We start from the raw sequence: 72,089 nt of genomic DNA on the forward strand, positions 1-72,089 counted from the left end.
ATCCGAGGCTGTGTTATTAGGGATGAAAGTGCAACACTGTTCACCAAACATAGTACAAGCTCCACCTTTCTCCGCCAGTAGCATATCTACTGCAATGCGATTCTGGAATGTCATAAGAGAAGTTGCAGCCAGGCTCTCATGCTCCATACCGTTATCACGCACCTGGCTCCTGTTATCTAACAACAACAAAAAAAAAACGCTTGTTCTCGCAACCCCACGCTCTGAATGTGCCCTCCCTTCTGTATTTTTCCAGCATGAGAAAGTCCCCTGGCCCTGACACTTTTAACAATGTTTCAAGTCAGCTATGTTGCATAACACTTGCATACATCAACACAAGCCAACAGCAGATAATATTCAATCATATATATGGTAATGGCTATAATGTAAAACACAGGAACCAATAATCCCTCTTTTTCACACCCCCCAGGGTGTGAACAAAAACTCAGCAATGAATCATATATCAGTCACAGAGTTTAAAATACCTTCATGTCAAAAGAGAACAGCTCATTCAAAAACAGCACATTAAAAAAATAATTGTGTGAAATTTAAGTCCCCCTTTTGACACCCACAAGGGTGTCACTTAGCAAAAACAGGATAACACTTTATTGTTTATTGACATGTAAGATACCGGATAAAACTTTGGTCATGGAAAACAGAGTAAAACAAAGCAAAGCATTATTATAAACCATCTGGTCCTCTCAGCTACTCCTATCCTAGACCAGTTGGGCTTCATGCCACCCAGGGACTCAAAACCTTCACAACAGGGAGAACAAACATACTGGAAAGAAAACCCATCATAAAGATGTATAACAAGGAACTGTGGTGGTGTAAGATTTATTCTACTACCTCGCCCACAGCATACCATGGGTCATCCTCAGTCAGTCTCATCCTCCCCTGAAAGCATGCTTCAGTATCAGCATCTCCAACTGGAGCATCACGCAAAGGCATCATCATGCCTGAAGCCTTCCCCACATCTGTAACAGACTTCTTGAAACACGGTATGATGCAAGCAGCACAACACGTCGAATAACAAAAATTAGGGTCAGAAATCCAGTAACCACCATACTAGTGTACTTACCAAAACCAGGCTCCCACCCAAGAGAACAGGCCAGACTCCTCCACCCCCGCCATGGTCCTCATCTCAGCAGATAGTGCATCAAGCCCACTAAGGGCCTTAGATATACTACCATCTGGACTGGTGTTATTAGGAATATACGTGCAACATTGTTCACCGTACATCTTGCATACGCCCCCCTGACTGGCAAGAAGCATATCCAAAGCAAGTCTATTCTGTCTGGCAACCCTAGATGTGGCCTCAAACTGTTCAGACATACCAGTGAGTGCATCACGGGGGTAATTAACAAAACGCTGTTGATCATAGTAGATGTAATGAATCCATGCAGTCTGTCTTGCATCCACTATGGCTGGACCTATAATCCCTCATTCCTGCCCAAGGCCTGAAGCTCATGAGGAACCCCCACCGGCACTCCCAACAGGTTAGTGTGTATGTCAACTACATCCTCTGTCCATGGAGCACTACTTCTATGTCTCCCATGGGATGGAATGTTTTCAGGTCCCCTGGATACAGAACCCAACAGCTGTTCAGCAGTAACATCAACAATGGTCAGTGGAATTATCAAACTGGTCAGAGCACACGTACCTTGCCAGTCTCCTCTAAGAATGGGTCTCAGCACTCTTTTGGGTCCACAGATCCACCACACATCAGCCAGACCACTAGTTTGGTTTAGGCCTGTAACTGGCCAAGTGGAATTAATGGTTATGTTACTACTGCAATCAGCTTCAGGCAATCTCCCATAATCAATGCCATTACCTGTACCCGTGATGCAACTGTAATTGCCCCCATATGCCTCAACACCCCAAGGGGCCCGATGAGGAGGTACTGTAGGAAACACAAGGCTCAAAGAGGAACAGAGAGTTGAATTGGCCTCAACCAGGTATAAACCTCTCAGAATACACAACCACCCCTCTCCTTCTCCTATAGCAAATGGGTGTGTAGCCAGAACAGGTCCATCATGACCAATGTTTCATGTAACTCATGTAGTCCTTTCTTTTCAGGGTCTTAACTGTACCTCATAAGAAAGCCACAAATTGTCCCTACCAATAACACCAGTCTCAGTGCCTAATTGATCAATAGCTGAATAGTCTAACATTAATTACCTGAATGGGATTTTTTAATACAGTGGTGGCAGGTTCGGTCCAGGGGTGGTAGAGGAGTGTGTCTGGCCCTGGTTCATCTGGGACCTCTGGTTTTGGCAGCACCTTAATAGAAAACACACCCATCGTGTCTGTCCCGGTCCTTTGTAGTCCGAGGGTGTAAGTGCCTGCATCAGAGAGCTTAATAGTTTTGATGGTTAGCAAGATTTCATCACCTTTACAAAGTTCAACAGTGCTCCCAGGTTTTCCCATATCATGAAAAGCCTATCCACCTTTGTGGGATCCCCTATGCTATAAGGATACCCTCTCTTCCAATCCCAGAACTGTCCCAAGTCGGTTATCCTGTAATCCCCATACGGACACCCTCCCAATTTAATATAATTTCATTTATAATTTTCGTCCACTTGTTCTGTAGACATACATTCAGCATTCCACGGGTCAGAACCTGGAATCCGCTGGTACATCACCATCTATTTCCATCGATTTCTCCAGAGTCCTGGAAATAAGGCCTCAGACAGGGAGTTAGACAACAGCCCCATAAAACTAAAACAGTCACACAGGTGAATGTAGCCCACAATACAGTGATTAAATATTTTCCCCATTTTCTAAACATATTATCAAACCCAATTAATCAGAGAAGTATCCACCCCAGTGTTTTCTGTCAACCCGTGAGCCAGGGTGGTCAAACCAGCTGAGGCTTCGGGTACTGATTCATCCGGAGCTGTGTTATTTGGGATGTCACCCACGATAAGACAGCTCAGACAAACAGCTTCCATGTGAAGCCCCACCCTTTCCCCGAGAACACATCACTTAGCAAGAGCCAGACACATCTTCACTTCTATGAACAAAAACAGGGGTGACAGGACAGGGAGGATTTTCTTCATTCGAGAGATGGCCCCCGGAATTCTGTTAATTCCAGTTCTCCTCTCGAACACTGTTTATTGTTCGATAGTGTCCGTGTGTCTTACCCTCCCGCCGTGCGATATGAATCCGGGTAGCTCTTTCAGCTAGCTGCCACCAGGAGACCTTGGTATGGTCCCCCCAACAAGCCTCTGGGACTGGATTGAGTGACTTCACCTGCAGTTCACCTATAATGCATAAAATGCTGGACATACAGGCTTGGTTAACAAACAGTTTCTCATGTTTGATCTGATTCTATCTTTAACTTCTATGCCCATTTGTTAACTACATTTAAAAAAAATATTAGTTTCTTATCCAATAGGCCCCATCCTATCCTAGACCACAATTTACCTATCCCCCTTTTGATACCTAGCTTTGCCCAGGTAACAACTTTACCTGCTCTAAATAATGACTTAGGTAAGATTAGTATATTATCCGTCTGTTCTGACATTATCATGTAGGAGCGCCCCTTTAATTTTCCACATGTCCAATTCTCCCTTTTGTCTCCACTCAGTGACTGTTATCTACACACTCCGTTATCTTTGCTCGTCCTGGCTCCCTTCTAAAACTTCTCCTCTCTGCTCTCCAACCGTCAAGGTCTCTGCAGTGCGGGGGAGGGCTCATCTGTCTGCCTTTTCCCATGTTTCCACATTTTAACTAAATGTCTCACTGTTTGGCTTTATCTAAACTCATGGATTTTTTATTTTTAGAAAAACATGTCTATGGTGGCAATTACTAAAGTCTTTATATAGGTTTAGTAAACTCCACTATAATTAAGTTACCTTAAAAAATTTAATTTCAAAAAAAAAAATTTTTTTTTATTTTTTTTATTTTTTATAAAACAGTATTACCCATGACCACAAATGTATTATTCAAATGGCACCCCCTTGTGGCTGATCAGACCACCCGAGAGAGCCATGAAATCCGGTCACGGGTTACACCATCCCCCCACATTCGTGTTCCATACCATAGACATATTAAAGAACCCTTTATCCTTAAAATAAAATAAAAATCACTTGTGTAATTAAAACTCATAAAATAAAAAACTCATAAAGGTTCCATATGTGAGCGTGCCTCTTTAAAATATCATGTCTCTGGGAACATGGAAATCCCCTTAACCCAAACATTTACTACAAAAACAAAACCTAATAATTATGATAATCCCCTCAAACTCAAATAATTTGTCTCGATGTTTCATGTCTTATTCGTGTTTCTCCAAATTTTCTCCCAAAAATACTTCTTAAATACCCAGCCATTAGACAGACACACACAACTGTGATAAATGTGCACTGTCCCTTTAACATAAAAACCTCAGCCTGCAATCCACTCTGCGGGCCTTTCATAGTTCTCCATAATGAAAACAGATTCTAATGTTAGTATACCTTGACCTCCTGTTTAATTTCAATGATGTTATCTGAACAATCAAACCAAAATCAATACCCGGGAAGTACTTGTGTAAATGAATTAAAATAACTAAATAATTTGGTTAGAACACCACTCCCGTCTTACATCGACCACACCCTTCGCCCCGTACCTAGTGTACAGCTTATCTATTACTCAGTGGCTCAATTAATGTTTAACGTAAGTATGTTCAGATGTTGATTATGTAATTCTACAACATTAGTATAGTTCAAACCTCATAATATAAATCCGCAAAAAGAATTTTGCGTTAATAGAGTTTAACACTCTTTCCAACAGTCATGCACCCCCCTCAATATTCTATGATATAACTCTCATCAGCAAGCCTGCGACTTTTTCAACATTCTCACCGGTTCCAGCTCCAACTGAAACACCTCATGTACCACACTCGCTTTGTCCCCGACCTCATTCATATCGATATTAGTCCCCGACTGAATATCAAGCGTGTTTCATGCACAGGATTTGATTCTTACAAATCTTCATTTACGCCAGTAAGCAGACCAGTGGGAGACGCAATGGCCCCGCCTTCTGTTCATTCTCTTTTTGGTCCCTTGGTTCTTAAATACATGGCTTTTATTTCTTTCAACTTCCTTGTCTCTGGCCTCCTGCTACGTCCCTCTCAACTCACATTCCATTGTTTTCAGCTGGGCCCCTGTTGGCGGCCACCCCCCTAGATAACCTGCTTGTGTCCATCTTAACTTCAATCCCTCCCAAACTTTCTTTATAGGCGTCCATCGTTCCTTTCCCCCTGATCTATATTCAATTTTTTGTTCTAGGAACTCATTAAACCTCAGCTTTGGAGTATTGGGGTTCGCCATTGTGAATTTGCTTTAAACGTAATTTAATTTAATTCAATCGGAATTTAATCGTAGTTTTAATCGAAATTCTCTCCTTCTATCTGAATATAGTTAGCATATACTTCGCCCGACGTTGATTAATGCCCACGAGGTATTCGAAGAGACACTATTGCTCGTGCTCTGCCTTATCTCAGAGCTTCTCCTTCGTATATTCAGGTTGAGAAAAAACGCATGGGTTTGTATAGCCTTATGGAGCGCACAACCAAGGGATCTATTCGACTATTTAGTCTCAATATTTACATATTATATTCAGATATTATTTCAATTATACATCAGTCATTTCATTCCTGATTATACATTTATACATGTACCTATTAACATAGGTACATACAATATAGAAGTTTCGGATTTATCCAATATCCCTTATTATAATTCTCTCTCTCTCCCTCTATCTAACCACCAACAATCTTAATGGAAACAATTACAACCACATTGCATTTTAACATAACATAACATAAACAGTTACAAATAGACAAAACAAGACAAAACAGCACGTTATATCTCTGACCCCTGAAAGCCGATCCTTATCAGTGAATTTCTATCAGACTGAGCCGTACCGGACCACAGGATAAAATTACAACTTATCCCCATCGGCGCCAGATTTGAAGAATAGTAATTAGCTATCCCCTACTGATCTCTATTCCTGATCCCTATCGAGCTGACCCCTATCAGAATTATTACACATGTCCGACCCCTATCGGTGAATCTCTATCAGACTGAGCCGTACCGGGTCACGGGATAAAATTACAATTTATCCCCCTCGGTGCCAGATTTGAAGAATAGTAATTAGCTATCCCCTACTGATCTCTATTCCCGACCCCTATCGGAACTAACACACATGTCCGACCCCTATCGGTGAATCTCTATCAGACTGAGCCGTACCGGGCCACAGGATAAAATTACAATTTATCCCCCTCGGTGCCAGATTTGAAGAATAGTAATTAGCTATCCCCTACTGATCTCTATTCCCGACCCCTATCGGAACTAACACACATGTCCGACCCCTATCGGTGAATCTCTATCAGACTGAGCCGTACCGGGCCACAGGATAAAATTACAATTTATCCCCCTCGGTGCCAGATTTGAAGAATAGTAATTAGCTATCCCCTACTGATCTCTATTCCCGACCCCTATCGGAACTAACACACATGTCCGACCCCTATCGGTGAATCTCTATCAGACTGAGCCGTACCGGGCCACAGGATAAAATTACAATTTATCCCCCTCGGTGCCAGATTTGAAGAATAGTAATTAGCTATCCCCTACTGATCTCTATTCCCGACCCCTATCGGAACTAACAAAGACAAAACAGTGATCACTCATCATTGAAAGCTAGCAGACTGTGCTGACCGGACTGATATCTCATCAATGATTTAAATCACACCGGCCGTCGCCGGTTCGTTACTACATATGTTCACATACACTGTTATTTCGACTCGTCAGCAAATTATAAATTTACACAAGAATTCATACTTACTCGGAAAAACTGATAAAAATTTGGACAGACTATTCGACAATATGCAAAGTTTGATTTAACAGGCTTTTGCTTACCTTATTTTTTTTATGGTGCACCTTGAAATCAGTTTTCCGAGTTGAGCAGAATTGTTGCCCTCCCCCGAAAGTCTTCACCCGTCTTTCTTATTTATTTAATGAATCGTCCTTTCCCCAACTCGCCTTCTCCACACCCAAATCAACTCACTTCGACTGGATCGTTAGTAAACTATACTCTGCTACCATTTCTGTTAGTAATTTGGTATGTAGACGGACGAGTCGGTCAAGGATCGATTCAGACAAGGTGGTAAATTGTATGACAAGCTACAGTTTATTCAGAGTGAAGATATCTAGAACAGCGTAATTACGGCTCTCCCGCTGGTTCGTACGGAAGCGCAGACGAAGAAGAGACCGTTACAATCAGTACACCACTATTATATAGGAAAGAATGTAGGTTGATTCTGGAAGATCGGATCTTTGGATTGGTTCATCTGGGGTGTAGTCTGTAGTCTTCCGCCATTGGCTCAGTAGTCTGTCCGTCATCGTAGAATCCTCTTCGGGCATTCAACGTTCAGAGACAACGGAGATCATGTGTGTGTGCGCTGGTTTTGGCCATTAGTGTAATGCGGGAGCTATCCTGTAGGGGACCCCACAGGCTCAACTCTGAGTGGTAGCCCTTTATCAACAATAGTTTGGTCACCTACATAAGAATTAGCATTTCTCTACAGGAGGATGGCATTGGCGTTTCTCTACAAGTAGGGTGAGTCAACATGTTTTTCTACTTGCACACAGAAATCAGAACCAGGACAGCCACATCATATTTAGCTTACATTGATTGGACTAAATTGTTTTGGTATCTTTTTGTTGTTACTGTATTAGACAAAGCAGAGGTGATTCAATGATCAAATGTTGAAGTTGAAATGGTGCTGGAATAGTGGAGGCAGCTCCCGTTTTCTTTGCGACTTGCGGTAACACTGGTTCTAATTCGATAGTTGTTTAGTGGTCATAAAATGTTGAAACATTAACTTTCATTGGACAGAGCTATCTGATTTTGTGATAAAACAAAGGTGACCTGGGGCGGCAGGGTGCCTAGTGGTTAGCGCGTTGGACTAGTAACCGGAAGGTTGCAAGTTCAAATCCCCGAGCTGACAAGGTACAAATCTGTCGTTCTGCCCCTGAACAGGCAGTTAACCCACTGTTCCTAGGCCGTCATTGAAAATAAGAATTTGTTCTTAACTGACTTGCCTAGATAAATAAAGGTAAAATAAAATAGATAAATATCACGGTCGCAAAGCATATGAATTAGTTTATAGCACAATTACCACAACACAGGTGATTTTACCCAGGCACCGCTGCTGATAGTCTACACCTGCTGATTAGAAGCATGTGTCAAGTACAATTTGATTTTGAAGCAGCCTCTGTGTCTACCTTCAAACTGCCATGTGGTGGCGCCAAACTCTTCCTCTAAATGAGGATTTCTTATGGCATCCATAACTGTTCACCAGTCTTCCTCATTATTGTGCATATAAATAGAGATGTTTATGAAAACACTTTGAGCATATTCACTGTCACTTATGTATGCTAATTTCAATAATTCAAGGTTCATTTGTTTCATAAGGTTCATTTAGGCTTACACTCTTAGAGAACTGCTATACATTTTGCCCACTGTTATAGGGAAAAAAAGGGACAGTTCAATAAAGTGTTTATTATTATTTTTAAACAATGAGTTCAGCCTTTGAGCCTCCATTAGGGCCAATAGGCTGTCCTGTCATCTACCTGGTAAACCCTCACCTCCATTATCTCATCTCCTGGCGCTGGAGCCTGTGGACAGATTAAGACTTGAGTTGTCTATCTGAGACTCCAGGGTTTAATGTTGACCTGTCCTGCTGCCTTTAGAAACCCATCCTCTTATATCTCATCCTGACCTATGGAGCTGGCTGCCATAATCTGTCCCCCAACGGATAGTACGCTAGTCACTGTACCTCCTGATGAGCTGAGGCTATTCTGAGGGCTAAGGGGGGGTGGGGTTGTTCCTAATGTTTGGTATACTCAGTGTATGATGATGATGATACAAGTTTCTTGTATGATGGAGAACTGTATTGGAAAGTTGCTTTCCCTTCCGATATGCAATACATGCAATACAGTTCTCCATCATACAAGAAACTTATCATCATCATCATCATCATCATACACTGAGTATACCAAACATTAGGAACAACCCTACCCCCCCTTAGCCCTCAGAATAGCCTCAGCTCATCAGGGCATGGACACTACAAGATGTCAAAAGAATTGCACAAGGATGCTGGCCCATGTTGACTCCAATGCTTCCCACAGTTGTGTCAAGTTGGCTGGATGTCCTTTGAGTGGTGCACCATTTCTGATACACACAGAAACAGTTGAGTGTGAAAAACCCTGCAACGTTGCAGTTCTTGACCCAAACCGTTGCGCTTGGCACCTACTACCATACCCCGTTCAAAGGTTATAACCAATATATAACCTTACTGTTTTTACAGTTTGGTTTATGAATTTAAGTTGAGTTTTTCTTAAATGATTGATTGATGTTAGTCTTTTTGCTGCGAAGGAGATACAGTTGAAGTCGGCAGTTTACATACACCTTAGCCAAATATATTTAAACTCAGTTTCACTATTCCTGACATTTAATCCTAGTAAAAATTCCCTGTGTTAGGTTAGTTAGGATCACCACTTTATTTTAAGAATGTGAAATGTCAGAATAATAGTAGAGAGAATAATTTCTTTCAGCTTTTATTTCTTTCATCACATTCCCAGTGGGTCAGAAGTTTACATACACTCAATTAGTATTTGGTAGCATTGCCTTTAAATTGTTTAATTTGAGTCCAACCTTTTGGGTAGCCTTCCACAAGCTTCCCACAATAAGTTGGGTGAATTTTGTCCCATTCCTCCTGACAGAGCTGGTGTAACTGAGTCAGGTTTGTAGGCCTCCATGCTCGCACATGTCTTGAGATGTTGCTTCAAATTATCCACATCCTTCCTCATGATGCCATCTATTTTGTGAAGTGCACCAGTCCCTCCTGCAGCAAAGTACCCCTACAACATGATGCTGCTACTCCTGTGCTTCACAGTTGGGATGTTGTTCTTCGGCTTGCAAGCCTCCCCCTTTTTCCTCCAAACGTAACGATGGTCATTATGGCCAAACAGTTTTATTTTTGTTTCATCAGTCCAGAGGACATTTCTCCAAAAAGTACAATCTTTGTCCCCATGTGCCGTTGCAAACCATAGTCTGGCTTTTTTTATGGCGGTTTTGGAGCGGTGGCTTCTTCCTTGCTGATCTACCTTTCAGGTTATGTCGATATAGGACTTGTTTTACTGTGGATATAGATACGTTTGTACATGTTTCCTCCAGGATCTTCACTAGGTCCTTTGTTGTTGTTCTGGGATTGATTTGCACTTTTCACACCAAAGTACGTTCATTTCTAGGAGACAGAACACATCTCCTTCCTGAGCGGTATGATGGCTGCGTGTCCCATGGTGTTTATACTTGCGTACTATTGTTTGTACAGATGAACGTGGTACCTTCAGGCATTTGGAAACTGCTCCCAAGGATGAACCAGACTTGTGGTCGACATTCTTTTTTTTTTTAGGACTTGGCTGATTTTCTTTTGATTTTCCCATGATGTCAAGCAAAGAGGCGCTGGTGTTTGAAGGTAGGCCTTGAAATACATCCACAGAAACACCTCCAAATTAACTAAAATTATGTAATTTAACCTATCAGAAGCTTCTAAAGCCATGACATCATTTTCTGGAATTTTCCAAGCTGTTTAAAGGCACAGTCAACTTAGTGAATGTAAACTTCTGGCCCACTGGAATTGTGATACAGTGAAATAATCTGTCTGTAAACAATTGTTGGAAAAATGACTTGTGTCATGCACAAAGTAGATGTCCTAACCGACTTGCCAAAACTATAGTTTGTTTACATGACATTTGTGGAGTGGTTGAAAAATGTCAATGACTCCAACCTAAGTGTACAGTATGTAAACTTCCGACTTCAACTGTATTAGTGTCTATGAAGACATTGTTTCAGATTTATTTTAATGCAGACACTATTGACGGTGAATAGACTACTGTCAGGTCTCAGATACAGTTGATAACAGAGTAGCCTTTGCTATCAGCTGTTTATTGGCAGTAATAATGACTTCTTTCTCTCATAAAGTACAGTAGAAAACATTTCTACACTGATGCAGACACGCAGAAACTGGAACAGCATGGATCATCTATGATTATAGGAACTGACACTATGTATCCTTGTTTATGTGGTTTACTGAATTAATTATCTTTTTTAAAGTCTCTTTACTACAGGGGGATCTCACCACATCCTCTGCCATTCCAACCACCATTGACAAAACTACCCCCAACTACTACTGCCCCTTTAACGCCTGACCCTCCAGCTACTGACTCTCCAACTACTGTTTACCTAAATACTACTGGTCTTCCAACTACTGTTTACCCTACCTCTATCACTAGTATCACTAGTATAACCCCTCCTCTGGTCTGTATCAACCGTGGTGAGCTGCAGAGTGGAGTCTGTATCTGTCCTGATGAGTGGACCGGAGACACCTGTTCAGAGGGTACATCCACACACTTACACTATACCTAACCCTGGATCTACCATTCCGACTCCTCCACAATACTACACTACTATACCTAACCCTGGATCTACCATTCCGACTCCTCCACAATACTACACTACTATACCTAACCCTGGATCTACCATTCAGACTCCTCCACAATACTACACTACTATACCTAACCCTGGATCTACCATTCAGACTCCTCCACAATACTACACTACTATACCTAACCCTGGATCTACCATTCAGACTCCTCCACAATACTACATTACTATACCTAACCCTGGATCTACGATTCAGACTCCTCCACAATATTACACTACTATACCTAACCCTGGATCTACCATTCAGACTCCTCCACAATACTACACTACTATACCTAACCCTGGATCTACCATTCAGACTCCTCCACAATACTACACTACTATACCTAACCCTGGATCTACCATTCAGACTCCTCCACAATACTACACTATTATACCTAACCCTGGATCTACCATTCAGACTCCTCCACAATACTACACTACTATACCTAACCCTGGATCTACCATTCAGACTCCTCCACAATATTACACTACTATACCTAACCCTGGATCTACCATTCAGACTCCTCCACAATACTACACTACTATACCTAACCCTGGATCTACCATTCAGACTCCTCCACAATACTACACTACTATACCTAACCCTGGATCTACCATTCAGACTCCTCCACAATACTACACTATTATACCTAACCCTGGATCTACCATTCAGACTCCTCCACAATACTACACTAATATACCTAACCCTGGATCTACCATTCAGACTCCTCCACAATACTACACTACTATACCTAACCCTGGATCTACCATTCAGACTCCTCCACAATACTACACTACTATACCTAATAGAGGTCTACCAATTTATCAGAATGGCCAATTAATTAGGTCTGATTTGAAGTTTTCATAACAATTGGTATTCAGCATTTTTGGACACAGATTATGGCCGATTGCATTCCACAAGGAGACTGCGTGGCAGGCTGACTACCTGTTACGCGAGTGCATCAAGGAGCCAAGGTAAGTTGCTAGCTAGCATTACACTTATCTTATAAAAATCAATCAATCTTAACATAATCACTAGTTAAACTAGTAATATCATCAACCAGTGTAGTTATCTAGCTTGTCCTGCGTTGCATATAAATCGATGTGGTGCCTGTTAATTTATCATCGAATCACAGCCTACTTCGCCAAACGGGTGATGATTTAACAAGCGCATTCGCCAAAAAAGCACTGCCGTTGCACCAATGTGTCCCTAACCATAAACATCAATGCCTTTCTTAAAATCAATACACAAGTATATATTTTTAAACCTGCATATTTAGTTAATATTGCCTGCTAACATGAATTTCTTAACTATGGAAATGGTCACTTCTCTTGCGTTCTGTGCAAGCAGAGTCAGGGTATATGCTGCAGTTCGGGCTGCCTGGCTCGTTGTGAACTGTGTGAAGACCATTTCTTCCAAACAAAGAATTGTACATAGTTATGACATAACATTGAACGTTGTGCAATGTAACAGCAATATTTAGACTTAGGGATGCCACCCGTTAGATAAAATACGTAACGGTTCCGTATTTCAATGAAAAAATAAATGTTTTGTTTTCGAAATGATAGTTTACACATATTAATGATTTCTATGTGTTTTTATTATATTATAATTAAGTCTATGATTTGATATTTGATAGAGCTGTCTGACTGGGCGGTGGTAGGCAGCAGCAGGCTTGTTAGCATTAATTCAAACAGCACTTTCCTGCATTTGCCAGCAGCTCTTCGCTGTGCTTCAAGCATTGCGAGGTTTATGACTTCAAGCCTATCAACTCCCGAGATTAGGCTGGCAATACTATAGTGCCAATAAAACATCCAATAGTCAAAGGTATATGACATACAAATGGTATAGAGAGAAATAGTCCTATAATTCCTATAACTACAACCTAAAACTTCTTACCTGGGAATATTGAAGACTCATGTTAAAAGGAACCACCAGCTTTCATATGTTCTCATGTTCTGAGCAAGGAACTTAAACGTTAGCTTTTTTACATGGCAAATATTGCACTTTTACTTTCTTCTCCAACCCGTTGTTTTTGCATTATTTAAACCAAATTGAACATGCTTCATTATTTATTTGAGATTAAATAGATTTTATTGATGTATTATATTAAGTTAAAATATGTGTTCATTTAGTATTGTTGTAATTGTCATATTTACATATATATATATATATATATTAAAAATCGTCCGATTTAAATCGGTATCTGCATTTTTTTGTCCTCCAATAAATCGGTACTGGTGTTGAAAAATCAGAATCGGACGACCTCTAATACCTAACCCTGGATCTAACACTGCTCCACTCCACACCACTACAGTCGTGGCTAAAAGTTTTGAGAATGACACAAATATTAATTTCAACAAAGTTTGCTGCTTCAGTGTCTTTAGATATTTTTGTCAGATGTTACATAATTACAAGCATTTGATAAGTGTCAAAGGCTTTTATTGACAATTACATGAAGTTGATGCAAAGAGTCAATATTTGCATTGTTGACCCTTCTTTTTCAAGACCTCTGCAATCCGCCCTGGCATGCTGTCAATTAACTTCTGGGCCACATCCTGACTGATGGCAGCCCATTCTTGCATAATCAATGTTTGGAGTTTGTCAGAATTTGTGGGTTTTTGTTTGTCCACCCGCCTCTTGAGGATTGACCACAAGTTCTCAATGGGATTAAGGTCTGGGGAGTTTTACTGGCCATCGACCCAAAATATCGATGTTCCCCGAGCCACTTAGTTATCACTTTTTCCTTATGGCAAGGTGCTCCATCATGCTGGAAAATGCATTGTTCGTCACCAAACTGTTCCTGGATGGTTGGGAGAAGTTGCTCTCGGAAGATGTGTTCGTACCATTCTGTATTCATGGCTGTGTTCTCAGGCAAAATTGTGAGTGAGCCCACTCCCTTGGCTGAGAAGCAACCCCACACATGAATGGTCTCAGGATGCTTTACTGTTGGAATGACACAGGACTGATGGTAGTGCTCACCTTGTCTTCTCCGGACAAGTTTTTTTCCGGATGCCCCAAACAATCGGACTTTACCCCAGTCCTCAGCAGTCTGTCCCTGATGTTTTTCCTGGAGAGAAGTGGCTTTTTTGCTGCCCTTCTTGACACCAGGCCATCTTCCAAAAGTCTTTGCCTCAATGTGCGTGCAGATGCATGCACACCTGCCTGCTGCCATTCCTGAGCTCTGTACTGGTAGTGCCCCGATCCCGCAGCTGAATCAACTTTAGGAGACGGTCCTAGTGCTTGCTGGACTTTCTTGGGCGCCCTGAAGCCTTCTTCAGAACAATTGAACCGCTCTCCTTGAAGTTCTTGATGATCTGATAAATGGTTGATTTAGGGACAATCTTACTGGCAGCAATATCCTTGCCTGTGAAGTCCTTTATGTGCAAAGCAATGATGACGGCACATGTGTCCTTGCAGGTAACCATGGTTGACAGAGGAAGAACAATGATTCCAAGCGCCACCCTCTTTTTGAAGCTTCCAGTCTGTTATTCGATGTCAATCAGCATGACCGAGTGATCTCCAGCTCTGTCCTCATCAACACTCACACCTGTGTTAACGAGATAATCACTGACATGATGTCAGCTGGTCCTTTTGTGGCAGGGCTGAAATGCAGCGGAAATGTTTTTGGGGATTCAGCTCATTTGTATGGCAAAGAGGGACTTTGCAATTAATCTGATCACTCTTCATAACATTCTGGAGTATATGCAAATTGCCATCATACAAACTGAGGCAGCAGACTTTGAACATTAGTATTTGTGTCATTCTCAACTTTTGGCCACGACTGTATATAACCCTGGGTCTCACGTTCACAGTGCACAACACTATTCCTTGGATCTCACGTTCGGAATGTATATTTCATGTTTGCAGTCACACATTTGGTCCATGTTGAAATATATTTGATTTCGATAGAGAATTTCTGCAATTCCACCATCAAGGATGGATTCTCCTTCCCAAGAACAGTTGTTGGCTGGTCTGCGTATTCAGAAGAGCTATGTGATGAGAAGACAACCAGTGGTATGTTACTTTTATTCACCTAAAATGAAACAATTTTTTATTTGTTACAATCCTAATGAATGTTGTATTAGGTAAAAAATGTAATCAAGATTTGTGTTATTTAATAATATTTTTTTTCTCATTAAATTTTATGGTATCCAATTGGTAGTTACATTCTCATCCCATCGCTGCAACTCCCGTACGGGAGATGCGAAGGTTGAGAGCCGTGCGTCCTCCGAAACACGACCCCGCCAAGCCACACTGCTTACAGCTTCTTGACACACTGCTCGCTTAACCCGAAGCCAGCCGCACCAACGTGTCGGAGGAAACACTGTACAGCTGGCGACCAAAGTTAGCGTGCGTGCGCTCGGCCCACCATAAGGAGGGCCGGGCACGATACGACAAGGACATCCCAGCCGGCCAAACCCTCCCCTAACCCACAGACGACGCTGGGCAAATTGTGCACTGCCTCATGGGTCTCCCGTCGCTGGTGGCTGTGACACAGCCTGGGATCGAACCCGGGTCTGTAGTGATGCATCTAGCACTGCAATGCAGTACCTTAAACCGCTGCGCGGTATTCTTATTTTTACTGTGTTATCTGACAAAGGTATTAATGTGAGTTTCTGTGCCTCAGCCTCCCCAAACCTTGTTTTCACCAAATCGATTGTGGCGATAAAGTCTCTGAAATAGTGTGTGGTTTCATATCGTAGTGGGCCTTGCCATTCACCTGAGAATAGGGTGACCACAAGTCCCGGATTTTATCCGGACAGTCCTGAATTTTGGCCCTTTACTCCGCAACCAAACAGTCATGTCCCACATTTTATCAAGAAGTTAAAACTGCACCAATTTTTGCAAAACTTACAAATGTCCTTGTTTTTGAAAGAAAAGCACATTTCTTTGTCAATTAAAATAGCATCAAATTGATCATAGGCATACAGAGGCCCATTATCAGCAACCATCACTCCTGTGTTCCAGTGGCACATTGGGTTAGTTCATCTAAGTTTATAATTTTAAAAGGCTAATTGATCATTAGAAAACCCTTTTGCAATTATGTTAGCACAGCTGAAAACTGTTGTGCTGATTGATTAAATTCAGCAATAAAACTGGCCTTCTTTAGACTGAGTATCTGGAGCATCAGCATTTGTGGGTTCGATTACAGGGTCAAAATGGCCTGAAACAAATAACTTTCTTCTGAAACTCGTCAGTCTATTCTTGTTCTGAGTAATGAAGGCTATTCCATGCGATAAATTCCAATGAAACTGAAGATCTCGTACAACACTGTGTATTACCCCTTCACAAAACAGCGCAAACTGGTTCTAACCAGAATAGAAAGAGTGGGAGGCCCCTGTGCACAACTGAGCAAGAGGACAAGTACATTAGTGTCTAGTTTGAGAAACAGACACCTCACATGTCCTCAACTGGCAGCTTCATTAAATTGTACCCGCAAAACACCAGTCTCAATATCAACAGTGGAGAGGTGACTCCAGGATGCTGCAAAGAGAAGGCCATATGTCAGACTGGCCAATTAAAAAGAAAAGATTAAGATTGGCAAAAGAACACACAATGGACAGAGATACAGCTTTTTCTTTGCAACTCTGCCTAGAAGGCCGAAACTATCGTTATTGATATCTGATATTTTTGCAGCTCAAGACGAGACATAGGCCTACGTCATAGGCCTTTCGTCAACAAATATTTCTCAAATCCTTTCAGCCTAAATTTCTGCTACTTGGAGAGGATCGTCAGGCCTCCTAACTACTTACAAAAAACATGCTTCTGATGAAGAGCTAGAAAAGTAAGTAAATAGCCATATTTGACTGAAAGATAAGCATAGCAGTGGGAAATAGGGTGCCGAGGGTGCTACACCCCCTGAAAAATCAGAAATACAAAATAATATTAATATTATTTCACAAAAGTAGTGCATTGGACCTTTACTAGTCCTGTATTAGCAGACTGGTATAGCCGTTTGTAGCACAGGCAAAAAAAAAATGAAATTATCATTCATGATTGACAGGGAGGATGCATTGGCCTATTTTGAAGTTAGGTACAGGGTAGGTTACACTGTCCCATAAATCCTCCTGTTGTCTCGCATTTGTGTATTTTAAATGTGGTCACCTTAAGTGGGAATGATTAAAGTGCAACGGTCAAGTGCGGCCTTTTCCCACGATCTAAGGGCGCTTTCTGGTTGAATTTTATAGTTGAATATTTATTTTTATTTTTTTAAGGTTAACCACATTAATGATTGAGATAAAAAAAAATACATATTTTATACAAATTAGTTTTATTATTATTTAAATCTTTAGCAGGATTTTGGAAATTCTCCTGCGATCTCATTTTCATATCAGGCGAACCCACATGGGGTTGTGACCCCTATTTTGGGAACTGCTGACCTATGGTTTATGGCAGCATATCCAGACACATGAGGGTGATGACTTTATACAGTATGACTTTGACAGAAACCTTGTGTTGTAATGTCTTTTTTCTTTTTTTTCTAGTCATTCAGGAGGGATTTTAAAGACACTGAAGTGCTAAACTGAATCAACATATTGGGATCAAATCAAATCAAATGTATTTATATAGCCCTTCGTACATCAGCTGATATCTCAAAGTGCTGTACAGAAACCCAGCCTAAAACCCCAAACAGCAAGCAATGCAGGTGTAGAAGCACGGTGGCTAGGAAAAACTCCCTAGAAAGGCTGGCTCAGGTCCTCCGAGAGAGAGAAAGAAAGAGAGAATTAGAGAGAGCATATGTGGGGTGGCCAGTCCTCTTCTGGCTCTGCAGGGTGGAGATTATATCAGAACATGGCCAAGATGTTCAAATGTTCATAAATGACCAGCATGGTCAAATAATAATAATAACAGGCAGAACAGTTGAAACTGGAGCAGCAGCACGGCCAGATGGACTGGGGACAGCAAGGAGTCAGGTAGTCCTGGGGCATGGTCCTAGAGCTCAGGTCCTCCGAGAGAGAGAAAGAAAGAGAGAATTAGAGAGAGCATACTTAAATTCACACAGGACACCGGTTAGGACAGGAGAAGTACTCCAGATATAACAAACCGACCCTAGCCCCCCGACACAAACTACTGTAAACGTATGTTTACCCACGCTCTGACACTGGAAACAACACAGTCCAGGGCCTGCTAATACTGACACACTTGAGAGAGCATGCAATGTACCTGAAGGGCCAGTGTCGGGCTAGCTAGGAGCATCTGACCAATCATAGGATGCATGGTCAGTGCATTGGCAGAGTGTAGGGTGTATGGGGACAGTGATTGGCTGAAGCCCCGAGTTGGAGGTGATCTCTCATGTGAACTGTATTGTACTATCAATATAACTAATACTGTGAAAGCTTTTCCCTATCAATGTTTGTGTTACATGCTTTTAACGATGGTAAAGAGCCATTTTAAAAGTTGTAAAAAACTAAAAGAATGATCCATTGTGTTGAAAGGTTTCTTGTTTACTTATGCCACCCACCATGTTTATTTTAAACCGCGTGATTCAAATCACTGCCTGTTTTGTCTGTCACATTGTCCCACTCTCTAACTCATTAATTTGACCTCTCAGTTACTGGCTTGCTGTCCTCGATCCAAAGGAGAGAACATTGACTTCAAGCTGCCAATGTTTTGGGGGTTTCTAATACCTGTGGCGTTCATGCTTATGTTCAACACAGTGGCGCTGATATATTTTGCAGTTACAACATGCAAGACCAACCCACATTTAACCAGGTAACATGAATGGGGTAGAACGTTGTAGTCATAAAGATCAGTCTTGATTTTAAATGCCTACTGACAAGCTTGTTCATTTTTAACTGTCTTTCAATGAAAAGCTTGTTATAAATACAGTTTATTATCTTCTTCTGCTTCTTATTATTAATAATTGTACGCAAATCATCAAATTGTAATGAGCACCATGTTTTAACCCACTCACGCATTGGAAGCCAAATGTTATTATACCACAGCATTACAGCAGTCTATTACAGCAATCTAAGTATGTTGGTTATGTTTCCCAGTACAAGACACACATCGATGAAGAAGAAGTTCCTCAGTAGCTTTTCTCTCAAGACAGTGTAGCCCAGGGGTGTCAAACAAATTTTCCCTGCCGGCCACATTTGGTCATTACCGAGGTCAGATGGGACGCACTTAAAATTAAGAGGCTTCTGCTCCATCTGCCTGTACAGCACAGGCAGCAAGCTGCAGCTGCCAATTAGTTATGAAAAGCTGAGGAAGAAAGCAGGAATATCAGAGGGAGGTATGAAAGGTTGAGGAAGAAAGCAGGAATATCAGAGGGAGGTATGAAAGGTTGAGGAAGAAAGCAGGCATGTCATGACCATGAAAAACCAGGGCATCTGGACATTCTGGGGCAGCGTAAGAGCGAGGGCACTCACCTGGAAAGACATCTGGATCATTGAAGGGCAGCAGATTAAGTTTCTGCATTGTACACAGGGCAATGTTTTTTCCACAACAAACCTTCACACGTGGGGGTTGGCAGACATCCCAGACAGCTGCACACTATGTGGACGATCAGCCAATCTGGAGCATGTGCTCTCCTGCCACGCAGGTCTGACTGATAGAAAATTCAAGTGGTAGCATAACCAAATACTGACTCAATTGGCCACGGGACTGGAGCATGCAAGGAGAAAGCTGAAACATCTCACCCAGGGCTCCTGTTTCATCCACTTCTTCAGGTCTTGAGAGCGAAGTGAACAGGGAGCAAAGGGATCTTTACCACAGCAGGGGACTGGGAGATGCAGGCAGACCTCAAGAAGCAGCTCAGATTCCCAGAGATAGCCAGCACAAGCCTCAGACCACATATCGTTCTCTGGTGTAGAGACACCAGCAGGTGGTCGTCATAGAGCTCACAGTGCCCTGGAAGGAGAGGATCGATGAGGCAGGCACAGTGAGGGGAAGTTCAAGAAATAACAGTCCCTCGTCCTTGAAAGTCAGCAGAATGGATGGAGAGCCTGGAATCTACCAGTTGAGGTCGGCTGCAGGAGCTTTGCAGGCAAATCGTTCTGGTGAGCCCTGGGTCTGTTCGGCATTGAAGGAGTGGCAAGGAAGTGGCTGTCGTCAGCAAGCAGGCAGAAGTGGCATCTAGTTAGATCTGACAGAAGAGGAATGAGCAGTGGCAGAGCCAAGCAGACAGTAGGGAGTCAGGACTGAGTTGAGTTGAGTGGTGGACCGAGGGGTAGTTCCAGGACGCTGGTTCTACCAACAAACCCCCCTGAGGTGTTGTGGGCTTATCACACTGGTGAAGGGGGGTGACCCCTAGAGAACCCAATGAAGTCCCACTTCGCTCTGGCCCAGTTAGGTGTGGAGCTTATCGTGTTTATAGTGTAGTGTGTAGTTTTTTACTTTGCTTGAAGAAGGAGTAGCGATTGCATCCGGCTCACAGAAGAAACAGGGTGGCGAGTACCTTTCAGGTGAGCCAACAGCGATGATCCCCATTGTATTTTAGATATACTTCCTCAACATCTGCTCTAAAGTGTCATCTAACCCAACGCTTACAGAATTTTCCATGCTCCATGACTGTCTATCTTTTTGTTTGACTTTTATCAAGCTGAACAGAGTGAAGAGAATGAATGTAGGTTCATTATCATTTCAACACAGTTTAGATTTGGGTTGAGTCATTTCAATGTAGTTTTTTTCTCTCCAGAAGGTCACATTAAATATTTGAATTCATTAGGGATCCCCATTAGCCTCTTCCTGAGATCCTAACACCGAACCCAAACCGCCTGCTCAGGGGCGCTATCATGCATAAATGTATTTTGCCCCCCCACACCAAACGTGATGACGACATGCAGGTTCAAATATCAAGACAAACTCTGAACCAATGACATTAATTTGGGGACAGGTCAAAAATCATTAAACATTGATGGCAATTTGGCTAGTTTGCTTGCACTTGCTAGCTAACGTTAATTTGTCCGATTTAGCTAGCTTGCTGTTGCTAGCTAATTTGTCCTGGGATATAAACATTGAGTTGTTATTTTACCTGAAATGCACAAGGACCTCTACTCCGACAATTAATCCACACAGTCCACACAATCCACAGTCATCTCTCCTCCTTCCAGGCTTTTTCATCGTTTAACTTATATGGTGATCACATCTAAACTTTCATTGTATTTATTACCACAACTACCCACAAAACAGTTTGTCTTTCAGCCACCCATGTGGGTATAACCAATGAGGAGATGGCACGTGGGTACCTGCTTCTATAAACCAATGAGGAGATGGGAGAGGCAGGACTTTCAGCGCAATCGGCATCAGAAATAGGAATGAGTTCTATTTTAGCCCTTGGCGTCGCTGACGCTCGTTGGATAAAATGGATTTCTACATTTATTTTGCGACGCTCGCGCATGCGACGTGTCCGGTCTGGTCAGCATGTAACACATTAAGACACATTACATAAAACAAAATATAAAACAGTACATCATATAACATTATTACATCACTACATATTTACAATACAAAATGTATAATACCACCGTACAACAATATTACAATGTACGTGTGCAGAGTGTGTGTGCTAGAGCTTGTGTCCGTTTTGTCTGTCCGTTTTGTTTTTTTCAATCTTATTCTATTGCTACCTGATGTGGAATAGAGTTCCATGTAGTCATGGCTCTATGTAATACTGTGCGTATCCCATAGTCTGTTTTGGAATAGGTGATTGTGAAGAGACCTCTGGCATTGTGGGGTATAAATCTTGGCCGGACTGAATCGGTTTGCTGGGTGGATCCTGCCGTGATGTATCCAATCGCTTCTAGCCTAAACTAGACCTAGGAAAAACAAGATTACAATAGATGTATTTCAATACGTTTTATCCAAAGGATGACTGTGGTATTATATATATATACTATGTAGCTGTGACCTCAAGGGGTGATATTGATGTCACCAGGAATGATGATGCTCACACTGTACTGGATATCTGCGTTGTGCCTGTCAAACAAAGTCTGATGTACAGTTTATACTAATTCTTATTTACATATGATTTGGTTTTTCTCTCCCTCAACAGGCACTGATATACTGTCATATATATATATCTCCTTAGTAGGGTTGCAAAATTCCCGAAAATGTCAATAAATTACGTGGTTTTCCAAAATCGTGTTTGGAGGAATCAGGAAGGAATAAGCAGGAAATCCAGAATCCTTCAAACAGGATGTCTCAATGAACAGGGAATTTATTGAAAGTTCCCAGAATTTTGCATCCCTACTCCTTAGGTACCCAGTGGTGTAGTACATTCACACCATTAGTAAGTCTCAATGCATTGAAGTATGCATGTCACTGTGTATTTATTCAATCTGTCGTCATTTATATTATTGATCTTTAACTCTGCATTGTTGGAGAAGGACCCATAAGGAAGCATTTCACTGTTAGTCTACACCTGTTGTTTACAAAGCATGTGACAAATACATTATGATTTGATTTTGAAGCAGAGTCCTCTGTGTTTACCTTCCACTGCCACTCTTCCTCTAAATAAGGATTTCTTATGGCAGTGGAACGTCCATCCAAACTGTTCACCAGTCTTTCTCATTAATGTGTAGATAAATAAAGATGTTTATGAAAACACTTTGAGCATATTCACTGTTACATATGTATGTCTAATTTCAAGAATTCAAGGTTGATTTGTTTCATAAGGTTCATTTAGGGGTACATTCTTAAAGAACTGCTGTACAATTTGCCGACTATTTTACGGAAAAAGTGACAGTTCAAAATAAAGTTTTTGGGTTTTTTTTAACAATGAGTTCAGCCTTTGAGCCTTCAATAGGGCCATGTACCTTTGTTGGACTGCAAATAGCAACAGACAGTTACTTCTATTTTGTATGTTGGTTAGAGTCAGAGTAAGTCATGACATCTCAGTGAGCTGTTGTGTGTGAACCAACCCTCATGTTTGACATTAGCGGCGGGTTCTCAGGATGTACACTGACTGGAAACAGTGAGAGAAGGGCTGGCATTGCACATCAGCCCTTTTTAATGTGCAAATGACCTGTCTCCTCTTAGCTGCCCAGGTGATGGTGAACCAGCTGAACCTGGTGTCCCACAGCGTGGTGGCTGCTCCCTACCAGTGGGAGTACCCCTACCTGCTCAGTATCATCCCCTCCCTCTTCAGCTTCATGGCCCTGCCCAAAAACAACATCAGCTACCTGGTGATCTCCATGATCAGTGCTGGTCTCTTCTGCATAGCGTCGCTCATCTACGGGGGTATGGAGATGTTTCCGGTGGCCCAGCAGCTGTACCGCCACGGCAAGGCCTACCGCTTCATCTTTGGCTTCTCTTCCGTGTCCGTCATGTACCTGGTGATGGTGGTGCAGGTGCACGGCTGGCAGATCTACAACAAGAAGCTGTTGGACGCCTGGTTCACCTCCACACAAGAAGAAGAAATGAGGACATAAGAGGACTTCATAATTTAAACAACTGACAAAGAACAACTTTTGCTGCCTGCCACTGTCTGCCACTACTTCTATGACACTACTTCTAGGACTATCTTCCATCTATATTTTAATTTTACATCCCCCTCGCCATTCCTAATTGATAGTTGTAGGACTAATTGAAATCCTTTATACCACTCAGGAGGCTGTCCTGTCGTCTTCCTAGTAAACCCTCACCTCCATTATCTCATCTCCTGGCTCTGGAGCCTGTGGACAGATTAAGACTTGAGTTGTCTGAGACTTCAGGGTTTAATGTTGACCTGTTCTGCTGCCTTTAGAAACCCATCCTCTTATATCTCATCCTGATCTATGGAGCTGGCTGCCATAATCTGTCCTGCTGCCTTTAGAGACCCATCCTCTTATATCTCATCCTGATCTATGGAGCTGGCTGCCATAATATGTCCTGCTGCCTTTAGAAACCCATCCTCTTCATATCTCATCCTAATCTATGGAGCTGGCTGCCATAATATGTCCTGCTGCCTTTAGAAACCCATCCTCTTCATATCTCATCCTGATCTATGGAGTTGGCTGCCATAATCTGTCCCCCAACGGATAGTATGCTAGTTACTGTACCTCTAGTCTTAGCCATATGTTCCAATTATCTCTCCTTCCTCCACAAGTTGGCAGTTGTTCACTTCCCTTCACTGATTTGAAAGGAAATTACTGGAATAATTAATATGGCAGAAACTCCCACTAGACCAGGGACAGGCAACTTTGATGGGGGTGGGGACCAGAAAACGTCTGAACTCATCATGAGGGGGCTGCAGTGCTTCGCAGGTCTACGTAACCACATCCATACCCACACACTCAGTCAGAGCCGGCCCTAGCCTTTAAAATAAAATATATTTCACCATTATTTCACCAGGTAGGCAAGTTGAGAACAAGTTCTCATTTACAATTGCGACCTAGCCAAGATAAAGCAAAGCAGTTCAACACATACAACAACACAGAGTTACACATGGGGTAAAACAAACATACAGTCAATAATACAGTAGAAAAATAAGTCTATATACAATGTGAGCAAGTGAGGTGAGATAAAGGCAAAAAAGGCCATGGTGGCGAAGTAAATACAATATAGCAAGTAAAACACTGGAATGGTTGATTTGCAGTGGAAGAATGTGTAAAGTAGAGAGAAATAATGGGGTGCAAATAGCAAAATAAATAAATACAGTAGGGGGAGAAGTAGTTGTTTGGGCTAAATTATAAATGGACTATGTACAGGTGCAGTAATCTGTGAGCTGCTCTGACAGCTGGTGCTTTAAGCTAGTGAGGGAGATAAGTGTTTCCAGTTTCAGAGATTTTTGAAATTCGTTCCAGTCATTGGCAGTAGAGAACTGGAAGGAGAGGCGGCCAAAGGAAGAATTGGTTCTGCTGGAGCTTGTGCTACAGGTGGGTGCTGCTATGGTGACCAGCGAGCTGAGATAAGGGGGGACTTTACTAGCAGGGTCTTGTAGATGACCTGGAGCCAGTGGGTTTGGTGACGAGTATGAAGCGAGGGCCAGCCAACGAGAGCGTGGGTAGTATATGGGGCTTTGGTGACAAAACGGATGGCACTCTGATAGACTGCATCCAATTTATTGAGAAGGGTATTGGAGGCTATTTTGTAAATGACATCGCCGAAGTCGAGGATTGGTATGATGGTCAGTTTTACAAGGGTATGTTTGGCAGCATGAGTGAAGGATGCTTTGTTGCGAAATAGGAAGCCAATTCTAGATTTAACTTTGAATTGGAGATGTTTGATTTGAGTCTGGAAGGAGAGTTTACAGTCTAACCAGACACCTAAGTATTCATAGTTGTCCACATATTCTAAGTCAGAACCGTCCAGAGTATTGATGTTGGACAGGCGGGCATGTGCAGGCAGCGATCGGTTGAAGAGCATGCATTTAGTTTTACTTGTATTTAAGGAGGCCACGGAAGGAGAGTTGTATGGCATTGAAGCTCGCCTGGAGGGTTGTTAACAGTGTCCAAAGAAGGGCCAGAAGTATACAGAATGGTATCGTCTGCGTAGAGGTGGTTCAGAGACTCCCCAGCAGCAAGAGCGACATCATTGATGTATACAGAGAAGAGAGTCGGTCCAAGAATTGAACCCTGTGGCACCCCCATAGAGACTGCCAGAGGCCCGGACAAGAAACCCTCCGATTTGACACACTGAACTCTATCAGAGAAGTAGTTGGTGAACCAGGCGAGGCAATCATTTGAGAAACCAAGGCTGTCGAGTCTTCCGATGAGGATATGGTGATTGACAGAGTCGAAAGACTTGGCCAGGTCAATGAATACGCCTGCACAGTATTGTTTCTTATCAATGGCGGTTAAGATATCGTTTAGGACCTTGAGCGTGGCTGAGGTGCACCCATGACCAGCTCTGAAACCAGATTGCATAGCGGAGAAGTTATGGTGGGATTCGAAATGGTCGGTAATCTGTTTGTTGACTTGGCTTTCGAAGACCTTAGAAAGGCAGGTTAGGATAGATATAGGTCTGTTGCAGTTTGGGTCAAGAGTGTGTCCCCCTTTGAAGATGGGGATGACCGCAGCTGGTTTCCAATCTTTGGGAATCTCAGACGACACAAAAGAGAGGATGCACAGGCAGGTAACAATTTCGGCAGAAAGGGTCCAGATTGTCTAGCCCAGCTGATTTGTAGGGGTCCAGATTTTGCAGCTCTTTCAGAACATCAGCTGACTGGATTTGGGAGAAGGAGAAATGGGGAAGGCTTGGGCGAGTTGCTGTGGGGGGTGCAGTGCTGTTGACCGGAGTAGGGGTAGTCAGGTGGAAAGCATGGCCAGCTGTAGAAAATGCATATTGAAATTCTCAATTATAGTGGATTTATCAGTGGTGACAGTGTTTCCTATCTTCTGTGCAGTGGGCAGCTGGGAGGAGGTGTTCTTATTCTCCATGGACTTTACAGTGTCCCAGAACATTTTTGAGTTTGTGTTGCAGGAAGCAAATTTCTGCTTGAAAAAGCTATCCTTGGCTTTTCTAAATGCCTGTGCATATTGGTTTCTAGCTTCCCTGAAAAGTTGTATATCATGGGGGCTGTTTGATGCGAATGCAGAACGCCATAGGATGTTTTTGTGTTGTTTAAGGGCAGTCAGGTCTGGAGAAATTTATTGAATGGGGCATGCTTATTTAAGATGGTGAGGAAGGCATTTAAAAAAAATAACCAGGCATCCTCTAATGATGGGATGAGATCAATATCCTTCCAGGATACCCCGGCCAGGTCGATTAGAAAGGCCTGCTCGTTGAAGTGTTTCAGGGAGCGTTTGACAGTGATGAGCGGAGGTCGTTTGACCGCTGACCCATTACGGATGCAGGCAATGAGGCAGTTATCGCTGAGATCTTGGTTGAAAACAGCAGAGGTGTATTAAGACGGCAAGTTGGTTTGGATGATATCTATGAGGGTGCCCGTGTTTACGTCTTTGGGGTGGTACCTGGTAGGTTCATTGATCATTTGTGTGAGACAGTTTAGGTCGCCTTGCAGCACGAGCTCTGAAGATAGATGGGGGCATTAAGTTCACATATGGTGTCCAGAGCACAGCCTGGGGGCAGAGGCTGGTCTATAGCAGGCGGCAATGGTGAGAGACTTGTTTTTAGAGAGGTGTTCAAATTGTTTGGGTACAGACCTGGATTGTAGGACAGAACTCTGCGGGCTATCTTTGCAGTAGATTGCAACACCGCCCCCTTTGGCCATTCTATCTTGTCTGAAAATATTGTAGTTATGGATGAAGATTTCAGAATTTTTGGTGGTCTTCTCCAGAGGAACAGAGGAGGAGTAGGATAAGGGTACGGCTAAAAGCTATGAGAATTGGTCGTCTAGAACGTCTGGGACAGAGAGTAAAAGGAGGTTTCTGGGGGCGATAAAATAGCTTCAAGGTATAATGTACAGACATAGGTATGGTAGGATGTGAATACAGTGGAGGTAAACCTAGGTATTGAGTGATGATGAGAGAGATATTGTCTCTAGAAACATCATTGAAACCAGGTGATGTCATCGCATGTGTGGGTGGTGGAACTGAAAGGTTGGATAAGGTATAGTGAGCAGGGCTAGTGGCTCTACAGTGAAATAAGCCAATAAACACTAACCAGAACGAGAGAGGCATGCTTAGTCGAGTGATCATAAGGGTCCAGTGAGTAGTGAGGTTGGTTGGGGTCACGGCGATTCAGACAGCTAGCCGTGCCATGCGTAGCAAGCTGGCATAGGATGGAGGTCTGTTTTTAGACACCTCATGCGTTTCCGTCGGTAGATTAGTCGGGTTCCGTGTGGTAGAGGGGATCAATCCAATTGGCAAAATAGATATAGTTATAGTGAAATTTGTCCTATAGACCTATTCAGATAGCAGCCAATAAGACAGCTAACGATTAGTGGGCCACAGATGGGCGTTCAGGTAACGTCGCGAAGGAGGGGCCAGTTGGATAACTCCCTCGGGCAGATAACGTCGGTAGTCCAGTCGTGAAAGCCCGGTGGGGCTCCGCATCGGCTGTAAAACGGGGTCCGGGTAGGTGATTGTAGCCCAGGAGTGGCTGATGGAACTCTTCAGCTGGCTAGCTCTGGAATAATTTATGTTTGTTCAGGGATCGACATAAGCCAATAGTCACACGGATAGAAGCTAGCTTGCTGCGAGATCCAGGTGTAAATGTCCAGAGCTTGCGGTTGAAATCCGGGGATATGGAGAGAAAAATAGGTCCGGTATGTTCTGGTCTGAGTCGCGTTGTACAAAACTGGCGATAGATTTTCGAGCTAAAGGATAGCTGATGACCACAAACCGTGGTTAACTGAATACTAACGTTACCCAGTTAACTGGCTAGCTTCTGGTTAGCTTCTATTGTGGATTTCAGATTTTAGGTAAATAATACTTTTTTAAATTGGTGAGGCGGGTTGCAGGAGAGTGTTTTGAAGTTGAGTTTTTGGAAAAGAAAATATATAAAAGATATGCGAAGAAAGGTGTAAATATATACAGTGCCTTGCGAAAGTATTCGGCCCCCTTGAACTTTGCGACCTTTTGCCACATTTCAGGCTTCAAACATAAAGAAAGAAAACTGTATTTTTTTGTAAAGAATCAACAACAAGTGGGACACAATCATGAAGTGGAACGACATTTATTGGATATTTCAAACTTTTTTAACAAATCAAAAACTGAAAAATTGGGTGTGCAAAATTATTCAGCCCCTTTACTTTCAGTGCAGCAAACTCTCTCCAGAAGTTCAGTAAGGATCTCTGAATGATCCAATGTTGACCTAAATGACTAATGATGATAAATACAATCCACCTGTGTGTAATCAAGTCTCCGTATAAATGCACCTGCACTGTGATAGTCTCAGAGGTCCGTTAAAAGCGCAGAGAGCATCATGAAGAACAAGGAACACACCAGGCAGGTCCGAGATACTGTTGTAAAGAAGTTTAAAGCCGGATTTGGATACAAAAAGATTTCCCAAGCTTTAAACATCCCAAGGAGCACTGTGCAAGCGATAATATTGAAATGGAAGGAGTATCAGACCACTGCAAATCTACCAAGACCTGGCCATCCCTCTAAACTTTCAGCTTATACAAGGAGAAGACTGATCAGAGATGCAGCCAAGAGGCCCATGATCACTCTGGATGAACTGCAGAGATCTACAGCCGAGGTGGGAGACTCTGTCCATAGGACAACAATCAGTTGTATATTGCACAAATCTGGCCTTTATGGAAGAGTGACAAGAAGAAAGCCATTTCTTAAAGATATCCATAAAAAGTGTTGTTTAAAGTTTGCCACAAGCCACCTGGGAGACACACCAAACATGTGGAAGAAGGTGCTCTGGTCAGATGAAACCAAAATGAAACCACTGTCAAACATGGTGGTGGCAGCATCATGGTTTGGGCCTGCTTTTCTTCAGCAGGGACAGGGAAGATGGTTAAAATTGATGGGAAGATGGATGGAGCCAAATACAGGACCATTCTGGAAGAAAACCTGATGGAGTCTGCAAAAGACCTGAGACTGGGACCGAGAGTTGTCTTCCAACAAGACAATGATCCAAAACATAAAGCAAAATCTACAATGGAATGGTTCAAAAATAAACATATCCAGGTGTTAGAATGGCCAAGTCAAAGTCCAGACCTGAATCCAATTGAGAATCTGTGGAAAGAACTGAAAACTGCTGTTCACAAATGCTCTCCATCCAACCTCACTGAGCTCGAGCTGTTTTGCAAGGAGGAATGGGAAAAAGACATACCCCACGCGACTTACAGCTGTAATCACAGCAAAAGGTGGCAATACAAAGTATTAACTTAAGGGGGCTGAATAATTTTGCACGCCCAATTTTTCAGTTTTTGATTTGTTAAAAAAGTTTGAAATATCCAATAAATGTTGTTCCACTTCATGATTGTGTCCCACTTGTTGTTGATTCTTCACAAAAAAATACAGTTTTATATCTTTATGTTTGAAGCCTGAAATGTGGCAAAAGGTCGCAAAGTTCAAGGGGGCCGAATACTTTCGCAAGGCACTGTATATATACACGGGACACGACAAGACGATGACAAAGGACGTCTGACTGCTATGCTATCTTGGGTGTACTTTTGGGGGCCCTTAGTGGAATTTGGGGCCCCTGATGTTCTACACATTTTGTCATAGGGAGTAGAGAAAATTTGGGACTTTTAAAGCAAGTTTGCTGCAATTCTAAACATTTTTCAAAGGGCCGGAGAGAAATTAGCAGTTTTCCAGCTAATTTCCAGAATTTTTACATGTTACAATGGTGCGGTACGAAACACGTACTACATGTTTGGAATGCTGTCTAGACTATCTAACCAATCTAAAACAATGTTAGCTGACATGCGCTAATGGAGTGACTGTCAGTGACTGACATTACATGAGAGAAACTGCTGATGCACAACCAAACATTGAAATTACACCTTGTGTATTCTACTATTCTAACTCTCAACAGAGAGTTGAGCTCCTCATTTTTTTTCATTTTTGGAAATGTATCTGTGGACTGCCCATCCCTGCGTTGGACAATGCCTCTGCAAATCCAATGTTTTTAGATTTGTGGGTGAAGTAGTGAACGAGTGTACACTTCAGGAAGAAGGCGATATTATTGGGACATACCCATGATTAGGTCAGGGCATGATGTGGCCTTAATGAGAGGAGCCATCCAGAACTGTAAAGGAACAGGGAAATGGTTCAGAGAAGACAAGAGCAGTGGTCAGATTGAGGCCATATCGTTGTGTTTTTGTGCCAATGCACATGTTTATGTTGACAGTGCTCAACAGTTCAATTGTTTCTAAATGAGATGTATATTGCTAAATAACACATGGCTATGCAGCAGCTTTTAATTTATTGTCTATTATTTCATTAATTACATGAATTAATCACAGAAGGCATCATTTGTCATCTCTGCAGTTGGGTTCATCTGTCTTATTACCATGGTTACTTAAGGAACAACTTCCAAACTTGAGTTTTGTGTTACATGTACTTCAGCTTCGAACCCATGTTCTAGAGAAGTACACCTTCTAGTGGCCTCATTCTAATCCAGACCTCCAAGACAGTTATCACTTTTTTTTATTCTAACCCTCGAATCAGGAGATCTAATTACACCTGCTCTAGTGGAATTTGTTTTCTTTCTGTTTACCAAAACATGTGCTGTACCTTCCCAGGTGCAACCAATAATGTTTTGCATAGAGAAGGGTAATGCTATTGGTTGACTGGTCCTCACAGTATCCATCCATGTGTATCTAATTTATTCATCCTGTCATAAATGATCTATTTTCAAATCATTTTCTTCTTTGTCTTTACTGATCCTGTTGACAACGTTGGTTGTGTTGGAGCCAATGTACAGTACTTTCCCCTTAAATTCAACACTAAATCATTAACTGGTACCTGTACGTCAATGTGGACTCTGTAATAGGTGGAGCGCAGCATAAGACCCACAGACGGTCTAGTAATGTGCAGTCTGCTGACACTGGATGACTGGAAACAGCAGAGATGAAGGAGCTATGGATTATGGTTGTCTTTGCTACAGGTAAGACTTGCTATATATTTGATCCATTCAGGGTGGTTTAAGATGTTCAGATGCATGATGCTGTTAAGTTTGTTGTATGATTGAGCTTTGTGTAAGAAAATTGCTGTCACTCTCCAGATGCTCAAAAATATATGATGCATTTAACTTATTAATTGATTATTATCAATATATGACCTTACCGTGTGTTTTTATACATTTTAACGTTTGGTTTATAGTCAATGATTGATTGATATTTTGTCTGTTTGCCCCGAAGGATACAATAGCATCAATGAAGACATTGTTTCAGACTTTATTTTTATCCAAACACTTTTTAGATGTATTGTTAATCTGCTGTTTACAGACTGTAAATAGACTACTGTCAGTTCTCAGATACAGTTGATAACAGATTAGCCTTTGCTATCAAATGTCAACAGGGTTAAAGATTTTTTTTCTCATAAATTACAGTAGAAAACATTTCTACACTTATGCAGACACAATGAAACTGGAACAGCATGGATCATCTCCTATCAATATAGGAACTGACACTATGTATCCTTGTTTATGTGGTTTACTGAATTAATTATCTTTTTTAAAGTCTCTTTTCCACAGGGGGATCTCACCACATCCTCTGCCATTCCAACCACCATTGACATAACTATCCCAACTACTGATGACCCTTTAACCCCTGACCCTCCAACTACTGACACACCAACTGCTGACACTCCAACAACATACCCTCCAACTAGCGACTTTCCAACAAACAACTTTCCAGTTACAGACACTCCAATTACCAACTTTCCAACTTCTGACTTTCTAACTACCGACATGCCAACTAGCGGTTCTCCAACTGCCCACTTTCCAACTGCCCACTTTCCAACTGCCCACTTTCCAACTACCCACTTTCCAACTACCGACTTGCCAACTACCGACTTTCCAACTACAGACTTTCCAACTCCCGACACTCCAATTACCAACACTCCAAATGCCGACAATCCAGCAACCGACACCCCAACTACCGACACCCCAACAACCGACAGTCCAGCAACAAATACTCAAACAAACAACAATCCAGCATCTGACAATCCAGCAACCGACACTCCAACTACCGACTTTCCAAATATAAACACTCCTGGAACCGACTTTCCAACTACCGGCACACCAACAGCCGACACTCCAATTACCGACACTCCAACTACCGACTTTCCAACTACCGACTTTCTAACTACTGATTTTCTAAATATAGACACTCCAGTAACCAACTTTCCAACTACCGGCACACCAACAGCTGACACTCCAACAAACAACTTTCCAACTACCAACTCTCCAACTACTGACTTTCCAAATATAGACACTCTAGTAACTGACTTTCCAACTACCGACACGCCAACTAACGACTTTCTATCTACCCACCTTCCAACTACCGATTTTCCAACTGCCGTCACTCCAACAACCGACACTCCAACAACTGACATTCCTGTAACCGATATTCAAGCAAACAACAATCCAGCATCCTACACTCCAGTAATCGACTTTCCAACTACCGACTTTCCAACAATTGACTTTCCAACTACCGACTCTCCATCTACCAACTTTCTAACTACCGACACGTCAACTACTGACACACCAACTACCGACAGTCCAGCAACCGATACTCATGCAAACAACAATCCAGCAACCAATAATCCAGCAACCGACACTCCGACAACCAACTTTCCAACTACTGACTTTCCAACTACCGACACGCCAGCTACCGACTTTCCAACTACCGACTTTCCAAATATCGACTTTCCAACTACTGACTTTCCAACTATTGACTCACCATCTACCAACTTTATAACTACCGACACACCAACTACCGGCATGCCAACTACCGACTTTCCATCTACCCACCTTCCAACTACCGACACTCCAACTACCGACAGCCTAGCAACAGATACCCCAGCAACCGACACTCCAACCACCGACACTCCAACTACCAACAGTCCAACTACAGACAGTCCAGTAACTGACATTCCAGCAATTGATTCTCAAGCAAACAACAGTCCATCATCTGACACTCCAGCAACTGACTTTCCAACTACCGACTTTCCAACTATCGACTTTCCAACTATCGACTTTCCAAATATAGACACTCCAGTAACAGACTTTCCATCAAACGACTTTCCAACTATCGACTTTCCAACTACTGACTCTCTGTCTACTAACTTTATAACTACCGACATGCCAACTACTGATACGCCAACTACCGGCACACCAACTACCGACCTTCCATCTACCCACCTTCCAACTACCGACACTCCAGCAACCGACAGCCCAGCAACCGATACCCCAGCAACTGACACTCCAGCAATCGACACTCCAGCAACCGAAACTCCAACTACGGAATTTCCAACTGCCAACCATTCAACTATCGACTTTCCAACTTTCGGCAATCCAACTATTGCACATCCTTCCCTTCAAAGCACAACAGTGGGTGGAACCAGTACCACTCTCCCCACCACCTCTACCATCACCTTTCCCACCACCTCCACCACCCACTCTCCCACCACAATCCCTCCCCTGGTCTGTATCAACGGTGGTGAGCTGCAGAGTGGAGTCTGTATCTGTCCTGATGAGTGGACCGGAGACACCTGTTCAGAGGGTACATCCACACACTTACACTATACCTAACCCTGGATCTACCATTCAGACTCCTCCACAATACTACATTACTATACCTAACCCTGGATCTACCATTCAGACTCCTCCACAATACTACACTACTATACCTAACCCTGGATCTACCATTCAGACTCCACTCCATAATACTACACTACTATACCTAACCCTGGGTCTACCATTCAGACTCCACTCCACAATACCACACTACTATACCTAACCCTGGCTCTACCATTCAGACTCCACTCCATAATACTACACTTCTATACCTAACCCTGGATCTACCATTCAGACTCCACTCCACAATACTACACTACTACCCTGGATCTACCATTCAGACTCCTCCACAATACTACACTACTATACCTAACCCTGGATCTACCATTCAGACTCCTCCACAATGCTACACTACTATACCTAACCCTGGATCTACCATTCAGACTCCTCCACAATACTACACTACTATACCTAACCCTGGATCAACCATTCAGACTCCTCCACAATACTACACTACTATACCTAACCCTGGATCTACCATTCAGACTCCTCCACAATACTACACTACTATACCTAACCCTGGATCTACCATTCAGACTCCACTCCACAATACTACACTACTACCCTGGATCTACCATTCAGACTCCTCCACAATACTACACTACTATACCTAACCCTGGATCTACCATTCAGACTCCTCCACAATGCTACACTACTATACCTAACCCTGGATCTACCATTCAGACTCCTCCACAATACTACACTACTATACCTAACCCTGGATCTACCATTCAGACTCCTCCACAATACTACACTACTATACCTAACCCTGGATCTACCATTCAGACTCCTCCACAATACTACACTACTATACCTAACCCTGGATCTACCATTCAGACTCCTCCACAATACTACACTACTATACCTAACCCTGGATCTACCATTCAGACTCCTCCACAATACTACACTACTATACCTAACCCTGGATCTACCATTCAGACTCCTCCACAATACTACACTACTATACCTAACCCTGGCTCTACCATTCAGACTCCTCCACAATACTACACTACTATACCTAACCCTGGATCTACCATTCAGACTCCTCCACAATACTACACTACTACCATTCACAGTACACACCACTACATTACCATACCTAAACCTGGATCTCACATTCAGAGTAAAGATCACTACACTACTATACGTAACCCTGGATCTCACATTCAGAGTAAACATCACTACACTACTATACGTAACCCTGGATCTCACATTCAGAGTAAACATCACTACACTACTATACATAACCCTGGATCTCACGGCAGGTAGCCTAGTGGTTATAGCATTGATCTAGTAACCGAAACCGAATAGTTTAATAAAGGTTAAATAAAAAATATAAAACATTCCTAACCCTGGAACTCACATTCAGAATGTAAATTTCATGTTTGCATTCCATGTTGAAACGCATTTTACTTCAATAGGGAATTTCTGCAATTCAGCCATCAAGGATGGATTCTCCTTCCCAAGAACAGTGGTTGGCTGGTCTGCTTATTCAGAAGAGTTATGTGATGAGAAGACAACCAGTGGTATGTTACTTTTATTCACCTAAAATGCCACAGTCTTAATTAATGTTGTATTAGGTAACACAAAGCCTTGAGTTTCTTTTTGTCTTGGTTCCTCCAGCCGGTTTACCAGAAGCCTCAGCAAGATGTTTGAATGACACTGGATCTCCAATGTTTGGTCCTCCTCATAAACTGCAGTGTGAACTAACCCTCAGTGACATTCTAGGAAATGTAAGTCATTATGCATATTTTTTATTATCCTGATTTATAACCAGTCTTGATTTAGCATTCTTCATTCCAGTTACAGTCATCATTATGAGGAGTGGATCTTAGATCAGTAACAACTGGCTTTTACCTTCAGATCATGTATTCTGTTCCTTTATTCTGCTTAACAGGTGATGAGGAACATTATTTTATATTTTTTGTGTTTGATATCACATTTTATTTTTACAATTAGAAGATGTTTTTATCCAAAGCAACTTACAGTAATGAGTGCATACATTTTCATACTGGTCCCCTGTGGGAATTGAACCCACAACCCTGGTATTGCAAGGGCCATGCTCTACTAACTGAGCCACATAGTTAGTACTGGCAACTATATTATCCAAATGTACTCACAGTTCAGCATGTTGCTGTCACTTATACAATATTTTGTTGAAAAACAATTTTAAAAATCAAATGAATAAAAACCCTTGACTCTCCCTGCTCAGATCTCCAGCAGTTCAGGTGATTTACTACAGTTAGCCTTCAGTACTCAGATCCTGACCTCCCAACCAGAGCAGCTGTCAGCTGACAACATCATCACAGCAGCTCAGATAGCTAACACACTGCTTCAGTCTGCAAATATCACAGAGGTATAACATGTTTTGAAATCAGGTTGTGAACTATGACATGTTCTGGAGAGAAACGTGGGGTTGTTACTGCAGTGATTTGAACACCCTGGTTTTGATCATGTTGCAGGACATCGCAGTGGCAGCTGTAACCACCATCAGTCAGCTGCTCAATGCCAGTGAGGAGAGTACACAGGAGAGAGACGCTGTCCAAAAGTACAGGAGTGTGTGTGTGTGTGTGTGTGTGTGTATTTCTGCATATATTTGAGTTTCTGTGCGTGTCTGTATGGGTGCATGTAAACTAATGTTTTTCTGTGTTTCTCTCCCAGCCTCACAGAGACCCTGGAGAAGTTTTCCCTGGACCATCACAATAATGTGTCCTTGGTGGTTCAGCCCAACCTGGCAGTCCAGTCTGTCCAAGTACCAAGTGACTCAGTAGGGATCCAGTTTACTGCTCTGACTGGTGGGTGGGACTGCTAGTGAACCTACATACTGGCATTTAAAGTGAAAGTTTATATCTGTGTTGACAGACTGGGTAAATCGTCTCATTTTTAAAATGTTTCCTCTGCTGGTCAGTAAGGTTTGGTATGGATTGTATCTCATATTTATCTCCTTCTCCAGGAAGATCTGGTAATTTTGTGGCCAACAGAATTCATCTCAACACCAATACCTCTGAACTGATAGTTGACAAAGGAGGTTCTACCGATGTCCAGATTGTTATCAAATTCACACCAGGTGAGCCAATGTTGGTATACAAACATAATGTATAAACTCAAGCTTAATTTTCCTTGTACCGATATCACAGAGAGCTTAACTGCTCTTTGTGGTCTCAGAAATCATGTCAGCAGTGACAAAAATATTGATTGTCCAGTAAAGTTCAGTCACATGACATGGATAAATAAACTATTGAGAAGTCATTTGGCTGGTCAATAAACTATTGAGAAGTCATTTCCATAATAAGCCTACAAGGCAAGGTCATGCTACTCATGTATATGAAGTCCTGACATGAACAACAATCTCTCTCTTTCTTTTGCTCTCTCTTTCTTTTGCTCTCTCTTTCTTTTGCTCTCTCTCGCTCTCTCTCTCTCTCTCTCTCTCTCTCTCATCAATTCAAAGGGTTTTATGGGCATTAGAAGCAGATGTTTACACACTCACAAAGGTTTCAAAGGAATATATCAATTTCAAATGTCATTGTGCCTATGTAGTGTTTTAATGATGTCTCTCTCTCTCCACTCAGTTTTACGTAGTAAAAACACAAACCACTCCATTGGTTTTGTGCTCTACCAAAACGACCGGTTCTTCAGGTCCAGGGCTTTCAGAGCTTCTTCAGGAACCAGCAGAAGGGTCATCTCTGCTAACCTGGGACAAGTGTCTGGGTTACATGTTGAGATGCTCTTCAAGCCCACAGTAAGATTTATCTTGGAATCAGGAAACACATAGTGGTCCAAATTCTAAGTCAGGGGATAGGCAGCACAGTTCCTGGAGTGCCGCAGGTATTTCTAGGCACTACATCTGACCAACTAAGCTAATTGATCAGTTCAGTGATTGCCTAAAGTCAACACACCTGGTCTTCCAGGTCGTTTAAATCAAAAACATGGACCAGGGTTGCCTACCCTTGATCTAAGTTATCCATTGTTGCTTATCCGCCATTTATTTATTTATTATTTATTTACCTTTATTTAACCAGGTAGGCAAGTTGAGAACAAGTTCTCATTTACAATTGCGACCTGGCCAAGATAAAGCAAAGCAGTTCGACAGATACAACGACACAGAGTTACACATGGAGTAAAACAAACATACAGTCAATAATACAGTATAAACAAGTCTATATACAATGTGAGCAAATGAGGTGAGAAGGGAGGTAAAGGCAAAAAAGGCCATGGTGGCAAAGTAAATACAATATAGCAAGTAAAACACTGGAATGGTAGTTTTGCAATGGAAGAATGTGCAAAGTAGAAATAAAAATTATGGGGTGCAAAGGAGCAAAATAAATAAATAAATAAAATACAGTTGGGAAAGAGGTAGTTGTTTGGGCTAAATTATAGGTGGGCTATGTACAGGTGCAGTAATCTGTGATCTGCTCTGACAGTTGGTGCTTAAAGCTAGTGAGGGAGATAAGGAACAAGGAAGTATATGTTGTATTGTATACAATATGATTTATGATCATTGTAATTTCTTCTTTCCCACATTTGCTTATTAATGACCTGTTATATCATTTACTTTTTATGTATTTATTTAAATAAGGAATACTGTGAGTGCACGTCTTTTGCTGAAGGATTTACAGTGAGTTTGTGTCTGTTCTCACTTCTCAGGCTGTTCCCAACACCTCCCTCTATGACTTTGCCTGCGTGTCATGGAACTACACGTTGAAAGACTGGAGCACCTTTGGCTGCTCCAAAGTCAACCACTCAGCAGACGGCCTGCAATGTTTCTGTAATCACACCACTAACTTTGCTGTGCTGATGGTGAGTAGCTAGCTGCCTTCATCTCCCTTTTACTGACCACACTCTGACATATCTTTTACATCATTAGCAGGATCCAGACACATGAGGCAATGACTTTCTATATGACTGGGACAGAAACTTAGTGTTGAAATGTAATTTTTAATGTTCTTTCTACAGTCTTTCAGGAGGGATTTTAAATACGCTGAAGTGCTAAACTGGATCACCATATTGGGATGTTCCATGTCCATCATAGGGTTGAGTTTAACAATAACATTCCAGATGGTGACCAGGTAAGATCCTACAGGGATCTAGAACCAATAAAAAATATACAGTAACATTCCAGATCGTGGCCAGGTAAGATCCTACAGGGATCTAGAACCAATAAAAAAATATTGGGTGCTTCTCAATGGTGTAAAGAAGCCCATTGACCCAACAGGACTTGATAGATGAATCCATTATAAAACCCACTATTAATGAACCAACACATCCATAGCTACACATATAACTTCCCTAACATAGTGTTGTCTATCACCTGTCCCCAGGAAATCACGCAAAACCAACCCAACGGTCCTCTTAGTGACCGTCTGCATGTGTCTCCTGATCTTCACCCTCCTCTTCATGTTGGGAGTGGACAACCCTCATAAACAGCTGGGCAAACCTGAAATACAGGAGGACAACATTCTCCCCCCGTCCGACACACACACAGAGCGGGACAGAGGGCCCTGTACTGCAGTGGCAGTCCTGCTGCAGTACTTCCTGTTGGGGACGTTCACCTGGAACACGCTGTACGCCACACATGTCTTCCTGATGATCAGAAACAGCCTGGCCACCAGCCCATCATACTTCACAGCCTATACCGTGGCCATCGGATGGGGTAGGACAGCATGGAGAAACATCAAGTATTTAGTAGTTTCAGAAGGCTCCTTGAACCAAAACTAATGCTAGGTGATATTTCCAGGCTCTAATAAGCCTGAAATAGAACTTAAAAGCAACTTGTATAGTGATGTAATGTCTTTAGAGAATGTATGTGTAGTGTATATACTATGTATATGGCTGCATGCAAATCTGCCAGGCAATAACGACATCATTCTCTCCTTTAGGACTGCCTGCAGTTGTGGTGTCTCTCACCTTAGGAATTAGTTACAGAGTGGATGATCCACTGGGATACAGGCAGGAGGAATTGTGAGTCAATACTGTACTATACTAATTCTGTATTACTTCTCTGTACTGTATTGTACTATACTGTATTATACTATACTGTACTATACTACTACTGTCTTACTTCTCTGTACTGTATTGTACTATACTGTACTATACTATACTTTACTGTACTATTCTACTACACGTGAGTGCTGTGCTGTACTGCAACTTCCTCTTCTGTGGTTATCTTATAATAGGTTGAATTTAAATTAAAACGGTGCAATTGCTTTATAAAACTCAGGCTGTAAAATGTTATCCCTCTCAATGTTCATATGCATGTTTATAAGGCCAATAACAATATAAAAAGTTCAAACATTATTATTATTTGAATGATCCATTGTGTTGAAAGGTTTCTCGTTTATTTATGCCACCCACCATGTTTACTTTAAACCACGTTATTCAAATCACTGGTGTCCTGTTTTGTCTGTCACACTGTCCCACTCTCTAACTCATTAATTTGACCTCTCAGTTGCTGGCTTGCTGCCCTCGATCCAAAGGGGAACTTTGACTTCAAGCTGCCAATGTTTTGGGGTTTCCTGATACCTGTGGCGTTCATGCTTATCTTCAACACGGTGGTGTTGCTTTGTTTTACAGTTAAGACCAACCCACATTTAACTAGGTAATATTAATGGGGGCATTTGGGGGGCACAAAGTAGAAAGTTGTAGTCACAAAGATCAGTTTGGATTTAAATGCCTACTAACAAGCTTGTACATTTTGTTGTGTCTTTCAATGTAAAGCTTGTGAAAAATAAAATGTATTATTTTATTATTATTAATTCAGTCATTAGTAATCAAATCATACAATTTAATGAGCACCACGCTCTAACCCACTCAGTCAATGGAAGCATACTGTTCTTATACCACAGCATTACAGCAGTCTATTACAGCAATCTAAGTATGTTGGTTATGTTTCCCAGTACAAGACACACATCGATGAAGAAGAAGTTCCTCAGTAGCTTTTCTCTGGCTGTGGTGCTCGGTCTCTCCTGGATCCTGGGCTATCTGTTGCTCATTACACAGAACCAGACCATGTACACCATACTCAACATCTCCTTCTGTGTTCTCACCACCACTCAGGTAGTAAATGTATGCACTCACTACTGTAAGTCACTCTGGATAAGAACGTCTGCTGAATGACTCAAATGTCAACTAGAAATACTAGTGTACTATTGTACCACAGAATCCAGACATGAATGAAAATTAGACACCTACTAAACATAAATAAATTGAGCTGGTCTTTATGGAAATGATACCTTTTGTTTGTCCTTGTGTGTTCGTGAAAATACTTGATGACGTCTTTGTGTTTTTGCTTTTGCTCCACAGGGCTTTCAGATTTTCATTCTGTTCACTGCAAGAACATCAATTGTCAAGAAAAAGATGTCAAGTACTTTGAAATCTATCTCTAGTGTTGGGATCCCTCTTCACACTAGGAAGTTCAGTCTATGGCGAGGCGAGCACAGTGATAACGTAGAATCATACACACAGCTGGACACTGATCTGTCATTTTCACCTTGTTCCACAGACATCTAACTGAGTTCAACCTCTGTTGTAAAATATCTCATATACCTCCACTATTGTCCTATAATATACAGTATAATACACAACATTTTGTATCGACGTATATTCACTGTGAATTCCCTTAGAAGTTGTGTTGTCCAATGAACTATCAAAATAAAGGAAGTCACACACTGCATACATAATCTCAACAATTTAATGGGTATTTACCAACGTTTCGGCATCACTGTGCCTCCCTCAATGATTTTTTTGACACAAATGCTGTATATCCTGAATATTTGTTTTTTCTAAAATGTTACTGTTTTAAATAAATCTGTGATTATTCTCTTTAAGCGGATGTTTGTTTCAGTAGACATAGCGAGAGAAAACATTATTTTACACAATATCTCAGAAAATAGATTTAGACTGCAAGCTGCAGCTGCCAGTTACATCTGTGGTAGAGGACTATAAGTCAACAAAAGCACATCAGCCTATGATGCTGCGGGACAGCAAGGATGATCGGGTTCACCAGGCAGAGATTGAGGTCAGTGGTCGCAAGTGGTCAACCAGCGGAGCGCTCAGGGAGGCGGAGGAACAGCTGCAACACGGTGACATTGTTGGGTCGGTAAACCAAGACAGGCTGAGTCTGGGATGCACAACCAGGTCAAGCTGGAAGAAGGCATATTCCAAAAAGTGCTGTGGTGCAGAGGTAGGAATGAAAGGATGAGGAAGAAAACAGGCATGTCAGAGTTGTAGCCGTGAAAAAACACAGCAGCTGGACATGCTGGGGGAGTGTGAGAGAGGTCACTCACCTGGAACATGGAAGGGCAGCTTGACATGCTGGGGGAGCGTGAGAGAGGTCACTCACCTGGAACATGGAAGGGCAGCTGGACATGCTGGGGGAGCGTGAGAAAGAGGCCACTCATCTGGAACATGGAAGGGCAGCTGGACATGCTGGGGGAGCGTGAGAGAGGTCACTCACCTGGAACATGGAAGGGCAGCTGGACATGCTGGGGGAGCGTGAGAGAGGTCACTCACCTGGAACATGGAAGGGCAGCTGGACATGCTGGGGGAGCGTGAGAAAGAGGCCACTCATCTGGAACATGGAAGGGCAGCTGGACATGCTGGGGGAGCGTGAGAGAGGTCACTCACCTGGAACATGGAAGGGCAGCTGGACATGCTGGGGGAGCGTGAGAGAGGTCACTCACCTGGAACATGGAAGGGCAGCTGGACATGCTGGGGGAGCGTGAGAGAGGTCACTCACCTGGAACATGGAAGGGCAGCTGGACATGCTGGGGGAGCGTGAGAGAGGTCACTCACCTGGAACATGGAAGGGCAGCTTGACATGCTGGGGGAGCGTGAGAGAGGTCACTCACCTGGAACATGGAAGGGCAGCTTGACATGCTGGGGGAGCGTGAGAGAGGTCACTCACCTGGAACATGGAAGGGCAGCGGATTAAGTTTCTGCTTTGCTCTGTGTACAATGTTTTTCCCACACCAACAAACCTTCACACGTGGGGGTTGGCAGACAGCTGTACACTATGTGGACGACCAGCCAATCTGAAGCACATGCTCTCCTCCTGCCACGCAGGTCTGACCGATGGAAAATTCAGGTGCGGCATGACCAAATACTGACTATAGCAAGCAAGGAGAAAGCTGAAACATCTCACCCAGGGCTCCTGTTTCATCCACTTCATCAGGTCAGGAGAGAGCACAGCAAAGTGAATAAGGAGCAAAAAGGATATTGATTCCAAAATAGTAAAAAAAAATCTATATATTATTTTTGAATGTGTTGGTGTGTTTGGACACACCTACTCATTCAAGCGTTTTTCTTTATTTTGACTATTTTCTGTATTGTGGAATAATAGCGATGACAGCAAAACTATGAAATAACACATATGGAATCATGTAGTAACCAAAAAAGTGTTAAACAAAATATATTTTATATTTGAGATTCTTAAAAGTACCCACCCTTTGCATTGATGATAGCTTTGCATACTCTTGGCATTCTCTCAACCAGCTTCATAGTCACCTGGAATGCATTTCAATTAACAGGTGTGCCTTCTTAAAAGATCATTTGTGGAATTTCTTTCCTTCTTAATGCATTTGAGCCAATCAGTTGTATTGTGATAAGGTAGGGGTGGTATACAGAATATAACCCTACATGGTAAAAGACCAAGTTCATATTATGGCAAGAACTGCTCAAATAAGCAAAGAGAAATGACAGCCCATCATTACTATAAGACATGAAGGTCATTCAATCTGGAAAGTTTCTTGAAGTGCAGTCGCAAAAACCATCAAGCGCTATGTCGAAACCGGCTCTCACGAGGACCGCTACAGGAAAGGAAGACGCAGAGTTACCTCTGCTGCAGCGAATAAGTTCATTAGAGTTACCAGCCTCAGAAATTGCAGCCCAAATAAATGCTTCATAGAGTTCAAGTAACAGACACATCTCAACATCAACTGTTCAGAGGAGACTGCGTGAATCAGGCCTTCATGGTTGAATTGCTGCAAAGAAACCACTACTAAAGGACACCAATAATAAGAAGAGACTTGCTTGGGCCAAGAAACACGAGCAATGGACATTAGACCGCTTAATCTGTCCGTTGGTCTGATGAGTCCAAATTTGAGATTTTTGGTTCCAACCACCGTGTCTTTGTGAGATGCAGAGTAGGTGAATGGATGATCTCTGCATGTATGGTTCCCACCGTGAAGAATGGAGGAGGTGTGATGGTGTTTGGGTGCTTTGCTGGTGACACTGACTGTGATTTATTTAGAATTCAAGGGACACTTAACCAGCATGGCTACCACAGCATTCTGCTGCGATACGCCATCCCATCTGGTTTGCGCTTAGTGGGACTATCATTTGTTTTTCAACAGGACAATGACACAACACAACTCCAGGCTGTGTAAGGGCTATTTGACCAAGGAGTGTGATGGAGTGCTGCATCAGATGACCTGGCCTCCACAATCACCCGACCTCAATCCAATTGAGATGGTTTGGGATGAGTTGGACCGCAGAGTGAAGGAAAAGCAGCCAACAGGTGCTCAGCATATGTGGGATGTCGTGTCTGGACTATCATTAAATGTGATGACTTATTTATATCAAATCAGTTCTCTAGGTTTAATTATTACGTGATTAAACTAATCATGTAAACATTAATTAACTAGGAAGTCAGGGCACTACTGAAAATGTTGAGATTTACTGAATTAAAATTTTCCGAATATAACTCTTCAGATATTTTAATATCTGATCAATTACAGTCTTCTATTAATTAATTATTATTACCTCATCAGTTCTCATTACTGAACGTCACAATTCCTAGCCTAAATCATGAATCAGATATATATACGAGTTGGCTTCATTATTGATTAATTAACTAACTAATTAATCACACAGAATACATAACAAACAAACAGTAGATATTTGGGTTACTACATGATACAAAGAAAAAGTTCCTGGCGGACAAAGCCGATATGAAGGCTTGGTAGACAAAGGAAATGGGTGGGGACTGAGAAAGAGCGGGAAAGACAAAATGGATTCACTACACACAGTTGATAATTATTTTTATTTAAATGCTCATTCTTTGCACATGAACTGCCACTTATTCGAGAAGAATTGCATTGTATATATTTAAATAAATAAATATATTTGTATTTATTAGGGATCCTAACACATTAAGACACTTACATTACACATAAAACAAAATATAAAACAGTAAATCATATAACATTATTACACCACTACATACAGTGGAGAGAACAAGTATTTGATACACTGCCAATTTTGCAGGTTTTCCTACGTACATGCATGTAGAGGTCTGTAATTTTTATCATAGGTACACTGCAACTGTGAGAGATGGAATCTAAAACAAAAATCCAGAAAATCACATTGTATGATTTTTAAGTAATTAATTTTATTGCATGACATAAGTATTTGATCACCTACCAACCAAGTAAGAATTCCGGCTCTCACAGACCTGTTAGTTTTTTCTTTAAGAAGCCCCCGTTCTCCACTCATTACCTGTATTAACTGCACCTCTTTGAACTCGTTACCTGTATAAAAGACACCTGTCCACACACTCAATCAAACAGACTCCAACCTCTCCACAATGGCCGAGACTAGAGAGCTGTGTAAGGACATCAGGGATAAAATTGTAGACCTGCACAAGGCTGGGATGCGCTACAGGACAGTAAGGCAAGCAGCTTGGTGAGAAGGCAACAACTGTTGGCGCAATTATTAGATAATGGAAGAAGTTCAAGATGACGATCAATCACCCTTTGTCTGGGGATCCATGCAAGATCTCACCTCGTGGGGCATCAATGATCATGAGGAAGGTGAGGGATCAGCCCAGAACCACACGCCAGGACCTGGTCAATGACCTGAAGAGAGCTGGCACCACAGTCTCAAAGAAAATCATTAGTAACACACTACGCCGTCATGGATTAAAATCCTGCAGTGCACGCAAGGTCCCCCTGCTCAAGCCAGCGCATGTCCAGGCCCGTCTGAAGTTTGCCAATGACCATCTGGATGATCCAGAGGAGGAATGGGAGAAGTTCATGTGGTCTGATGAGACAAAAATAGAGCTTTTTGGTCTAAACTCCACTCGCCGTGTTTGGAGGAAGAAGAAGGATGAGTACAACCCCAAGAACACCCTCCCAACCTTGAAGCATGGAGGTGGAAACATCATTCTTTGGGGATGCTTTTCTGCAAAGGGTACAGGATGACTGCACCTATTGAGGGGAGGATGGATGGGACCAAGTATCGCAAGATTTTGGCCAACAACCTCCTTCCCTCAGTAAGAGCATTGAAGATGGATCGTTGCTGGGTCTTCAAGCATGACCACGACCTGAAACACACAGCCACAGCAACTAAGGAGTGGCTCCGTAAGAATCATCACAAGGTCCTGGAGTGGCCTAGCCAGTCTCCAGACCTGAACCCAATAGAAAATCTTTGGAGGGAGCTGAAAGTCCATTTTGCCCAGCGACAGCCTCGAAACCTGAAGGATCTGGAGAAGGTCTGTATGGAGGAGTGGGCCAAAATCCCTGCTGCAGTGTGTGCAAACCTGGTCAAGAACTACAGGAAACATATGATCTCTGTAATTGCAAACAAAGGTTGCTGTACCAAATATTAAGTTCTGCTTTTCTGATGTATCAAATACTTATGTCATGCAATAAAATGCAAATTAATTACTTAAAAATCATACAATGTGATTTTCTGGATTTTGTTTTAGATTCCGTCTCTCACAGTTGAAGTGTACCTATGATAAAAATTACAGACCTCTACATGCTTTGTAAGTAGGAAAACTTGCAAAATCGTCAGTGTATCAAATACTTGTTCTCCCCACTGTATATACAATGCAAAATGTATAATACTACCATACAACAATATTACAATGTACATGTGTATAGAGTGCGTGAGCTAGTTTGTGTCTGTACCTGTGTGTGTGTGTGTGTGTGTGTGTGTGTGTGTGTGTGTGTGTGTGTGTGTGTGTGTGTGTCTCTGTACAGTCCCAGCTGTTCCATAAGGTGTATTTACATCTGTTTTTCTTATTCTATTGCTTGAATCAGTTACCTGATGTGGAATAGAGTTCCATGTAGTCATGGCTCTATGTAATACTGTGCGCCTCCCATAGTCTGTTTTGGAATAGGTGATTGTGAAGAGACCTCTGGTGGAATCTTGGGGTATACATCTGAGCCGGATTGAATGGGCTCACGGGCCGGATCCGGTCATAGTGTATCCAATCGATTCTAGCCTAAACTAGACCTAGGAAAAACAAGATTACAATAGATGTATTCCAATACGTTTTGTCCAAAGGATGACTGTGGTATTATATTATGGAGAGTTGATGTTGATGGTAATGTAGCTGTGACCTGAAGGGTTGATGTCACCAGGAATGATGATGCTCACACGGTACTGTATATCTGCGCTGTGCTCCTCAAACAAAGTCTGATGTACAGTTTATACAAATTCTTATTTACATATGATTTATTTACATATTTACATATGATTTGGTTATTCTCTACCTCAATATTGTCACTATATATGACAGATAGGATATCTCCTTAGTAGGGTTGCAAAATTCCAGGAACTTTCAATAAATAACATTGTTTTCCTAGAATCCTGGTTGGGGGAATGAGCAGGAAATCCAGAATCCCTGGAAAAGCAGGGAATTTATTGAAAGTCCCCAGAATTGTGCAACCCCACTCCTTACCCATGTCAGAGACGCAAACTCGGTCTCAACCTTTAAGTCTTTACTGAAGACTCATCTCTTCAGTGGGTCATATGATTGAGTGTAGTCTGGCCCAGGAGTGGGAAGGTGAACGGAAAGGCTCTGGAGCAACGAACCGCCCTTGCTGTCTCTGCCTGGCCGGTTCCCCTCTTTCCACTGGGATTCTCTGCCTCTAACCCTATTACAGTGGCTGAGTCACTGGCTTACTGGGGCTCTCTCATGCCGTCCCTGGAAGGGGTGCGTCACCTGAGTGGGTTGATTCACTGATGTGGTCATCCTGTCTGGGTTGGTGCCCCCCCTTGGGTTGTGCCATGGCGGAGATCTTTGTGGGCTATACTCAGTCCTGTCTCAGGATGGTAAGTTGGTGGTTGAAGATATCCCTCTAGTGGTGTGGGGGCTGTGCTTTGGCAAAGTGGGTGGGGTTATATCCTTCCTGTTTGGCCCTGTCCGGGGGTGCCCTCGGATGGGGCCACAGTGTCTCCTGACCCCTCCTGTCTCAGCCTCCAGTATTTATGCTGCAGTAGTTTATGTGTCGGGGGGCTAGGGTCAGTTTGTTATATCTGGAGTACTTCTCCTGTCCTATTCGGTGTCCTGTGTGAATCTAAGTGTGCGTTCTCTAATTCTCTCCTTCTCTCTTTCTTTCTCTCTCTCGGAGGACCTGAGCCCTAGGACCATGCCCCAGGACTACCTGACATGATGACTCCTTGCTGTCCCCAGTCCATCTGACCGTGCTGCTGCTCCAGTTTCAACTGTTCTGCCTTATTATTATACGACCATGCTGGTCATTTATGAACATTTGAACATCTTGACCATGTTCTGTTATAATCTCCACCCGGCACAACCAGAAGAGGACTGGCCACCCCACATAGCCTGGTTCCTCTCTAGGTTTCTTCCAAGGTTTTGGCCTTTCTAGGGAGTTTTTCCTAGCCACCGTGCTTCTACACCTGCATTGCTTGCTGTTTGGGGTTTTAGGCTGGGTTTCTGTACAGCACTTTGAGATATCAGCTGATGTACAAAGGGCTATATAAATACATTTGATGATGAGGTACCCAGCAGTGTATCACATTAACACCATTAGTCATTAACCTTTATTTTACCAGTTAAGTTGACTGAGACAACATTTTCATTTACAGCAACAACCTGGGGAATAGTTACAGGGGAGAGGAGATGAATGTAAGCTGGGGATGACTATGATAGTATGAGAGCCTGATTGGGTATTTAGGTTACCACCCCTCCTCTTACAATAAGTGCCATGGGATCTTTAGTGACCACAGAGTCAGGACCCCCATTTAACATCCCATCTGAAAGACAACACCCAACACAGGGCAATGTCCCCAATGGGATATTTAGACCAGAGGGTGCCTCCTACTGGTCCTCCAACAGCGGAGGGATGCAAGCATCTGGTCTTCCATCCAGGGACCAACTCTGCTTAGCTTCAGAGGCAAGCCAGTGGAGGGATGCAAGTCTCATTTAAATATTTATTTTACCTTTATTTAACTAGGCGAGTCAGTTCAGAACAAATACCCCCACCCACCATGCAAATCTAATCATTTTGCCATGGGGTGCAGAGAAAATGTTTACACTTTAACAACTAATTTCTTGCGATTCCACAGTACACATGTTGCCGTAGGGTGGAGAGAAATGTTTGCAGTCTTTATTATGATATCTGAGTGAGAGTTTCTTTCATAATCAATTAGGGCTCCCCAGTCGGTAATTCAACAATGATTACTACAATTTCAGATAGATGGCTAGACTATCTTATCAATCTTAAAAATGTATGAACGCTTTTAGATATGTGGGTGAAGTAGTGAATGGTTTCAGGAGGAAGGCGATATTATTGGGACATACCCATGATTAGGTCAGGGCATGATGTGGCCTTAATGAGAGGAGCCATCCAGAACTGTAAAGGAACAGGGAAAGGGTTCAGAGAAGACAAGAGCAGTGGACAGATTGAGTCCATATGGTTGTGTGCTGGTGTCAATGCACATTTTAATCAAATCAAATCAAATGTATTTATAAAGACCTTCTTACATCAGCTGATATCTCAAAGTGCTGTACAGAAACGCAGCCTAAAACCCCAAACAGCAAGCAATGCAGGTGTAGAAGCACGCCACCTAGGAAAAACTCCCTAGAAAGGCCAGAACCTAGGAAGAAACCTACAGAGGGACCAGGCTATGAGAGGTGGCCAATCCTCTTCTGGCTGTGACAGTACTCAACAATTCATTTGTTTCTAAATGATAGTTTCGGAAACCATGTTCTAGAGAAGTCTACCCTCTAGTGTCCTCACATTCTTATCCAGACCTCCAACACTCCAACCCAGTTCCATTGTTTAAAACTATTCCCCTCTAATCAGGAGATCGAATTACACATGCTGTAGTGGAAAAACGTTTCTGTTTACCAAAACATGTACTGTACCTTCCCAGGTGCAACCAAGAATGTTTTGCATAGAGAAGGGTAATGCTATTGGTTGACTGGTCCTCAGAGTATCCATCCATGTGTATCCATTTTATTCATCCATTCATGTATCTGATCTACTTGTGTGTGTCTTTACTGATCCTGTTGGCAATGTGAGTTGTGTTGGAGCCAATGTACAGTACTTCCCCCTTCATTTCAATAGTAATTAATTAACTGGTATCTGCGCCTTACTGCAGTCTCTGTGACAGGAGGAGAGCAGCATAAGACCCACAGACGGTCTAGTAATGTGCAGTCTGCTGACACTGGATGACTGGAAACAGCAGAGATGAAGGAGCTATTGATTATGGTTGTCCTTGCTACAGGTAAGACTTGCTATATATTTGATCCATTCAGGGTGGTTTAAGAACACATGCACTTTCCATGACATACAGGGCTTTCAGAAAAGATTCAGACCCCTTACTTTTTCCTCATTTTGTTATGTTACAGCCTTATTCTAAAATGTTTTAAATTGATTAAATCTACACACAATACCCCATAATGACAAAGCAAAAAACATTTTTGCTAATTTATGAAAAATGTCAAAATTAAATATTACATTTACATAAGTGTTCAGACCCTTTACTCAGTACTTTGTTAAAGCATCAGCGATTACAGCATCGAGTCTTCTTGGATATGAGTGTGGTACACCTGTATTTGGGAAGTTTCTCGCATTCAGTTTAGATGAGGAACCTTGCTTCACAGCTATTGTCAGGTCTCTCCAGAGATGTTCGATTGGGTTCAAGTCCGGGCTCTGCCTGGGCCACTCAAGGACTTTCAGAGACTTGTCCTGAAGCCACTCTTGCATTGTCCTGGCTGTGTGCTTAGGGTCATTGTCCTATTGGAAGGTGAACCTTCACCCCAATCTGAGGTCCTGAGTGCTCTGGATCATGTTTTCATCAAGGCCACTCTACCATAAAGGCCTGAGTGCTACAGAGATGGCTGTCCTTCTGGAAGGTTCTCCCATCTCCACAGAGGAACACATCCAGTCAACTTGACATAGCTATGGGAAGCATTGGAGTCAACATGGGCCAGCATCCCTTGCCATGTCATCTATTATGATGTTGTTGTTAAGAGTCTTCTGTGATTGAGAATTATGTTGGAAAATTGCTTTCAATTCAGATGTGCAAAAATGTATGATACATTTAACTTAACAAATGATTATTGCCAATATATGACCGAACAGTTTTTACAGTTTGGTTTATGAATTTTGAAGTTTGATTTATAGTCAATGATTGATTGATATTTTGTCTGTTTGCTGCAAGGGATACAATAGCATCAGTGAAGACATTGTTTCAGACTTTATTTTTATACAAACACTATTTAGATGTATTGTTAAGTTGTTGTTTACAGACTGTGAATAGACTACTGTCAGGTCTCAGATACAGTTGATAACAGAGTAGCCTTTGCTATCAGCTGTTTATTGGCAGTGATAATGACTTCTTTCTCTCATAAAGTACAGTAGAAAACATTTCTACACTGATGCAGACACAATGAAACTGGAACAGCATGGATCATCTCCTATGATTATAGGAACTGACACTATGTGTCCTTGTTTATGTGGTTTACTGAATTAATTATCTTTTTTAAAGTCTCTTTTCCACAGGAGGATCTCATCACATCCTCTGCCATTCCAACCACCATTGACCCTATAACCCTAAATACTACTGGTCTTCCAACTACCAGTCTCCCCACCACCACCACCACCACCACCTCTACCACCACAACCCCTCCTCTGGTCTGTATCAACGGTGGTGAGCTGCAGAGTGGAGTCTGTATCTGTCCTGATGAGTGGACCGGAGACACCTGTTCAGAGGGTACATCCACACACTTACACTATACCTAACCCTGGATCTACCATTCAGACTCCTCCACAATACTACACTACTATACCTAACCCTGGATCTACCATTCAGACTCCTCCACAATACTACACTACTATACCTAACCCTGGATCTACCATTAAGACTCCTCCACAATACTACACTACTATACCTAACCCTGGATCTACCATTCAGACTCCTCCACAATACTACACTACTATACCTAACCCTGGATCTACCATTCAGACTCCTCCACAATACTACACTAATATACCTAACCCTGGATCTACCATTCACAGTACACACCACTACATTACTATACCTAAACCTGGATCTCACATTCACAGTCCACAACACTACTCCTTGGATCTCACATTCAGAATGTGTATTTCATGTTTGCAGTCATACATTTGGTCCATGTTGAAATGCATTTTACTTCAATAGGGTATTTCTGCAATTCAACCATCATGGGTGGATTCTCCTTCTCAAGAACAGTGGTTGGCTGGTCTGCTTATTCAGAAGAGTTATGTGATGAGAAGACAACCAGTGGTATGTTAGTTTTATTCACCTAAAATGTTACAGTCTTAATTAATGTTGTATTAGGTAACACAAAATCTTTACTATCTTGGTTCCTCCAGCTGGTTTACCAGTAGCCTTAGCAGAATGTTCAAATGACACTGGATCTCCACAGTTTGATGCACCTAACTGGCTGGAGTGTGAATTAACCCTCAGTGACATTCTAGGAAATGTAAGTCAATAGGCATATTTTTTTATAATCTTGATTTATGACCAGCCTCAATTTAGCATTTTTCAGGTCAGTTACAGTCATCATTATGAAGAGTGGATCTTACAGTTTGAAGATCAGTAACAACTGGCTTCTACCTTCAGATCATGTATTCTGTTCCTTTATTCTGCTTAACAGTTTTAGGAACTTTTCTTTCTTGTGTTTCACATTGCATTTAGTAGATGTTCTTATCCAGACTGACGTATAGTAATGGGTGCATACATTTTCATACTGGTCCCCTGTGGGAATTGAACCCACAACACTGGTATTTCAAGGGCCATGCTCTACCAACTGAGCCACATAGTTAATACTTGCAATTGTAATATCCAAATGTACTTACAGTTCAGCATGTTGCTGTCACTTATACAATGTTCTGTTGACAAACAATACTAAAATACAAATCTTTGACTCTCCCTATTCAGATCTCCAGCAGTTCAGTTGATTTACGACAGTTAGCCTTCAGTACTCAGATCCTGACCTCCCAACCAGAGCGGCTGTCAGCTGACAACATCACCACAGCAGCTCAGATAGCTAACACACTGCTTCAGTCTGTAAATATCACAAAGGTATAACATGTTTTGAAATCAAGTCGTGACTATGACATGTTCTGGAGAGAAACGTGAGGTTGTTACTGAAGTTGAAATTTGATTTGAACACCTGAGGTTCATCCCCTGGTTTTGATCATGTTGCAGGACATCGTAGTGGCAGCTGTAACCACGATCAGTCAGCTGCTCAATGCCAGTGAGGAGAGTACACAGGAGAGAGACGCTGTCCAAAAGTACAGGAGTGTGTGTGTGTGTGTGTGTGTGTGTGTGTGTGTGTGTGTGTGTGTGTGTGTGTGTGTGTGTGTGTGTGTGTGTGTGTGTGTGTGTGTGTGTGTGTGTGTGTGTGTGTGTGTGTGTGTGTGTGTGTGGTGTGTGTGTGTGTGTGTGAGCGTGCATTTGTGGTGGTGTGCATTTGAGTTTATGTGTGTACGTGTGCCTCTGCATGGTGCATGCAAACTAATGTTTTTCTGTGTTTCTCTCCCAGCCTCACAGAGACCCTAGAGATGTTTTCCCTGGACCAGAGCAATATTGTGTCCTTGGTGGTTCAGCCCAACCTGGTAGTCCAGTCTGTCCAAGTACCAAGTGACTCAGTAGGGATCCAGTTTACTGCTCTGACTGGTGAGTGAGACTGCTAGTGAACCTACACACTGGCATTTAAAGTGAAAGTTTATATCTGTGTTGACAGTCTAGTTCTATCTCCTCATTTTTAAATGTTTCTCCTCTGCTGTCAATAAGGTTTGGAATGGATTTGATTTGGTGTACTACAGACAAGAACAGATACAGTGGAGGCTGCTGAGGGGAGGACGACTCATAATAATGGTTGGAAAAGAGCGAATGGAATGCATAAAACACATGGAAACCGCGTGTTTGATGTATTTGATACCATTCCGCTGATTCCACTCCAGCCGTTACCATGAGCCCATTCTCCCCAATTAAGGTTCCACCAGCCTCCTGTGGTACAGAAGTAACACTATATTGTTCTGCTTTAAATTGTTAAATCATATTAATCTCCTTCTCCAGGAAGATCTGGTAATTTTGTGGCCAACAGAATTCATCTCAACACCAATACCTCTGAACTGATAGTTGACAAAGGAGGTTCTACCGATGTCCAGATTGTTATCAAATTCCCACCAGGTGAGTCAATGCTGGTATGCTAACAGTGTAGATCCTCAATATTTAATTTCCTTTTACGCTTTCACCGAGAGCGCATAACTGCTCTTTGTGGTGGCCAAAATCAGGTCAGCAATGCCAAATATTTAGATTGTCCAATAAAGATGAGTCATATGACACATGGATAGGTAAACTATTGAGAAATAATTAGGCTTCCATGATAGTTCTACAAGGCAAGGTCAAGCTACTCATGTATACGTTCTGATATGAACAGCAATCTCTCTCTCCCCACTCTCTCTCTCTCCCTCTACCCTCTCTCATTCAATTTCACTCTACTCAGTTTTGCATAGTAAAACCACAAACCCCTCCATTGGTTTTGTGCTCTACCAAAACGACCGGTTCTTCAGGTCCAAGGCCTTCAGAGCTTCTCCAGGAACCAGCAGAAGGGTCATCTCTGCTAACCTGGGACAAGTGTCTGGGTTACATGTTGAGATGCTCTTCAAGCCCACAGTAAGATTTCTCTTGGAATAAGTAAACACATCGTGGTCCAAAGCTATCTGCGAAATATAATGGGAAGTTGTCCATTATCTTCAGTGCATTTGGAAAGTATTCAGACCCTTTCACTTTTCCCACATTTTGTTACGTTACACCCTTATTAAAAAATGTATTGAATTGCTATTTTACATCATCAATCTACGTACACACAATACCCCATAATGACAAAGCAAAAACAGGTTCTTAGAAATGTTTGTAAATGTATTAAAAATAAAAAAAACTTATATTACATTTACATAAGTATTCAGACCCTTTTCTCAGTACTTTGTTGAAGCACCTTTGGCAGCGATTACAGCCGTTCTTCTCTGCAGATCCTCTCAAGCTCTGCCAGGTTTAATGGGTAGCATCGCTGCACAGCTATTTTCAGTTCTCTCCAAAGATGTTAGATCGGGTTCAAGTCCGGGCTCTGGCTGGGCCACTCAAGGACATTCAAAGACTCCTGCATTGTCTTGGCTGTGTGCTTAGGGTCATTGTCCTGTTGGAATTTGAAACGTTGCCCCAGTCTGAGGGCCTGAGTGCTCTGGAGCAGGTTTTCATCAAGGCTATCTTTGTACTTTGCTCCGTTCAACTTTCCCTCGATCCGGACTAGTCTCCCAGCCCCTACCACTGAAAAACATCCCCACAGCATGATGATGCCACCACCATGCTTCACAGTAGGGATGGTGCCAGGTTTCCTTCAGACGTAACGCTGGTCATTCAGGCCAAAGAGTTCAATCTTGGTTTCATCAGACCTGAGAATCTTGTTTCTCATGGTCCGAGTCCTTTAGGTGCCTTTTGTCAAACTCCAAGCAGGCTGTCATGTGCCTTTTACTGAGGGGTGGCTTCCATCTGGCCACTCTACCATAAATGCCTGATTGATGGAGTGCTGCAGAGATGGTTGTCCTTCTGGAAGGTTCTCTCATCTTCACAGAGGAACTCTGGCGCTCTGTCAGAGTGACCATCTGGTACTTGGTCACCTCCCTGACGAAGGCCCTTCTCCCCCGATTGCTCAGTTTGGCTGGGCGGCCAGCTCTAGGAAGATTCTTGGTGGTTCCGAACTTCTTCCATTTAAGAATGGAAGTGTTCTTGGGGACATTCAATGCTGCAGAACTTTTTTGGTACCCTTCCCCAGATCTGTGCCTCAACACAATCCTGTCTCGGAGCTCTACGGACAATTCCTTCGACCTCATGGCTTGGTTTTTGATCTGACATGCACTGTCAACTGTGAGACCGCGTATAGACAGATGTGCCTTTCCAAATCATGTTCAATCAATTGAATTTACCACACATGGTAAATCAAGTTGTAGAAACATCTCAAGGATTATCAATGGAAACAGGATGCACCTGAGCTCAATTTCGAGTCTCATAGCAAAGGGTCTGAATAGTTATGTAAATAAGGTATTTCAGCGTTTAATTTTTACACATTTACAAACATTTCCTTAACCCGTTTTTGCTTTGTCATTATGGGGTATTTTGTGTAGATTGCTGAGGATTTTTTTAAAAGTCAATTTTAGACTAAGACTAGGCTAGTGGCTGTGGAATTTTGTTCCTCCCTTGTACTTGATTGATAATTAAGATGACTAATGGCTTATCCGACATTAAGAACAAGGAAGCAAATATTGCATTGTATATAATATGATATATCATAATTGAAACTTCTTCTTTCCACATTTGCGTGATGACCTTTCATACTTCACAATTGAATGAGGAATACTATCAGTGCATGTCTTTTTCTGAAGGATTTACAGTGAGTTTGTATCTGTTCTCACTTCTCAGGCTGTTCCCAACACCTCCCTCTATGACTTTGCCTGCGTGTCATGGAACTACACGTTGAAAGACTGGAGCACCTTTGGCTGCTACAAAGTCAACCACTCAGCAGACGGCCTGCAATGTTTCTGTAATCACACCACTAACTTTGCTGTGCTGATGGTGAGTAGCTAGCTGCCTTCATCTCCCTTTTACTGACCACACGCTGACCTATGGAGGGGTTCACAAACTTTTTTGAAACATGACCCCATTTTGATATCTGAAAGTTCTTGTGACCCCAACCATGTGAATTTATTTTTGTAATTAAGAGCAATGTTTACTTTTTTTTAGTAGTCAATTGCAAAACATTCTAACAGTATTTGTGATTGTTTTCTCAACTCACCATCACATACATTTAATGTGAGGCCATGACAGTCAATGTAATTTGGTCTGACATAAAGTCTCTTATCTCACCATCACTAATGAGATGGTGAGATAAGAGACATGATGCATGTCGTGTCGGATGTTCTCAAAATCAGGTGGTGTGGTTGCCAGTGTTCACCTCATCTCTGCTGTCACCTCTAACCTGGATCGATATTTGGTTTTAATGCAAACTAGAACACTAATTCCAGCCTCACACATATATGAGCTGTCAAATGGGTATCATGAGTTTCAATACTCAGAGCGAGACGGCAGGATATTTAATCCCTTTGGGTTAGGAACCAAAATGCTTTGTCTGCAGTATTCGGTCATATGACGGCACAATCTGTTTTCGATTTCACTTACCGGCAGGATCACAGTCAAACAGATTTCTCTCCAATAAGAAATATATTTCTCTGAATGCACTGATTCGGTCACTCACCTGTAGAATGCTTTTGTATTTCCCCTGCATGCTTGTGTTCAGTTTCCCAAATATGTCATTTACATAGGCAAGGAGACACCTTTTATTTTCATTACACAGAAAGTCAACAAAGTCTGTTTTGTTTGTCCACCATTCGATCTCATGGAATCTGTTTTTCGTCAATATAGCCATGCAGCCTATCCTCTGTGCAGTTTCATGCTTGAATCGTGAGACAGAACAATATATCCTTGTGAATAGCATCCATTTGGAATGCTGAGGAGTTTTTTAGTGGTTCAGTCAGTTTCCTATTGATTGCTAGTTATAGCATCAATTCTTAGATTTACAGTGTTATCAGAGAAAGGTATTGATGTGAGTTTCTGTACCTCCTCACACCTTGTTTTCACCATATCGATTGTTGCGGTAATATACCAGAAATAGTGTGTGGTTTCATACAGTAGTGGGCCTAGCCATTCACCATGGGAATAGAGTGACCACATGTCCCGGATTGTGCAGGACAGTCCTCCATTTTGGACCTTTGTCCCGCAACCAAACCATCACGTCCCACATTTTATCAACACATTCAAACACCACCACCAATTTAGATTTTTTTTGATTTGTCCAGTATTTCAGTCAGACATTCCAACCTGTCTCTTGCAGTCACGTTGAGGTTAAGAAAATATAGACTTGCAAATCATAAGGATGTGGTAGCCTAAGCCATGCGGATGTTAAACCCTTCTCCAGTCATTGATGAGATCTGATATTCTGCAGAGCGCAGGATGAGACATTGGCCTATCGTCAACAAATATTTCTGACTGTGACAAACTTAGTGTTGAAATATATATTTTTATTTTCTTTCTGCAGTCGTTCAGGAGGGACTTTAAATACGCTGATGAGCTAGACTCGATCACCATATTGGGATGTTCCATGTCCATCATTGGGTTGAGTTTAACAATAACATTCCAGATGGTGACCAGGTAAGATTCTACAGGGTTCCAGAACCAATTCAAAATATACAGTAACATTCCAGTTGGTGACCCAGTTGGTGACCCGGTAAGATCCTACAGAATGATCAATAGTGTAAAGAAGCCCTTTGTCTGATCCAACAGGACTTGATAGGTGAAACCATTATAAAACCCACTATTAATGAACCAACACATCCATAACTATACATCTAACTTCCCTAACATAGTGTTGTCTATCACCTGTCCCCAGGAAATCACGCAAAACCAACCCAACGGTCCTCTTAGTGAGCGTCTGCGTGTGTCTCCTGATCTTCACCCTCCTCTTCATGTTGGGAGTGGACAACCCTCATAAACAGCTGGGCAAACCTGAAATACAGGAGGACAACATTCTCCCCCCGTCCGACACACACACAGAGCGGGACAGAGGGCCATGTACTGCAGTGGCAGTCCTGCTGCAGTACTTCCTGTTGGGGACGTTCACCTGGAACACGCTGTACGCCACACATGTCTTCCTGATGATCAGAAACAGCCTGGCCACCAGCCCATCACACTTCACAGCCTATACCGTGGCCATCGGATGGGGTAGGACAGCATGGAGAAACATCAAGTATTTAGTCGTTTCAGAAGCTTTGGCTGACATTAGACCTGGGCTCCTTGAACCAAAACTAATGCTAGGTGATATTTCCAGGCTCTAATAAGCCTGAAATAGAACTTAAAAGCAACTTGTATAGTGATGTAATGTCTTTAGAGGATGTATGTGTAGTGTATATACTATGTATATGGCTGCATGCAAATCTACCAGGCAATAACGACATCATTCTCTCCTATAGGACTGCCTGCATTTGTGGTGGCCCTCACCTTGGGAATTAGTTACAGAGTGGATGATCCACTGGGATACAGGCAGGAGGAATTGTGAGTCAATACTACTACTGTACTACTACTCTGTACTGTATTGTACTGTACTATACTGTACTTGAAAGAGAGCGACTCAACGTATTTATTGGTTTGTAAACCACTGCATGGGCAGAGTGTGGGGTGCATGGAGACAGTCTGATTGGCTGACGCCACGAGCTGGAGGTGATGAATATCTCTCAAATGAACTGTACTGTACTACCAATATCAATGTGGGGCAATTGCTGTATAAAATGTTATAACTAATACTGTAAAAGCTTTTCCCTATCAATGTTTGTATTGCTTTTAACGATGGTAAAGAGCAATTACAAAAGTTGTAAAAAACAAGAAGAATGATCCATTGTATTGGAAAGGTTTCTTGTTTATTTATGCCACCCACCATGTCTACTTTATACCACGTTATTCAAATCACTGGCATCCTGTTTTGTCTGTCACATTGTCCCACTCTCTAACTCATTCATTTGACCTGTCAGTTGCTGGCTTGCTGCCCTCGATCCAAAGGGGAACTTTGACTTCAAGCTGCCAATGTTTTGGGGTTTCCTGGTCCCTGTGGCGTTCATGCTTATCTTCAACACAGTGGTGTTGGTATGTTTTGCAGTTACAACAGCCAAGACCAACCCATATTTAACCAGGTAACATTAATTGGGGCATTTTGGAGGCACAAAGTACAAACTTGTAGTCATTAAGATGTCTTGATTTAAATGCCTACTAACGAGCTTGTTAATTTTTTAAAATTGTATTTCAGTGAAAAGCTGTTATAAATCAAATGTATTATTATTTTGTCATTATTAATTCAGTCATTAGTAATCAAATCATACAATTTAATGAGCACCGTGCTCTAAATCACTCAGTCAATGGAAGCATACTGTTCTTATACCACAGCATTACAGCAGTCTATTACAGCAATCTAAGTATGTTGGTTATGTTTCCCAGTACAAGACACACATCGATGAAGAAGAAGTTCCTCAGTAGCTTTTCTCTGGCTGTGGTGCTCGGTCTCTCCTGGATCCTGGGCTATCTGTTGCTCATTACACAGAACCAGACCATGTACACCATACTCAACATCTCCTTCTGTGTTCTCACCACCACTCAGGTAGTAAATGTATGCACTCATTACTGTAAGTCACTCTGGATAAGAGCGTCTGCTAAATGACTCAAATGTCAACTAGAAATACTAGTGTACTATTGTACCACAGAATCCAGACATTAATGAAAATTAGACACCTAGTAAACATAAATAAATTGAGCTGGTCTTTATGGAAATAATACCTTTTGTTTGTTCTTGTGTGTTCCTGAAAATACTTGATAATGTCTTTGTGTTTTCGCTCCACAGGGCTTGCAGATTTTCATTCTGTTCACAGCAAGAACATCAATTGTCAAGAAAAAGATATCAAGTACTTTGAAATCTATCTCTAGTTTTGGGATCCCTCTTCACACTAGGAAGTTCAGTCTATGGCGAGGCGAGCACAGTGATAACGTAGAATCATACACACAACAGGACACTGATCTGTCATTTTCACCTTGTTCCACAGACATCTAACTGAGTTCAACCTCTGTTGTAAAATATCTCATATACCTCCACTATTGTCCTATAATATACAGTATAATACACACAACATTTTGTATCGACGTATATTCACTGTGAATTCCCTTAGAAGTTGTGTTGTCCAATGAACTATCAAAATAAAGGAAGTCACACACTGCATACATAATCTCAACAATTTAATGGGTATTTACCAACGTTTCGGCATCACTGTGCCTCCCTTCAACCTGTTGTAAAATGTTTTATGTACCACACTATTGTCATATAATATACAGTATAATACACACGAGCCCATTCATCTGTGGTGTATCCAATCTATACTAGCCTAAACTAGACCTAGGAAAAACAAGATTACAATAAAGGATGACTGTGGTATCATATTATGGAGAGTTGATGTTGATGGAAATGTAGCTGTGACCTCAAGGGGTGATGTTGATGTTACCAGGAATGATGATGCTCACACTGTACTGTATATCTGCGTGGTGCCTGTCAAACAAAGTCTGATGTGAAGTTTATACAAATTCTTATTTACATATGATTTGGTTTTTCTCAGTGAATGATATTGTCACTATATATGACAGTTAGGATATCTCCTTACTGGTACCCCGGGATGTAGCACATTCACACCATTAGTAAGTCTCAAATCATTTAAGTATGCATGACACTATGAATTTATTCCTTCTATCACTATTTTGTGTTCATGGATGCCAAGGGAAGCCAGGCTTCCCCCAAAATAAAAAAAAATGTATCTCACAGGAGAAAGCATCATAGCAAGCAAAACAGCGCCCTCTGTCTCTCTACGTGTCTATCTCATTCTGTCTGGTCCAAAGGAGTACGACATTGTTGCTGCCCGTAGCATTGAAGGCAAGTGAAGCCAGCGTGCATCCGGCCTCCCTTGACCAAAAAAGTATAAAACAAGCGTTGAGCTAAGCGAGCTCAACTGTGAGTGGTCTTGGCCCACCAAAAAAAAGTGTCAAGTGTAACGGATGTAAAACGGCTAGCTTAGTTAGCGGTGCGCGCTAAATAGCGTTTCAATCGGTGACGTCACTTGCTCTGAGACCTTGAAGTAGTGGTTCCCCTTGTTGGTTAGTAGTGGTTCCCCCTTGGAATTGGCTTTTTTCTAAGTAACCATTAGGGTAAATCAACATGTTTTTCTACTTTTACTCACACAGAAATCAGAATCATTGGCAGCCACAACATATTTAGTTTACATTGATTGGATAAAATTGTTTTGGTATATTTTAGTTGACACTGTATTAGACTCCGCAGAGGTGATTTGATGATGTTCAAATGTTGAAGTTTTGCTGGAATAGTGGAGGCAGCTCCCGTTTAAAATTTGGAGCCCTTTTTTCTCCCCAATTTTGTGGTAATCCATTGGTAGTCACAGTCTTATCTCATCGCTGCAACTCCCGTACGGACTCAGGAGAGGCGAAAGCCGAGAGCCGTGCTTCCTCCGAAACACAACCCAACCAAGCCGCACTGCTTCTTGACACAATGCACACTTAACCCGGAAGCCAGCCGCACCAATGTGTAGGAGGAAACACCGTACACCTGACAACCGTGTCAGCGTGCACTGCTCCCTGCCAGCCACACAAGGACATCCCTGCCGGCCAAATTGTGGTCCGCCACAGCCGGCTGCAACAGAGGCTGGACTCAAACCCCAGAATCTCTAGTGGCACAGCTAGCACTGCATTCTTAGACCACTGTGCCGCTCAGGAGGCAGCTCCTGTTTTCTTGGCGACTTGTGGTAACTCTCTGTGGTCCGAAAATTTCGTAAACATTAACTTGCTTGACCATGCTGCAGGTCATGTAACGGTACACGCAATATGCTTTGTGGACTTCATTGGACAGAGCTATACGGTTTTGTGATAAAACAAAGGTGTGGTTGAGTTTATTCTGCCACTTTATTGTCTCTGCCTTTATGCTTATATATCACGGTCGCAAGGACAATGAATTAACAGGTTATAGAGCAAACAAGAAATTATCACAACATATGTTGAAATATGGCTTTGTTTTGTTTGGGGGGGGGGGGGGGCTTGGCTTCACCAGTGATTTTACCCACGTACCAGTACTGATAAGTAAGCAGTTCACTGTTAGTCTACACCTGTTGTTTACGAAGCATGTGACAAATACATTATGATTTGATTTTGACGTGGAGTTTTCTGTGTGTACCTTCAACTGCCATGTGGTGGCGCCAAACTCTTTCTCTAAATGAGGATTTCTTATGGCAGTGGAACATCCATCCAAACTGTTCACCAGTCTTCCTCATTATTGTGCAGATAAATAAAGATGTTTATGAAAACACTTTGAGCATATTCACTGTCACATATGAATGTCTAATTTCAATAATTCAAGGTTAATTTGTTTCATAAGGCTAATTTAGGGGTACATTCTTAAAGAACTGCTATACATTTTGCCCACTATAATTATTAAAAACAGTTCAGATTTTGAGCCTTCATTAGGAACATGCACCTTGGCTGGACTGCAAATAGCGACAGACTGGATGCTTCTATTTTTCATGAGTCGGTTAGAAACTATTCTACATTTTAAGTTAATTGTAATGATGTGGAAACAACGTTGCATCAAAACACATTAATTTCACATGTGAAGTGTTCCACAAACACTTTGTTTCACATGAAAATCATGTTTTCACATGTGAGTTGTTCTATAGATTCATGTATACATGACAACACATTCAAGCCAGATAGATGCCTCCCCCCGCCCCCCTCCATCTGATTTAAACAGAAACAACAGGGGAGGCATGCGGGAGAACACAACAATCACAATCATAAAAAATACATTGTTGGAAAACGCAAGGCCTTCAAAACACAACAGTCTGTTACCACAGCAACGGCTCAGCTGGAAGCTGACTGGATCCAGGGTCATCAACCAGGGGGTGAGAGATTGTGGACAGGGGATGTCGAGATTCTCCAGCCCCTATCCCGATCCAAGCTCTGAATCATCCCACAGCTAGTTTGTTGAACTTTGTGGGAGCTCAGCTTCCAGATCAAAGTTGGATTTGCTAAGGCTGCTGGGAGAACCAGAGAGAGAGTGTGTGTGTGTGTGTGTGTGTGTGTGTGTGTGTGTGTGTGTGTGTGTGTGTGTGTGTGTGTGTGTGTGTGTGTGTGTGTGTGTGTGTGTGTGTGTGTGTGTGTGTGTGTGTGTGTGTGTGTGTGTGTGTGTGTGTGTGGTGATTCATCTAGGAGAATTTTGACCTTGAAAGGAAAACAATGAATGTCTCCCCCGAGATAAATGTTGGCTGGCGTTTGGCCCTTCAGTCTTTGTTATGGATCCCTCGGCTGTTTCTCAAATACCCTTTCAGCAAGTTATAGGGGAGTCAATGAGACTAACTATACTCTGACTATGGCCACATGAGTAGAACTGTCAGGATATATTTCACGTGTTTGTGGAATCTGTGTGATTTGGATCGACCACATTGTTTGTATCTACCTCTGGATGAGAAGCCTGAATCCTGTCCCTTCCGCCTCCCCTCCTCTCCTGTGCTGTCAACGCTTGGCTCTGGTCTCCATTACGGCCCTTGAATGTATCAGCTTCAGCTAATATTAGAAGAAGAAAAACAACAAAGGAAAGGAAAATAAAATAAGCCTTTTTTCTTTCAGGGGGCTCGTCAGTCTGACCCAAAAGTTTAGCACATTTCGTGACGTGCCTAGGAACCTCGCCATGTGCCGGGGGCTGTGACCTCACATGAGCCTGCCGATCTAAGGCATGTGTGGCGAAGGTTTTGGGATCCACACCCCCTACTGTTTCATGGGATACACCCGAGCACAAAAAAAGGCGGGAGGGAAAGTAGAGAGTGATTCCCCGGCTATGCCGGCATTCTGACAGCTCTTGCTCCTTCACGCTTCTTCTCCCTCCATAGTATCTGTTCAGTGTCATTCGGTTAGATGGGCTTTGTGAGCATGGAGGCAAGGAGTGGCCAAGGCTCTTCCTGATGGTTGCAGTCTGCTCTTCCTCTGAGAAACAGGATGTGTGGAGTGATCTAGTGTAGTGTGTAACATTAGTGTAGATATCTTATATCTCAAACAACATTTTTACCTGACAGCAGAATCACTCCGTGCCAATGTGCACATCCTACATTATATTGGCAATGAGTAGTGAACAGGCTTTGACCTGTGTCAAGTAGCTTTCTATATCAGTTTGTTTTTCACATTCACACCGGCATCTACTAAGAACACATCAACAGCAGTACCATGAACAACAACATTTTGTATAAAGGTAGATAGATAGATTGGACTCCCTAAGGGCTGATTCGATGGACATGCCCTCCTGTGTTCTGAGGATGCCGTTGTCCAGGCTGTTCTCATAGACTAGACGTAACATAGTAAACAGAAATGCGGGACACTGAAATTAGAAATATATGTTACATTTGGTATGTTTACATAAGACTGGATGGCAAAAACGAAAGGTTGCGTGAACGAATCTCGTCACGGACAACTTTATTTTAGCTAATTAGTGACTTTGCAACTACTTATTACTTTTTAGCTACTTTGCAGCTACATAGCATGTTAGCTAACCCTTCCCCAAAACTTAACCCTTTAACCTAACTCCTAACCTTAACCCTAACGTATAACCCTTAATCCTAACCCCTAGCCTAGCTAACGTTAGCATTAGCCACCTAGCTAACGTTAACCACAACAAATTGCAATTTGTAACAGCATACAAATTGCAATTCGTAACATAGCATAAAAATTGTAATTTGTAACATATCATACAAATTGTAATTTGTAACATATCATACAAATTGTAATTTGTAACATATCATACAAATTGTAATTCGTAACATATCATACATATTGTAATTTGTATCATATCCTACAAAATGGATGATGGACATCCACAAATGAATACATATCATACCAAATGTAACATATCATACTAATTTGAGTGTCCAGGATTTTCATTTACTATGTTATATCTCCCCCTCAGTCCAGGTTGCAGGCCTTTGTCAATTTGTTCCTTTTGGACATATCCCAAGACCAGTGACGAATGGTATCTGTGGAAGAAATATGACTCGCTTTAAGGGTAGATAGAGAGAGATCATGTGATTAGTGATATCTACCATGACAACTTGTTTCTTACTGTAGTTCTGAGCTTGTAGCTTCTCTCTCTGTCTCTCTCCCCGTCTCACTTTCTCCTCCTATCTCACTGAGCTCCAGACCCACTGCCCATCAGCAACGTCTATCTCTTTCTCTAATGGAAAAGGTGACTCCTCTGAACAGAGAGAACAGAGCCACAGGGGTTCTGCTCTTGCCCTTCTCAATATAGAGAATCATCTCCATTACAAAATGGTCTGTGATGATTTAAAACCAGCCCAGGGTGGAAACATTAGAGAATAATGCTTCTGATGATGAGGATTCCGGCCTCTGCCTGTTTTCATATGTCAGCTTTTATTTAAAGCCATTGTGGGGTTTAATTGTGAGCCATTGAGGAGGAGTGATGGGCGCTACACTGCATCAGTAATCCTTTCCCAGTTCATACCTGAAGATGCCAAGGACTGGGAAAGGAGCAGTAGAAATTACATCACACATGGTTTCATGAAATGAACTTGAAGAAATAAAATGCTAAGTGTTAGCTAAGCCATTATTAATTGCTGTTGTTGTGGTTTGGAAATCTTGTTTGTACCAAGAGATACATTGATATTTCATCAAGCACCTGTGCACACTTTTATGGTTAAAGTGTACAGCTATTTCCAACCATTTATTAACATACAACATCACCAGTTTGCAATAAAAGGGAAGGGAGAGGACACATGAATAGTCTGGTCTGGTGTCTTCTTTGCGAACATGGAAGAACTTGAGCGTATGGAAGCATGTCCTGTTTTCAGTCTGAACTGGGATTTACCATCAAAGTGGTCATAGTCATTTTAATACGTCTGAGTGCATTCTATAAGATCTCTCCCCTATGAAGACCCTGCTGTGTTGGAAGTGGTGTGGGGCTCACCACAGACACAGGCTAATAGGACCATGATGTGCCCCTGATCCTTACTGCTATATTGAAGCTGTCCCCCGTCCTGTTACCCGACCACGCTATGCTGCTGAGGGGAGAGAGAGAGACCCGGAAACAGCAGTCAGACCTGTGGAATCTCACAGAGGAACTGAAGCTCATAAACATGCCCCCTCCACCTCCCCTCCTCTCCCATCACTGGCTCTTGGTAAAGAATTGGAACACTCAGTGAGGGTCTGCATATCACTCTGCCCTCCTGTGTAGCTCAGTTGGTAGCCTTGGTGCTTTCAGTGCCAGGGTTGTAGGTTCGATTCCCATAGGGGACCAGTACACAGAAAAGTATGAAAATGTATCCACTCACTACTGTACATTGCTCTGGAGAAGAGCATATGCTGAATGACTAAAATTATATTTGACTCTGCTGCAGACTCAAGTACCTTTCTGGAAGGTGTTCTCTTCTCATCCACACCCTCTGTGATGTCAGGTCACCACTCTGGTGGCAGTCAACATCAACTACCTGTGAAGAGGCTAATTGAAAAGATGCCTCCCTTTTATTGTCCTGCAGGACTGCTGAGCTGAGCTGAACTGGGTTTAAGAAAAAGCCCTTGTGAAGTGATTGATATTGTGCGGATGATGACTCAACTCGTAAATTAGCTCTCTCCCCTTGAATCTGGTCTCCTCTCTTCTCTGTGTCTTTTAAAGAGAGGAATTCCTGGGTATTTGGCGAACAAGCAGCTAGCGTTAAATCACAAAGATGGATGACTGCCTGGCCAGTCTGATTTTTCCTTGCCTGTGTTTTCACTTCAGGCATGTGTCAACAAAAGCAGCAATGCAAAAGACTTCCCTTTGATTCGGGAGGCTGGCAAGCAGTGTGTTGCCATAGCGATAGTAGATCGTGGAGTATCTGAGGCTATTGTCACATAGCAGTATAATCTATACCACAGGAGGTTGGTGGCACCTTAATCGGGAGAACGGGCTTGTGGTAATGGTGGGAGCGGAATAGGTGGAATGGTATCAAATACATCAAGCACATGGTTTCCATGGTTTCCATGTGTTTGATGTCATTCCATTTGCTCTGTTCCGGTCATTATTATGAGCCGCCTTCCCCTCAGAAGCCTCCTGTGATCTATACATTCTGTATCAGCTGACTGGGAACTACGGCATTAAACTATACACAGTATCTTTGTGTTTCATCGACACACTTCATTTCAGTTAGTTAAAACCACTTCTGGTCTCTACAACTGGTTTGTGCTTTAATGACTTTCCTTTTCAGCTACAGCCATCTCTCCATGCTGACCTCAGAGCCATATAAACACTCAACTGGCGGACCTGTGATATGGTCTGAACTATACAGTATGTGATCTAACAACATAACCACTCCTACAGCAGAGCATGGGCTATAGTGAGGATATCTTGAGTTAGCTAGTGAATGTGGTGGAGCTGGAACAGCTTGAGTGGACAGGTGAGTTCTCCATTCTGATAAAACTGAAATAGAAGTGTTTCTCTTTCCAGAGTCTAAGTTAATCAAGTTTCATAGGACTCTAGTATTTAAAGGACTTTGCGCAAAGGCACCCTGGTATAGTATTTCTGTCAGTCAAACATGGGGCAGACACACGACAGCTTTTTCAGCCACCTCAATAGAGTAGAGAAATCACCTCTGAAGTGAGACAGCTGGAATAGTGATTACATTTACAGAATGTTGTGTGTGTGATTTTACCGATAACGTTGATGATTGATTCCTCATAATTAAGTTGTCACCAAAATATCACTCCAAAATACACCATAGCCCTACACCACAGTGTTGATGTCAAAACATGTGTTTTCCTGTTCTGGAAAATGAAGTTTTTCTTTAAGAGGCCTGGTTGTGTGAGTGAGTGAGTGAGTTAGAGGTGGGGGTACTTGACTGTGAGAAGAGGAATGAAAAGGCAGTGATCATGTGTGAACTGTCTATCCATACCTTTGATTCTCAGAATTCTATATTTCTATGACATCATCACAAACACACACATTGATAAGGCCTTTAGGGGTGCTAGTCATCACAAACATACACTGTTGACAACTTTTTAGGGTCCAATGCAGTTTTTTAAATGTTTTTTTTTACCCCTTTTTCTCTCCCCAATTTCGTGGTATCCAATTGGTAGTTACAGTCTTGTCTCATCGCTGCAACTCCTGTACAGGCTCGGGAGAGGCGAAGGTCGAGAGCCATGCGTCCTCCGAAACACAACCCAACCAACACGCACTGCTTCTTGACACAATGCCCATCCAACCTGGAATCCTATGCAGTTGCACAGTAACCAGGTTTACGGGTGATGCCATCAAAGTCACAAGCATTGTTGTTGCACTTACAGATTTGAATGCATTTCTTCAAGAAAACCTGCAGACGCTTCAGGACTGGCATTGAGAACTGTTGCTTTAGATCATGTACACTGAAAGCACAACGTCTGTCATTGGCCACCATCCAAAAGACAGACAACAGGCGGAATTACTCTTTATTGCATTTTTGCTAGTTATTAATCCCCTGTGTGTCTAATGCCTTAAACTCATGATCAAGAGCATAATGTATTTAATAGCCATGAGCCATATGTAAGGTCTCTGCCACACTTCACTGGTGGTTCCAATAACCATGTTTATGGTGCCTGGAACTGAGACTTGTTTTATAGCCATTATACTGCTGATCTGGTCTTAGAGTATCTCTATAATAGTTGTGATGAAGATACCAAGCGCTCATAGATTTATTTTAATGTTATTTTTTATTTCACCTTTATTTAACCAGGTAGGCTAGTTGAGAACACCTTTATTTAACCAGGGAGGCCAGTTGAGAACAAGTTCTCATTTACAACTTCAACCTGGCCAAGATAAAGCAAAGCAGTGCGACACAAACAACAACACCTAGTTACACATGGAATAAAGCATACAGTCACACAATAGAAAAGTCTATATACAGTGTGTGCAAATGAGGTAAGATAAGGGAGGTACGGCAATAAATAGGCCATAGTGGCGAAATTATGACAATATAGCAATTAAACACTGGAGTGATAGATGTGCAGAAGATGAATGTGCAAGTAGAGATACTGGGGTGCAAAGGTATGCAACCATATTACATAGAACCGTATGCAACCATATAGATATGCAACCATATTACATAGACATTATTCCGGGGTAACTGCAAAATGATATTACACTAGTTATGAGGTACTGTAACACTGCTGCTAACTCTGTTTTCAGACCATGCAAAGACTTTCAGATGCCTTGTAAACGTCAGATGTCAGATGCGTTGGTCTTCTTTGACAGTGGGAATCAAGTTGTTCATTTACTACTCTATCAACCTGTATCTATAGACCCACTGTATCTTTTCTTCAGTTTTTCCTCTTGGAGATGTGGTCAGCACCAGCCTGTGCTTCCCCCGCTGGGTTGAACAGGAGGTTACTCCGTCCGCAGAGGTTCGTTTCTACACCCGTTTAGCGTGGGAGTCGAGAGATCGGGGACTTTTCTTGGAGCAAACATGTTTTGGTTGTGACGGACCACTGGAGCAGCAGTTCTTGGAACAGTCAGGAGAGGATTAGCAGTGCTCTGTCTGTAGAAATAATCTAAACATCAAATATCATTTTCATAATTGCTCACAGCTGCGATGGTTGAAATAGTTGAGGGGTTACTGCATCGTGACATGATGACGGCAGACAGACGTCTCTCTCTGATGCATTCAGAGAATCATTGTAATTATACCACAGGTTGGATTATGTCCGGTTTCTGTATTTTACTGCTCTGCTCTTTGGTTTTCTGTCTGAACTGGTTTAGGTCTTGTGTTCAGACGAGACACACATGAGGGGTCCAGAGTGTCTCAATGATCAAATTCGAACAAGGCTGTTGTTTGTATGATATCCGGCTCGGAAGGAACATTCTAGCTGAGAGGAGATAAGGGTTTTCCACACTTACATTTTTCGAACAGTTAGACTGAAAGGTGTTGCTCTCAGTTATACTCTCTATCACTGCCATCGAAGTTGAAAAAACATAATAAAGATGGATTTAAGAATTTGTTACGATCCTTGCACTTAGTGTGCAGTAATCAAGTTAACTTTTTTTCAAACGCTCCACTTAGGTGTCTTCCTGTGTCTGCTAAGTAATTTACTATTGCTGATCACTCTGGGTGAATTAAACCTTTGTTTGAGTGGGTTTGTTTCCTGAAATGCGCCATTCCCTTGATTGTCCATCACATTGAGCATTAAGCCCTCTTCAGCACACATGACTGTGGAAACAGAAGAAATTGAAAAAATTCTGACAAGTGATGGTGTTTAATTTCCTGGCTACCCCCGGGGGCCTCAACCCCAGCCAAGTTATGCTCTCACAAGGAATTGCTTCAACTCACAATTATATATATATATATTCTTATCAGTGTGTAAGACAGTCATGTTAAAATACATTTTTAAACTGCAGTATGTGTTGGAGTCTCAGAGCAGAGTAGTGATTGAGTCTCTAAAGTTTTACAGCTTGAGCTTTGTCGATCTTTAGTTCCTTTGAGGCATATTCACAGGATATACTCAACCTTTA

The 72,089-nt window shown here is 42.2% G+C and overlaps 3 protein-coding genes across 3 annotated transcripts; all 3 read left to right on the forward strand.

Moving 5' to 3' along the window:
* Positions 1-23,502: 23,502 nt before the first annotated feature.
* Positions 23,503-23,913, forward strand: LOC109890325 (protein jagunal homolog 1-B-like). Its single transcript, XM_020482303.1, has one exon. The coding sequence runs from the start codon at positions 23,503-23,505 to the stop codon at positions 23,911-23,913; it is 411 nt and encodes a 136-aa protein (XP_020337892.1).
* A 7,811-nt stretch (positions 23,914-31,724) lies between these two features.
* Positions 31,725-42,450, forward strand: LOC109890324 (mucin-5AC-like). Its single transcript, XM_031792888.1, has 16 exons — positions 31,725-31,933; positions 32,508-34,553; positions 36,049-36,153; positions 36,251-36,360; positions 36,840-36,983; positions 37,090-37,175; positions 37,289-37,422; positions 37,581-37,694; positions 38,197-38,366; positions 39,272-39,424; positions 39,581-39,693; positions 39,946-40,277; positions 40,504-40,585; positions 41,073-41,222; positions 41,521-41,680; positions 41,927-42,450. The coding sequence occupies exons 1-16, from the start codon at positions 31,897-31,899 to the stop codon at positions 42,131-42,133; spliced, it is 4,143 nt and encodes a 1,380-aa protein (XP_031648748.1). The 5' UTR covers positions 31,725-31,896; the 3' UTR covers positions 42,134-42,450.
* Positions 42,451-50,864: 8,414 nt separating this feature from the next.
* On the forward strand, positions 50,865-62,333 carry LOC109886455 (adhesion G-protein coupled receptor G7-like). Its single transcript, XM_031792889.1, has 16 exons — positions 50,865-51,106; positions 52,373-52,597; positions 53,048-53,152; positions 53,242-53,351; positions 53,810-53,953; positions 54,080-54,165; positions 54,417-54,550; positions 54,953-55,066; positions 55,383-55,552; positions 57,353-57,505; positions 59,025-59,137; positions 59,376-59,707; positions 59,956-60,037; positions 60,511-60,669; positions 60,971-61,130; positions 61,371-62,333. The coding sequence occupies exons 1-16, from the start codon at positions 51,070-51,072 to the stop codon at positions 61,575-61,577; spliced, it is 2,331 nt and encodes a 776-aa protein (XP_031648749.1). The 5' UTR covers positions 50,865-51,069; the 3' UTR covers positions 61,578-62,333.
* The last annotated feature ends 9,756 nt before the right edge of the window (positions 62,334-72,089 follow it).

Source organism: Oncorhynchus kisutch, linkage group LG16 (genome assembly GCF_002021735.2).
Source record: "Oncorhynchus kisutch isolate 150728-3 linkage group LG16, Okis_V2, whole genome shotgun sequence".
Taxonomy (NCBI): domain Eukaryota; kingdom Metazoa; phylum Chordata; class Actinopteri; order Salmoniformes; family Salmonidae; genus Oncorhynchus; species Oncorhynchus kisutch.

Bases quoted from the DNA above. Each gene is read 5' to 3' on its own strand.
- LOC109890325 (XM_020482303.1), top strand. From the start codon at position 23,503: ATGACCTGTCTCCTCTTAGCTGCCCAGGTGATGGTGAACCAGCTGAAC.
- LOC109890324 (XM_031792888.1), top strand. From the start codon at position 31,897: ATGAAGGAGCTATGGATTATGGTTGTCTTTGCTACAG. The intron at 37,423-37,580 runs GTGGGTGGGACT...CTCCTTCTCCAG, and splicing joins CCAGTTTACTGCTCTGACTG to GAAGATCTGGTAATTTTGTG. The intron at 39,694-39,945 runs GTAAGATCCTAC...ACCTGTCCCCAG, and splicing joins ACATTCCAGATGGTGACCAG to GAAATCACGCAAAACCAACC.
- LOC109886455 (XM_031792889.1), top strand. From the start codon at position 51,070: ATGAAGGAGCTATTGATTATGGTTGTCCTTGCTACAG. The intron at 53,352-53,809 runs GTAAGTCAATAG...CTCCCTATTCAG, and splicing joins TCAGTGACATTCTAGGAAAT to ATCTCCAGCAGTTCAGTTGA. The intron at 55,553-57,352 runs GTAAGATTTCTC...CTCACTTCTCAG, and splicing joins AGATGCTCTTCAAGCCCACA to GCTGTTCCCAACACCTCCCT.